The sequence below is a fragment of the Aquarana catesbeiana genome, linkage group LG13, assembly GCF_042186555.1.
Source record: "Aquarana catesbeiana isolate 2022-GZ linkage group LG13, ASM4218655v1, whole genome shotgun sequence".
NCBI lineage: Eukaryota > Metazoa > Chordata > Amphibia > Anura > Ranidae > Aquarana > Aquarana catesbeiana.
The window spans coordinates 167,009,561-167,081,649 of record NC_133336.1 but is presented as its reverse complement, the minus strand read 5'-3'; the positions used below and the strand labels follow the sequence as shown (position 1 = coordinate 167,081,649).

The following is a 72,089-nucleotide window of genomic DNA, read 5'->3' as shown; positions in this document are numbered from 1 at the left end:
TTAAAGGATAAAAATCTTACTTTCATATACTCCTCCTGCAGGACCTGGATGATGGCAGAACAGGTCTCTGGGATAGTGATCCCCAGAGCCTGGGGGGAGATGCCTGTCGAGAACTTCAAGTCCTGCAGGCTTCTCCCCGTCGCCAAGTACCACAGGGTGGCGATGAGCCTCTGCTCCGGAGTGATGGCTTGCCTCATGCAGGTATCCTGCCTGCTAAAATAAGGGGTCAGCAAAGCCAACAAACGGTGAAATACGGGGTCTGTCATCCGGAGAAAGTTCCTGAAATCATCAGGATTATTCTCACGGATCTCATGGAGCAAAGGCATATGACAGAACTGGTCACGCTGAAGCAACCAATTCTTGGTCCATGAACTCCTCCCCACCCTGTTCATGGACTGGACTTGTGTCAAGGTCAGGACCCCAACACCAAGCCCCCGCACAGCACGAACTCTACGAGGAGTACGTATACGCAACATGGCTAGAAAACGGTTGGCTGCTCAGAACGAAGTAACAGAACGCACTGAAGAACAGCAAGGCCTGTGAAGAGCGACCTGAAAAACAGTAACGAACGAACAAGAACAAAATGATAAGAGTCACGAGTCGCTGCACGCACTGAAGAGCAGATACAAACCCACAAGCACAAACTGAACAGCAGAAAATGATCTGAAAACCACGAGTCTGAAAAAGCGCGAATCGTCTCTCACCAAACTTTTACCAACACGAGATTAGCAAAAGGAGCCCAAATGGTGCAGCCCTTGGTTCTGAACTGGCCTTTTCTAGTCTCGTCGTACATGGTTGACGTCACCGCGTTCTTGGCGATTGGAAATTCCAACAACTTTGTGCGACCATGTGTACGCAAAACAAGTTTGAGCCAACATCCCTCGGAACAAATCCATGGATTTTGTTGTCGGAATGTCCGATCAATGTCCGATCGTGTGTACGGGGCATTAAAGGCATGATGAGATCAGTGTAAAAATTTGTCCGTGGATTCTATGAGGAATAAGTCGTATTCCAAACGAGCTTTTTCTATGTAAATTTTTGCATCTGGGGTAGGATTGGAAGGCTATAAAGGAAGAGTTAAACTCTGTTTCTAGTTTCCTTGCAAAGTTCCTTTGTTCCCGTTTGAATAACGCAAATTGCTGTTGAAGTGTACTACACAATACAGGTTTGTGTGCCTCCCATAGTGTAATTGGGGAAATGTCAGGACTTGTGTTATGTATTAAATATTCTTTTAGGGCTTTTTCAATTAATAGAAAATGCGATGGGTTTTTAAGTAAAATATCTGGGAGGTACCAAGTGTTATCATGTGATTTGGGAATAGTGGAAGCGATGGTAGTAAAAACTGCGTTATGGTCAGACCATGGTATGGGGATTATATTTGATGTAAGTATTTCTGGAATTATACTTATCGTTAGAAATATGTGGTCAATGCGAGTGAATGTTTGGTGTGGATACGAGTAGTAAGTTTATTTCCTTTTAGATGGATTGCATTCTCTCCAAGAGTCCACCAGTTTGTGTTTGGAAAGGAGCTGGGGGAGAGACATCTTAGTTGGACTTTGAGGAGGGATATACAGTAATTTGTCCAGAAATGGGAGGAGGACCTGATTGGAAGCACCACACACAATTATGCCCCGTACACACGGTCGGATTTTCCGACGCTTCTTCTGTTATAAAGCTGAGGGCGGGGCCACAGGGTGACGTAAACGGGTGACCCCACCCCCCTTTGATGCCACGGGGAAGGCACGGGGAAGCCCCCGTGGCATCAGAGGGGGGTGGGGTCACCCGTTTACATCACCGGGTGGCCCCACCCTCAGCTATATAACAGCTGTCACCCAGAAGAAGCGTCACTCAGCAGGAGCCTCCCATAAGGTGGAACTGTTGTGGTTTTTTTTTTTCAGTCCATTGGGCAGCATGGATTTACATTGCAGGACATTTTTTATTGTTTTATCTTTTAATAAAGGACTTGTCCCAAGCTGTCTCTTTTTTACCATTTTTGACACTTTTTTGGTGAAATGGTAGGGGTACAATGTACCCAGTTACCAATTCACATGGGGGGGCAGGATCTGGGGGTTCCCTTGTTAAAGGGGGCTTCCATATTCCTGTAAGCCCCCCGCCCACATACCCTTGTGTTGTGGGGATGAGGCCCTTGTCCCTATCAACATGGTTAGTATTGCATGAAGATTAAAGCAGAAACACATAGGAAGGTGTTGTAATAGATCCCTAATATTTTAAATTGCCTTAGATAGACACTATAAGAAAGCAAAAGATATAGAGGTAGATCCAAATTCAAAAAACATTCAACACTATATGCACTGGATAATTTATAGAGAGAAAAAAAGTCAGAAGTTAGTTATAATGGAACAGGGCTCATTAATAGCTATTGTGTAGTAAAGAATGAATGAACATATACTACTAATGATGAACAAGACAAACAACCCTTAATAAGGGGAGATAGGAGAAAGGTCCAAATCAAGTTTAAATATGAAAGATCTATGGTCAGCATGGCTAAGTGGGAGTAATGAAAAGGGTCTCTGCACTAGCATTATATGATAGGTTAAAAGGGGAACATCCCAAAGAATGTGTTTCCATTGCATATAGAGAGATAAAGAATACGAATTTCAACATAAGGTAGTGTCTAATCCATTATAAATACCTGTAATAACAAAGTAGTCAATCACGGTCACCCCTGCTCTCTAGCCAGTTATGTGCTAGAGTGATTGGCCTTAAATATCTCCCACTCGCTCATCGTCTGCCGTCATTGAGGAAGCGCGGACAAGAGGTGCCCACCACGCAGGCACCAGTGAAAGATTCTCCGCCTGCCTACAGGATCCAGGATTCCAGGTGGCAGGGAAGGATAGGATGATCACACGATGCGGTCCGCATCATCCAAGGTGAGGGTGGTGTGGGCGGCATCACCTAAGGGGAGATGGAAAGGAATGTCCACCAATAGCGCCCATGACAGCGTGTCCTGGACTAGAGTGAGGCGGAGCCGGGAGCATGGGAGATCTAGCTATGGACACCACTGGGAATGGGCGGGGGTGCATAAATGGGCATCAAAGAGAATAGATGCCCTGGACATCCATGCAATCATGCACATGGTCCCACCCACCAGACTGGACAGGGTTGGGGGATCCCAGGTGCGCCCGCTGATCAGGAAAGGGGAAAGAGGAAAAAAGGGTGGGCTGCACATCCCAGACTGGTGACCCTACCAGTGGACGTGCAAAAATTACCCAGAAGCCATGATAAATGAGTTACATAGCAGAATCATTAAGTTCATTACTCATATGGAGATATGACAATCATGTAATAAATATGTGGTACAAAATAAATCCATTAAATACAAAAATAACATTAGACATTCAAATACATAATATTTAAATACACGTTGAATAAATAACAGAATCATATGAGCAAAAAAATAAATATACAAAAACTCATATATATATATATCATTACTCTTCAAATGTATCAATGATCCCCTAGGCAGAGTCAGCGGAGGGGCGGATGGAGAGAGACAGGGATAAAGTCTACAGAAGGTGACAGTGTAGCAATAAAACAGATACCAATAATAATCCTAAGGTTGGTCCAATAATAAAGTTGATAATAATCATCACAAATAAACCAATGCTTCATAATTCACAGCTAGTGATAAATAAATTGGCCATCAGTGTGCAGCAGTATCAAATTTTAATAACTATAAAAAAGACTTGAAGCTGATGCATTCATTAAGTCCTGGATATCTGGTGGTGACATTGAGGCTATGGATCCATCTGGTTTTCTAATTGTAAAAAAGGTAGATCAATACCACCACCTCTCACATGTGTAGGTTCGAGGGCCGTGAATTTGATCGTGTTAATATCAAAATTATGTTCAAGCCCAACATGGCGACTAATAGCAGTAGTCATCAGACATTTGGAACTAGGAGTGATATGATATTTTATACGTTTGAAAAATGGGCATTTGGTTTTGCCTACATAGAAGCATCCACATACGCATTTGGCCAAATACACCACTCCAATTGTTTGGCAGGTGACTCTATGTGAGATAGTATGAGTATGGCCATTGAAAAGAGAAGTTACACGGCCATTTAGAATGAATCGACAAACTTCACATTTTTAGCATGAAAAAGTACCAACATGGAACGGGCAATCGACAATCTCATGGGCTAAGTGGCTTCTGACCAATTGGTCTCTTAGAGAGGGTGGCCACCGGTGGGTAATCTCAGGAGGAGATTTGATGTACTTTTTGGCAGAAGTATCTGTCAAGAGTAGAGGCCAGAATTTTGTTATAATATTTTGTAATTGAACAAAATGTCTAGAGCATTGTGTAATTATTCTTACTGGTTCTTCAGCATCTTTAGATTTGGTGGAGAAGATGAAATCCTTTCTATCTCGTTTAGAGGCTTTGTTATATGCTTTTTTAAGGAGGGTATGGCTGTATCCTCTAAATCTTAATCTAGTGTAAAGTCCTTTATCAGTTCTCATCTCGTGTACAGTTTCTTCTGAGTTTTACATATTGACTAAATGGAATACTTTTTAGTATAGGTTGAGGGTGTGTACTGGTGGCATGCAAGATGGTGTTCCCTGCGGAAGGATTCAGATATAAAAAAGAATAAAGAAAACCCTCATTATCAATAGAAATTTCCAAATCTAGAAAATTTATTTTGCATTGATTACAATCCATAGTGACATTTAGATTGAAGTTGTTTACAGATAATAATGAATTGTTATTAATTCATCCCTAATCCCGGACTAAAATAATAAAACATCATCGATATGCCTGTACCATGAGATGACATGTGACAGATATTCTAATATATCATCACGTGAGAAGAGTTCTTTCAGGTTGGCATATGATAGGATGACAATCAGCAGGAATTCAACCTGCCCGCCAAGCTCCTCATTTGTGACATGCCCACCAGGTGGAACTCAACATTGGCAATGCTGCAGCAGCTGCACACACAGTAGAGTGTCATCAATGAGTACCTATGTGAGTATGGCACCAGGACAGGCTCAGGGGAGCTTGGCTTCTTTTCACCAAGCCAGTGGCTATTGATTAAGGATGCATGCACTGTCCTGTCACCATTTAAGGAGGCCACAAGGATGATGAGCAGCGACAATGCATGCATCAGTGACACTATTCCTCTAGTCTTCCTGCTGGAGCACACGCTTTATGGAATCATGGACAGGGCACTTGAGGCAGAACAGTGGGAGAAAGAGGAGGACTTCCTTTCCTTTTAGGGCCCCCTTTATGCAGACAGCATTTCTGCAGTGGTGCTAAACACACAGGAAGAAAAAAAGGAGGAGAATTGTGACAGCTAGGATGTAGAGGATAACATGCAGCAGTTTTCAAGGGATGGGTTTCAATCCTCAGAAACCCAAGGTAATTGTATGTAGCTGGGAGAAGGTAGTTCCTGACAATGTCATCCTTAGTAACCCAGAAGACTCAGAATTGAATGCTTCTGCAAACTTACGATGCATGGGCTCCCTGATTCTGCAAAGCTTGCGAAAGGACCCTAGGATTCCTGGTGTCAAGGAGAGGGATCATTACTGGCTAGCAACCTTACTTAATCCACATTACAAGGTTAAAGTTGCAGAGCTCATCCTGCCTTCACAGAGGGAGCAGAACATGAAACATCTTCAGGACGCCTTGAAGAAAAGTTTGTGTAACGCCTTTCCAGACCCTGGGAGGTTACCATTTCCTGGTGCTGGACAACATGTTTCTGAGGCTTTGTTCGGTCAGAGGAAGAGCGGTGGAGAAGGTGGCCGGCTGACCAATGCCTTTAAAGAATTTTTTAGTCCTCAGCGCCCAGGACTGATAGGTTCAAGCAACCATCATCAGCGTCTGCATTATAAGGTGCAGGAATATCTAGGGGCAAGAGCAGACTTGGAGACCTTTCCTACTGAGCATCCACTGGGTTAATGGATCCTGAGGATGAACCACTGGCCAGAACTAGCTCAATATGCAATCAAGTTACTGGCCTGTTCTGCATCCAGCGTGCTTTCTGAATGGACATTCAGTGCTGCTGGAGGGTTTGTAACAAATCAAAGAGTGCGCCTGTCCACAGACTCCGTTGATAGGCTCACATTTATTAAAATGAATCAGTCCTGGATCAGCAGCTATCAAGCCCCTGATGCTAATGTAACTGATTGAATTTGCTAGGGATCTGGAATCTCTTGAAGACTGCCTATCTTATTCCTCCTGAATCTTGATGATGCTAGCTTCCAATAATATTTTGGGTATAGGGCACCAACACCCAAGGCCCAATTTTTCTGCATCTATTTGACTGGGGCATGTAATTTACATTTTTGAACTCATTTTTAACAGGGCCCATTCCTGAACCCAACAAGAGTAACTGTGAGGGGTTACAGTGTTCTGGCACCACCAACACCTAAGGCCCAATTTTTCTACAAAGTATAGTGCAGTCAGTGTAGTATATATAATACAGTGCATGGTATATAGTGCAGTGCAGGGTATATAGTGTAGTGCAGAGTATATAATAGAGTGCATTGAAGTGGTTAAGGGGAACCCTATGACAAAATTAGAAAAAAATGGAATGGGGTCCCCCCCAAAAAAATACATATCAGGCCCTTTGGTTCTGGTATAGATTTTTTTTTGTATTCATATTTTTATGAAATCATTTTTCTTGGTACAAAGATAATGATCAACATGTCCGGTAACATGTACAGGGTACAAAAGCAAATGAGTAACATTGGCAAGGTATGTCAGGTTACCAGTAAAGTATCATAAAAGAGTAAGTAAGAGAAACTAAAAACAAACCCAATCAAATGGGTAATGCAAAGGGTCTGGTATAGATGTTAAGGGGAACTCCACCCCAAAATAAAAAAAAAACACAGCATAGGGTCTCCCCCAAAATCCATATCAGGCCCTTATCCGAGCAAGCAGCCTGGCAGGCCAGGAAAGGGGGGGGCGAGCGAGCGCCCCCCCTCCTGTACTATACCAGGCTGCTTGCCCTCAACATAGGGAGGGTAAAAACCACAACAGACAGTTTTTGATAATTCCTTTGTTAAAAAAAAAAGTGTCCCGCTATGTCCATCCATCTTCAATCACGCCGCCCGACGGACGCAGAAAATAGAAAAAAAAGCTCTGCCTCCCAGCGACTGCTGTCTCTTGGCTGTGACAGCTGTTATATAGGCAAGGGCAGGGCCACCCAGTGATATAACTGAGTGACCCCGCCCCTTCTGACACCATGTGATGTCAGACAGGGCGGGGTCATCCTGTTACATCAGCGGGTGGCCCCACCCTTGCCTGTATAACAGCTGTAGAAGCCAAAAGACAGCAGTCGCCAGGAGGCCACCCCATCGAGGCAGAGTTATTTAAAAAAATTATATTTTTCGGGGTCCATCGGGCGGCGTGATTGATGGATGACACTTTTTTTCTTTTTTTAATAAAGGAATTGTTAAAAACCGTGGTTTTTTACTTTTTGAAGTTTTTTGGTGAATAGGTAGGGGTACAATGTACCCCACACCCATTAAAATAGGAGGGCGAGATCTGGGGGCCCCTTGTTAAAGCCCCACAGCTGCAGACCTCAACAACCAATGACCAGGATTGTCGGGAAGAGGCCCTTGTCCCCATCAACATGGGGACAAGGTGCTTTGGGGAGGACCACAAAGCACCTCCTTCATGTTGAGGGCAAGTGGCCTGGTATGGTGCAGGAGGGGGGGCACTCCCTGGCCCCCCTTTCCTGGCCTGCCAGGCTGCTTGCTCGGATAAGGGTCTGGTATGGATTTTGGGGGGACCCCACAGCTTTTAAAAAAAAAAATTGGCTTGAGCCTGGTATGGACTGATGGTATTATGATACCACAGATGATGTCTTGGTAGACTAAATGTTGGGACGTACCACGCTGGCTCCACAACACTGCATTCTTCTCCTTGTGATCACATTATACAAAGGCCTGTTTTTATCTACATTGATGTAAGTGCAATACTTTATTTAATAAATTTTTAGCCAAGGATTTTATGTTATGTGGAGATCTTTTTTTCCTGTATGACTCCTTCCTGTTGACTGGTGGAGCCGATGTGTCTCTTTATGCTGAGCTTGGTTCGTTATGCTTTCTTGATGTTGGTCCCTGAAAGCTTGATTGTCGAATCTGCACTGCTGTACAATCCACATGTTGGTTTCTGTGATGTTAAAGACCCCATCAGTTTTGCTTGTTTGGCTCTCTGCTGCTGGCAGGTAGCCCACACCATTTGGTAAGAGTAATCTATTACCTTCACTGGTGGTGATAGCACATTTGATGGTGAATATTGTTTCCTTGCTGAACTGAGCACACACCTCTGATGGTCGTCCTTGGCTGGAAGTCCGAATATCCACCTATTTTGCACCATTTGAAAAATTACTTTTTTTACTTTGGACTCATCTAAGTGTCTCTTGACGCAGTTTAATGGACATTTAGGTTCTCCATATGTTTATGTATATGTTGACTCACTATTTTGCATACTAGTCTTGCTTTGCATGCAATGTAATGTAATTAATGTATGTTTAATTGTGCACTGTCACTTATATGTTTGCATTATTACATATACCACTAGTTACCTAGCGCTGCATTTAAATCCTTACTACTTAAATCTCAGAAGAAGCCACCACAACTCTTGAATCCCCAATCACCATAAATGAATGGAAATAAGCAATAAAACAACTAAAACCTGGTAAGAGCCCAGGCCCAGATGGTCTATCTGTGGTTTATTACAAAAAATTTGCGAAAACCCTTCAAACCCCCTTCTTAAATGCACTCAACTCCCTCTCACCCCAAAACCCTCTTACACATGGGATGCTGGAAGCCCACATAACGGTCAACCTCAAAGATGGAAAAGACCCCACACAAACCGGAAACTACAGACCAATTTATCTACTGAATGTAGACATCAAACTATTCTCTAAGATACTAGGGAACAGACTCACCCCACTACTCCCCTCCATCATCTCCCAGGACCAAGTAGGTTAAATACCTGGTTGTGAAGCTAGGGACAATACCATTAAAGCAATTAACTTACACCACCTGATGACACAAACAAACCAAAAAGTTTTTTTCCTGTCCCTCTCCTTATACGAGGGTCCATCAGCCAAAGAGCGAGTCAACAACACTCTGTCAAATGCCTTCCCCATTTGTAAAGGGGTGAGACAGAGCTGCCCTCTGTCCCCATCCTTTTTATACCCACGCTGGAACCATTCCTTCAAAAATTGAGACTTAACCCTGACATCCAAGGAATACAAACACCCAACAAAGAATATAAATACGTTGCCTTCGCTGATGACATACTACTATTTCTTGTACAACCACTGACCACTTTACCAGTGCTACTGACTGAATTCAAACGCTTCCAACTACTCTCCAATAGGGATAAGCTTTATGTTCGGGTTGAACATGAGTTCGACTCGAAGATTGGCTGTCCGCCCATTCGCCAAATAGCGAACAATTTGGGGTGTTCGCGGCAAATTCGAAAGCCGCGGAGCACCCTTTAAAAGTCTATGGGAGAAATCACAAGTGCTGATTTTAAAGGTTAATATGCAAGTTATTGTCATAAAAAGTGTTTGGGGACCTGGGTCCTGCCCCAGGGGACAAGTATCAATGCAAAAAAAGTTTTAAAAACGGATGTTTTTCTGGAGCAGTGATTTTAATAATGTTTAAAGTGAAACAATAAAAATTAAATTACTCATTACTCATTAAATTACTATAATACCAAAAAAATATAAAAAATATATAAAAAAAAAAATTTTTTGAAAAATATTTATGTTTGCACACAATTACTATAACGCCAAAATAAATATTTAAGGAAAAAATATATATATGTTTACACACAATAGTTCATAAGTGCAATGTGCATATAAATAAATAAATATTCCAACATGTAATCATGAGATCATAAATAAATATACTGTGCATATAATATATATATAAATTGATAAAAAACGTGCAATAATTCTTATAGGGTGCAACATGCATATACTCTGTTGCAATCAGAAAATAAATACATTAAAGTGCCAAGTGAACCCTAGATAAATAAATTAAATCTGTAGAAATAAAACATCGCCCAAAAAAGTGCATATAACAGTGTTCAAAAAATATCCAAAAAGGTTGTGTATATATTAGTGTCCAAAAAAACATTAAATGTCCAAATTATCCAGCGTGTTAAATCCAAGTGTCACAAAAACATGCCACGGTGTGCCTCGGTGACCCCCCAAAGTGATTGCGCTCACCTTAGAGTGTGTGACACAGTGATTAGCTGTGTCAAACCACGCTGTGGAGCCACCCCCGGGCTCTGTATAGCAAGCTAGATGCGGTCACCAACCTGGATCAATGTAGCTCCATAGGCACCATACCATAAATGTAAAGAGAGACTATATAGTGTAGTTCCGTAAAAATATCTTTATTAAAACAAAAACCCACTCCCCACAAAGGGGTACTCACATTTCCCTGGTGCGTGAGTGCACCATTCAATACAAACGCCTTAAAAAAACGCCGATCGGCGTGTAGTGTGGTATACGCTTCTCCCAGCTATGCTCAGTGCTGCTCACTCCGTCCTGGCCCCCTCCCCCAGTTTGTATTGAATGGTGCACTCACGCACCAGGAAAATGTGAGTACCCCTTTGTGGGGAGTGGGTTTTTGTTTTAATAAAGATATTTTTACAGAATTACACTATATAGTCTCTCTTTACATTTATGGTATGGTGCCTATGGAGCCACATTGATCCAGGTTGGAGACCGCATCTAGCTTGCTATACAGAGCCCGGGGGTGGCTCCACAGCGTGGTTTGACACAGCTAATCACTGTGTCACACGCTCTAAGGTGAGCGAAATCACTTTGGGGGTCACCGAGGCACACCGTGGCATGTTTTTGTGACACTTGGATTTAACACGCTGGATAATTTGGACATTTAATGTTTTTTTGGACACTAATATATACACAACCTTTTGGATATTTTTTGAACACTGTTATATGCACTTTTTTGGGCGATGTTTTATTTCTACAGATTTAATTTATTTATCTAGGGTTCACTTGGCACTTTAATGTATTTACGTTCTGATTGCAACAGAGTATATGCATGTTGCACTGTATAAGAATTATTGCACGTTTTTTATCAATTTATATATATATATTATGTGCACAGTATATTTATTTATGATCTCATGATTACATGTTGGAATATTTATTTAAATGCACATTGCACTTATGAACTATTGTGTGTAAACATATATATATATATTTTTCCTTAAATATTTATTTTGGCGTTATAGTAATTGTGTGCAAACATAAATATTTTTCAAAAAAAATTTTTTTATATATTTTTTATATTTTTTTGGTATTATAGTCACGTTGAGTAGTTCACATGATATATACTTGAGCGCAGGGCAACCTTGTTTTATATTGATTTGCACGGTTATGAATACTTGATCTGCGTTTGCTGCTGGGTAGTCACATCTGTGTTTTTTTGGGGCACTGGATTATTGTGGCTCGCAAGACTCTTTGCCTTAATAAAAATTAAATATTCCTTTAAATTTCGTACCTGGGGGGTGTCTATAGTATGCTTGTAAAGTAGCGCATGTTTCACATGTTTAGAACAGTCCCTGCATAAAATGACATTTCTTAAGGAAAAAAAGTCATTTAAAGCTACTCGCGGTTATAAAGAATTGTCGGGTACCGCAATACAGATAAAAGTCATTGAAAAAAATGGTATGGGATCCCCCCACAGTCCATTATCAGCCCCTTTGGGTCTGGTATGAATATTAAAGGGTAACCCCGAACCAAAATTAAAAAAAAAAATGGGTGGGGGTCCCCCCAAATTCCATACCAGGCCCTTCAGGTCTGGTATGGATATTAAGAGGAACCCTGTGCCATTTTTTTTTTAAATGGCTTAGGGGTCCCCCTCAAAATTCATACCAGACTCTTCAGGTCTGGTATGGATTTTAAGGGGAACCCCACGCCAAAATTAAAAAAAAATGGCGTGGGGTCCCCCCAAAAATCCATACCAGACCCTTATCCTGGCAGGCCGCAGGAAAAGAGGGGGGACGAGAGAGCGCCCACCTGAACTGTACCAGGCCACATGCCCTCAACATGGGGAGGATGTCCATGTTGATGGGGACAAGGGCCTCGTCCCCACAACCCTTGTCCGGTGGTTGTGGGGGTCTGCGAGGGGGGCTTATCAGAATATGGAAGCCCCCTTTAACAAGGGGACCCCCAGATCCCAGCCCCCCCTGTTTGAAATGAGAACGGGTACATTGTACTCCTACCATTTCACAAAAAAAGTGTCAAAAATTGTAAAAAACACAAAAACACAGCATGGGACAAGTCCTTTATTAAAGAAGAAAAAGAAAATTCCAGCGATGTAATCCTTCCTCATCCCGGGATACAGAGAAACATGCCGCCATGACACGATCTGCCTCCATGGGAGGAGCCCGCTGAATGACGCTAGACCCGCCGTGACAGCTCTTGAATTGCTGATGGCGGGGCCTCCCGTGACGTGCGTGGGTGACCCCGCCCCCCTCTGATGCAACGGGGAAACGCCGCGGGGTTACCCAGTTACATGTACAGGTGACCCCATCCCCCTCTGACACCACGGAAACCCCCTAGCTGATGCGAGTGCCCAGCAGTCTCAATCGATGCCGGTCTCCTGTGATTGCTTGGGGCAAACGGAGAACCTGGAGCTGTGTAAACACACAGTTTCCGGTTCTCTGAGGGTTGAACTGACAGATCGTCTGTTTATACAGAGTATGAACAGCGATCTGTTAGTTTCCCTGCACAGACCCATCCCCCTTCAGTTAGAACACACAATAAGACACACATTAATCCCTTCACTGCCCCCTAGTTTCAACCTCTTCACTGCCAGTGACATTTTTACAGTAATCGATGCTTTTTAATCGCACTGATCGCTGTATTAATGCCAATGGTCTCAAAAATGTGTCAAAACTGTCCGACGTGTCCACCATAATGTCGTAGTCATGATAAAAAATGCTGAGCGCCGCCATTACTAGTAAAAAAAAAAAATTAACAAAAAAAACATAAAACTATCCCCTATTTTGTAGACGCTATAACATTTGTGCAAACCAACCAATATACGCTTATTGCAATTTTTTTACCAAAAATATGTAGAAGAATATATATCGGCCTAAATTGAGGAAAAAAATATGTTTTTTATGTATTTTTTGGGGATATTTATCATAGCAAAAAGTAAAAAAAAGTTTATAGCGCAAAAAATAAAAACCGCATAGGTGATAAAACACCACCAAAAGAATGCTCTATTTGTGGGAAAAAAGGCTGCCAATTTTGTTTGGGAGCCATGTCGCACGACTGCGCAATTGTCAGTTAAAGCGACGCAGTGCCAAATCGCAAAAAGTGCTCTGGTCTTTGGCCAGTCAAATGGTCCTGGGCTTAACCGGTAATAAATTAGCACTTTTGATGTTTCACGTTTGTGTCCCATAGACTTAGCGCGTGTTTGAACAAATTTTTTGCCTGTTCGCATGTTCTGCTGCGAACCAAACAGGAGGGTGTTCAGCTCATCCCTACTCTCCAACCTCAAAATGAATCTCTCTAAATCTTTTGCCCTCAACATATCCTTACCACAACACATAGTAGACCAATGTAAAGAGAATTCCCCTTTTCAGTGGAAACATAAATTAATTACATACTTAGGCATGCAACTCCCCTCCAAACTCCCAGACTTATATAGGAAGAAAACACTAACCTCTGAACTCAAAAACTGGAACAAACCATTGTTTTTTGTGGTTTAGCAGAGATGAACGCCTTGCCGATACTCTTATACGATTCCTATACTAGTTCCACTATCCTTTTTTAAAACATACAAAAATATTTGCTCCAGATTTCTCTGGGGGGATCGCAAATCCAGAATTAGCCTTAAGCAACTTACCCGACCAAAGCAACTTGGAGGCATTGGCCTCCCAGACCTTCTTAACTATTACACAGTTACCCACCTTACCAGAATAGTAGACTGGAATGTTCACTCACACCACAAAGATTGGGTCCCACTGGAAGCTTCCTTCACAACCCTACCTCAGGCCTCTCTACAGTGGATGACCTTGCACCACATCCCATTAGAGATCCGTCTTCACCCATTAATAGGACCTACCTTACACTGCTTCCGCAAGACGTGTACCCACACCAACTTATCTTCCATCCCAGGTCCACTGACCCCAGTAAAACTAAAGCCAGACATTCCTCCAGGAATGCACAGCCACTATCTTACCGACAATTGGCCACAAGACCGCATCAGAACCCACCAATTCTTTCACCAGGGGAAACGCCTAACTGCCTCCCAACTCTCCACCCGACTGGAAAATCCATCTATACCCCCTGGACATATTTACTGCTCACTCACTACCTAAAGTCTCTGGACAAAGACTTGCAATGTTCGAGACAACTTACCCCCTTTGAAAGATTATGCACACAGAAAACACCCCAACCATATCTGATATCCCCCACACACAGCCTTCTTTTTGCAGACCTACATTCCAATGAGAGCTTAGCCTGCAAAAAATGGGAAAAAGACCTCTCCATCTCACTCTCGGCAAAGAACTGGGAACAAACATTCCTGAACATCCATAAAGGGTCAACAAATGTCACTACACAGGAAAATGGATATAAAATCCAATCTAGATGGTACCGCACACCAGCCCTTCTAAATAAATTCAATCCCGCTATACCAGCAATGTGTTGGAGATGCCACCAAGCTAAAGGCACTCTACTACACATTTGGTGGTCCTGTGCCCCCTTGAAAACTTTTTGGAAAGAAGTATGCCGCATCACCTCCCAGGTCACCTCCTATGATCTAGAACTCGCCCCAGCCCAATTCCTACTTCACCACTCACCCTTACCACACAAATCCTATCACAAATCCCTAGCAATGCACATAATTAACACAGCAAAGTAATGCATTCCTCTGCACTGGAGCTCGACAAAAACACCCACACTCAAAGAATGGTTTAAAAGAATCTGTAAAGTCGCTAAAATGGAAGATTTGATCCAAGTCGCACGCGACACCCCAACTAAATTTAACAAAAAGTGGGCTTGTTAGTCGCATTTTCAAACAACATCTGAATACTTAAACATCTACAATCCACCCACCTAAAGAACTAACCATGATTATATGGAGCGCTACCCGCCACTAACTGTAATCCACATCCTCCACGACCCAATCTCTTTCTGACATCCCTTCCCCTTTAAAGGCCGCAACCCTCCAAAATGTACTCAAACTCCAACTGGAACCCCCCAACTCATTTAAAAACTGAGGAGGGAAGTCAGAGTTGGCCCTTCCCCCACCCCCCTCTTATTCCTCCTCCCTCCCTCTTCCTTTCTCCTCGTCTCCCACCCCACCCCACCCCTCCTCCTTTCTCCTTTTTCATACCCTCCCCTACCCCTCACCCCCTCCTATATACCCCCACCTACACCATGATCACCCGCCGCAGCAGTCATACACTAAACTAACACATAGTAAACCCCCTTCAATTATTGTCCATACTTCCACCCAAAAGGAATTGTATCATAACCACATAATGTATCCGATTAATCTATCCTTTCTAATCTAACACCAGCAAACCTTGGCAACAGCCGATCTTATTTTAGATTCCCCCTAAGATAATGCTGGATGACCAAGTTTAGCATATACGGAAACACAGGGCGGGTTCTGATCCCCCTCCACACACAAATTTAAATCGGAGTGATAGAATCTTCTCTATAACGGTATACTGTGGCTTTACATACTTTCATTGTATAACTGTTGTTCAAGATTTCTGTAAATGCTTTTTACCTTTAAATAAAGGATATTTGTTTGAAAATATAAATCCTTACTACTTTCTTTACACAATGTATCTAATTTTAGTGTCAGCAGCTCATTTATTGAGTGTGGTGGCGCAGTATTTTCCTTCCTTTTTTTTTTATATATTCAGACTCCATACCATTATAACCCTTCCTGTCCACTCCATCTGCCTTATTTTCTGCCTCTTCTGTCCAGCAAGGTTTTAATCATTAGAAAAATCATTTGTATATAGCTAGATACAACTGTAAAGTCCAATACCCAAGGGGTATAATGTACAACAAATTAGGGGTCAGGAGTTTAATTTACAACATACTAAATGTAGTGAAAGTACAGTATGGATACACAGTGTAGATCAGTGTTTCTCAACTCCAGTCCTCAAGGTGCCCCAACAGGTCATGTTTTCAGGATTTCTCTCAGATGAAACGACTGTGGTAATTACTAAGACAGTAGAACTGATCAAATCACCTGTGTAAAATAATGGATATTCGGAAAACATGACCTGTTGGGGTGCCTTGAGTACTGGAGTTGAGAAACATTGGTATAGATAGTATCTGTGCATAGTGTGCATAATCTGGGTGCACAGTGTGAATAGTGAGGGTACACAGCATGGGTGAATAGCATCTCATCAGTTTATTCACTGCTTTCTTTGCTCCAGTGTCAGAGCTGGACCCTGTTTACTCTTTTGGAGTTTCTGTCCTGCTCTCTCCTCCCCTTCCCTCTATTGAATGAACAACCATGGCTCATTCATATGCAAATCCAACAATCACTCACCCACATGCAAATCCAGTTGCATATGAATGAGCTGTAGGCACAATGTAACAGGGGCAGGAGTGACTACAGCAAGATTCTCAGTGGAAGAGGAGAAAACAATCAGGGGCAGTTAAGAGGTATGATGCTAAGAATATGTAAATAGACGAATGTCCATAGCCTGGTTTGTTATGCATTTTTGTAAGACTAGAAAGAGGAACATAGTGAGAAGATAGACATATTTGTAAACTCAAAAACATTCTTTATTAGCTTTAAGTTTTACAATAAATGTCTTATATTATTTTTTAATAATCATTGAATGCTTATTTCAGGTCTAAAAAAGACAAAGTAGCACTTAGGAATGAAAATACAACTAAGAAGCCCACAACCTGATGTGAGAATAGCAAATATCTCCACTGCCACAACATATTTTCCTTTGGTACTTAAATAGGCTGGGACAAAGGAGATCCAGGCACTGGAGAACACTAGCATGCTGAATGTGATACATTTGGCCTCATTAAAGATATCAGGTAAGTTTCTGGCTAAAAAAGCAAGAATAAAACAGACAAGTGATAGAAATCCCATATATCCTAGAACACAATAAAAGCCAATTAAAGATCCTTCACTGCATATTGCTAAGATTGTTCCAGTTTCATCTTTCACATTATAAAATGGGAATGGGGGAGAAATCCCCAACCATAAGGAACATATTAGTATTTGAAAAAAAGAACAACCAATAGTGATGTTAATAGATAGTCTAGGTCCCAAAAAGGTTCCGAGTTTACTTCCTGGCCGAGTGGCATTGAAGGCTATGAGAACAGTTATGGTCTTGGCCAGAACAGAGGAGACTGACAGAGTAAATGTTATGCCAAATACTGCTTGTCTTAGAAGGCAAGTCACTTTGTGGGGATGACCTATGAATAGAAAAGTGCACAGGAAACACATTTTCAGAGAGATTAGGAGAATATAGCTAAGTGTTTGATTGTTTGCTTTCATGACTTTAGTATTTCTGTATTTTATACAAAATGTAATGATTATACAAGTGGTACAAAAAAACAAAAATGAGACAGTTGATAAGACTTTTCCCAAAGGTTCATGATAAGATAGATAAGAAACTATTTTAAAATCACAGGCATCTTTGTTTGTATTAGGCCATTGGTCTTCTGGGCATTTGTAACAGTTGTCCATATCTAGAGTGAAACACAAACATGTTTTAATAAAGTACTTTTATAATTGTTTCATATTTAAATGTTTGCATGTATACATCTACCTATATTATTTACAATTAAAACATTAAGGAGAGAGGGGGGCAGGAGGCGGAGCCTAGCAGAGCAGACATGCATTGTTAGAGCTCCACACCGCTGAGGAGAAAAGAGAAGGACAAAGCGGAGCCTGCAGGCTCAAAAGGTATCCATTTGAACCTTTTTGCCCCAGGGAACAAACTGTGAAAGTTTGGGCAGGAAATATGGTACTGGGAGGAAACCGTGGCAGAAATAAAAATCACCTCACAAAGAGCTCACATGCACTCACTGCAGCTGAAGCAGCTCCAGTCACCTCACAAGATACAGCATCAGGGCGCTCTCACAGACAGAAAATGTCACAGCAAGACTCTCCATTTGAGTCAGATACAGAACAAATCCTCTCACAAACTTCTCCACAAGCCTCCTCAGTATCCCCAGTAATATTATTACAATTTGAAAAGATGCTTCATAAGGCTTTAAAACAAACCTCAGACCAAATAACAAAAAGCCTAACCAAAGAAATAAGAGAGCTGGGAAACCGCACCGCAGCCTTAGAAATAAAAATGGATGAAATTGAAATTACAACCCAAGAAAATATAACAGAATTGGAAGAATTAAAAAAAGAGAATTTAATACTTCAAACTAAGCTCGAAGATTACGAAAATAGAGCCAGACGTTCAAACTTGCGCATAAGGGGAATACCTGAAACTGTGACAGACCTGCAATCTACTATTACTGCTCTATTACAAGAACTAAAGCCAGATATCCCTATTGAACGTTTAGAACTGGACAGAGTACACAGAGCCCTCACAGCCAAAAAGAAAGATGGACCCCCACGTGATATAATCACAAAATTTCATTATTACAGAACGAAAGAACAAATACTAATTGCTGCAAGAGAAAAAAAGGAACTTAATTTTCAAGGACACAATTATCACATTTTTGCTGACCTATCCCAACTTACTATTACTAAAAGACGATCCATGAAACCCCAACTAATGGAACTGCAACGCCACAACATTATGTATCAATGGGGCTTCCCCTTTTCAGTCAGATTTAACTACCAAGGTACAATTTACAGAAGCAGATCAGCAGATGAACTACAACAAACCCTTTTAAAATTAAATCTGACAGAACCCACAAGCAGCAACACTACCACACTCAGAAAAATGGCGTCATCTTCACCTTCAGGCAGCACCCAAAAAATTTCAGAACAAAATGGGAATCATCATTCTCACAAAAGAGGCCGTTATGCCACATCATCCATGGACCAAGAAGATTCAATGGACTGACATCCTAATTCCTGATATCTCTTCATTTATTATACTAAGAGATGGTTCTCTATAAAAAAACCTATATTTATAACTGAATGTAACTGCATTCTGATAGTCACACACTGTGTGGGATCATGTTACATTCCAGTTATATTTCTTATTACTTCTGATTCATATAGCCTTAGAATATATAAGTGAAATAAGGAAATTCTTGTTCAGTTATATATTATCAGGTAATAACAATAGATTTATTACTTTTTAGGACAAATATGTTCAATAATCCAGAAGTAATGGAAGCTTTTTCTTTCTTTTCTTAAAACAAATATATTATTACCTAACTAGTTCTTAGAATTATGTTTTTGTTTATTCTAATCTGAAGCAATACAACCTCAATTTTATGAGTTAACATATCTAAACAGTTGCATATGAATAAAATATGTAATTGTTTACTCTAAAAAGGTTAAAATCCCAAAATAATTCAAACTATCTTCATCAATACCAAAGTTATTAACAGTACCTTTCTAACTGAATTATTTAGCCTAGGGCAAGACTAACCATATACAACCACCCTGGAATAAATAATTTCAACAAAAACTATATTCTGCACTCCAATTAATGAAATATCATTTTGATGTCTTTTGACATAGCACTTCTCTCCTGTAAGCGGAAGATCCGTGTACCCCCATTAGCCCTCCTCATTCTCCCAACCATATTATGTGGGAGTGTGACGAAGGCACTTATTCCCCTGAGAGAGATATTTATTCTCTTTCACGGGTAAATTGTGATTACTTGCAAAAAATAATTTATACAATGTATCATCTAATCTCATATGTTTTTTGTTTACTCTTTACTCCAGAATTCACTGGTTTCTTTTCTATCTATTCATCTCTTCAGTCCACACAGGTTGATCTGCGCAGTCAGCTTTGCATAACAAAAAGTAAGTCAAAACTATTTGATCTATTGCCATGGCACCACTGAATATACTTTCCCTGAATGTTCAGGGAATAAATGTCCCTCAAAAAAGGACCAAAGCCTTCCGTACTTTCCATAACAAGAAGGCTCACATAGTATGCCTCCAAGAAACACACTTCACCAAAAATTCTACTCCAAAATATATTTCTCCTTTTTATCAACAAATTTACACGGCTTCTGCCTGTACCAAGCAAAGGGGAACTCTAATTGCATTTCACCAATCCACACCATTCACCTTATTATCAGAAATTAAAGACCCAGAAGGTAGATACCTGATACTCATGGGTTATATAATGGATACAGCAATCACGGTGATTTCCTACTACGCTCCTAACAAACAACCTACACCATTCCTCTCACATATATTACAAGTGATTAATACACACAAAATAGGAACAGTGATAATGTGTGGGGATTTGAACCAGGTCCTCCTCCCATTTCTAGATAAATCACCTTTTACACCATCCAAAATAACCTCTAGATTACCTTTTTCTCAACTTCTTTCCAAATACAATCTGGTAGATTCATGGAGAGAAAGTAACCCAATGAAAAAGAAATTCACTTATTTCTCGCACCCTCATCAAACCTTCACCAGAATAGATCATATTTTTCTAACAATAGGAATGATACCAGAAATTATTGCATCAGATATAATTCCGATTCCGTGGTCTGACCATAATGCAGTATACACTACTATAGCCTCAGCCATACCAAAAGCGCATGACCCAACGTGGTACTTACCGGACATAATGCTCAAACACCCACTACATCAGATGGCCATTGAACAAGCTTTAAAGGAATACATATCAATTAATAATACAACAGACATCTCCCCAATAACACTGTGGGAAGCTCATAAGCCTGTCTTGCGTGGTACAATACAAAGACAAATGGCACTATTTAAACGGGAACGCAAAAATCTAGCAAAAAAAATAGAACTCAATTTTAATGCAGCCTACATATCATTTCAAGATAATCCATCTCAGAGTACAAAATCTCATCTGGAAAAATCTAGATTGGAATACGATCTATTTCTCACTGAGTCAGTTGATAAATCCCTCAAACGCTCCAAACACAATTTCTACATGAATACAAACAAACCAGGTACATATTTGGCTCGGGCATTAAATTCAACTAACAAATCTTTCAAACCAATACGTTTGAAATTATCAAAAAATGTTTACACTTGTAATCCAGTTAAAATAGTCCATAAATTTCACTCACATCTCGCAACTTTATACAAGACAAACAATGAATTTAATCCTACAGAAGCTGAATCCTTCTTCTCAAAAATAACCTTACCTGAGTTATCTCAGAATCAAAAAAGCAGTTTGGATGAGCCTATAACTATAGATGAAGTTGCTAACGCCATAAAAGACCTAAAACTTAACAAAAGACCAGGCCCAGACGGCTACTCGGCTTTATACTATAAAACATTCTCAGAAATACTCTCTCCCATTCTCACTGAAACTTTTAACAAACTTCTAGATGGACATTCTTTTCGGCAAGAAACACTAATGGCAATTGTTTGTATGATCCCAAAACCCCTTTCTGATGATACTTCCTGTGTGAATTATCGGCCTATCTCTCTGTTAAACCTCGATATTAAATTATTAGCAAAAATAATAGCAAAACTCCTCAATAGCATTATAGGAAAATTAATACATAGAGATCAAGTAGGCTTCATGCCAAATAGACAGGCAGGCGATAATATACGCAGGGCAGTGTTATTGGCACATATTGCTAAAAAACGGAAAATCCCTTTATGTTTTCTATCTCTCGATATTATGAGGGCATTTGACACAGTATCCTGGCAATATATGCAATATTCATTACAAAAATGGGGTTTTGGACCCCACTTTTTAACATGGATCAAAGCATTATATAATAAACCCAAAGCCTATATAAAATATGCTGGATACAAATCTGAAGCCTTTAATATCGAAAGAGGTACCCGACAGGGTTGCCCATTATCTCCCTTATTATTTGCCCTTATACTCGAACCCATGGCCCAATACATCAGAACAAACCAAACTATAACTGGCATTGAAGTAGGAGGTATTACACACAAATTATGTATATTTGCAGACGATATATTACTTTTTCTATCATCACCACAGGTCTCTGGTCCTAACTTAATACCAGCTCTTGATGGATTTGCAGCCCTATCCGGCCTTATGATTAATCCTAAGAAATGCCTAGTGCTTAATATTTCACTCACAAACATGGAATTGATCCCGGCTAGGGCTGCACTCCCATTCACATGGGCAGAAAAATCAATCCCATATCTTGGAATTCATTTAACAGCATCTAATTCTGACTTATTCTCAACCAATTATCCTCCTGTATTAAGACAGATCACAAATCTAATAAAACAATGGTCGCAACTTCCTTTATCCTGGATAGGGAAGATTAATGCAATCAAAATGACTATTCTACCCAAATTGCTTTATCTATTCAGAGTCCTCCCTATTCCAATTCCTTCCTATTTTTTGAGAATAGTACAAAAAAGAGCAACTTCGTTTATATGGGGCTCTTCTAAACCACGTATACCTATACACACACTACATCTTCCCAAAAATAAAGGAGGCCTGGGATACCCTAATTTTACTAACTACTACAGAGCAGCACATTTGGCCAGTCTGTCCAAATACCATGCAAAACAGGAAATCCCATTATGGGTATTTATAGAGGCTTCAGAAAATGACCCTCTATTAATATCATGTTTATTATGGCTTGATCCTAAAGACCGCTTTAAAATTCATAATCCCATAACTAAACACTTCTTATCTCTCTGGGATAAACTAAAAACCAAATATCAGTTACAATCTCCACACAATCCTCTCCTTTCTTTTATCAGAAATCCGGCCTTTTATCCGGCATGGATCTACCCAAATTCTTTTAAAGCTTGGACAACATCAGGCATTCAGACACTAAATGACTTCATAGCATCTAAATCATTCCTTTCATTACCATCGCTTAGAGAAAAATATGATCTACCAAACTCTGAGATATTTAGATATCTCCAAATCAAAAATTTCTATACACCATTCCTAAAGGGGATACACCATTATCCCAATTATCCATTTTTGAATCAATCTGTACAAAAGATCCATTTGCTAAAGGTACAATTTCATCACTTTATAATCAATTATATGGAGTAGCAAATCTTAATAGACCCTCTTACGTTCAGAGGTGGGAGGAGGACCTGGGCCGAACTTTAGAAGACACGGACTGGTCTAACATATGGCTCACATCTAAGTCATCTTCACCCAACATCTTAGCACTGGAGACAAATTATAAAGTCCTAACTCGCTGGTACCTTGTACCCGCTAGAGTGGCAAAATATTCACCTAATACCTCAACTCTTTGTTTTCGAGGATGCCCAGAAATAGGCACATATTTACACATATGGTGGACGTGCCCAGTAATCCAAACCTTCTGGAAGGAAGTCTTTGTGATTGCATCTAAAATATTTAAAAAAATAATACAACCAGATCCATATTTAACTTTACTTAATCTAAAACCGGAATGGTTAACACTCTCTCAATTCAAACTTATGATCCAACTAATAACGGCTGCAAAACAAACAGTGGCCAAGGCATGGAAATCTCCTACATTGGTACTAGCAGAAACAATTCACAGAATGAATAATACAATGTCCCATGCTAAGATGGTAGCCATCGATCAAAATCAAATTCCAAAATTTGAAAAACTTTGGCATCCTTGGATAAAACAACAGTTCCTGTCAAACTTCAATGACTCTGTCCTGTTGCCATGGTAACAGATTAAATGACTTACAGAGACACCCATTCTAAGGCTTCAAAGAGAACTAAAAAGAATAATAAACTGACGAGCGGGACAACCTTGTGGACCATACCTCTACCTTTCAACCCTTTTTCTTCTTTCTCTTTCCTTTTCTCCATCTTACGATTAAAGCTCATTATCAGAATTTATTTGACCTATATACACTCTACTTGTAAACAATATGTATAGTAGGTATAAATCATTTAAATACCTACAAAAGTAACTAAGGAAATGATATATATCTTTAATTTAGGTTTACGTGAACCCAATGTTTAATATTTGAAATTTCATGATATTTACCTATATAAACCCTACTGTAAAACAATGAGCTTACTTTATAGATCCTTGTAAACTTACTTTATATATCTTTATAACATTGTATACTCAATAAACTTCTTTTGACAAGGAAAACATTAAGGAGAAGCTAATGTCCATGGCTGTCACTAAAATTGTATCTCTCTTTCAGAATGTACTGCAGTTTTGTGCTCCAGGGCCCACATGTAACACCAAAAGTTTTTCTGCTTATCCAAGCAACTTCTTCCATTCCAATTAATGTTCTAATTAGTGTCATGAACATACCCCTCCCCACCCCACCCTAGTCATATAGGTGACAATTGCTTCTGACATTTGGGCTTAGTGGGGAACCTTCCTTGTTTAGCTTAGGGAGTCCATACAGGCATGATGTAGTTTCCCTCATGTGGAAAGGTGCAGTGGCAGGAAACACACAGAGTCCAGCTGCAGAAAACAGAACTTGTATTAATGCAGAATTCAGTAATTCACATCAAACCCAGCAGGAAGGCACCCAACTGGGAACACACACGGCAGTTCTTTGTGTTGCACACTCTTGAGCCATGCACCCTGTGTGATATGCAACCCTAAGCCACGAGTAGGATTTGCATTCCTAACCCCTGCACTCCTGTACCCTGCACTATGTGTGATATGCACTTCTAAGCCCTTGCACCCTGTGAACTACACAGTCCTGAGCCCTGCACTCTGTGTGTTATGCACTCCTGAGCCCTGCTCTATATATCCTTTGTTGTACATTTCATACTTCTGTAGCATCTTCTAGTGTGTTACTAGTGTGAGTGTAGGCAAATGTATGTTTTGACTCATAGTTAACTTGTGAGTCTTAATTGGGCAATGGGTTTACTGCAGATCAGGTTGGATGACTCATACAGACAGCTCTCTGGTGCCTCCCCCTTGTTCAGAAAGTTTGGAAACATTTCTAGAATCTGGAGGGCAGAGGCCAGGAAGCTTGATCTGCATACTTAGGGGCACTTGGTCAATTACCAGGCAGTGGGCCTGGTTGGCCGGCTGAGCCAGCCCTTAAATATGAATGAATCATGCCAGCAGGGGAGTTGGGTGGAAGATGAAGTGCAGAGGGTACTGTCGGTGGCCTAGGAGGGTTTTCCTAGGTCTAAGGGAGTCCTCAGCTCTAGGCTGTGCTCGTGCTGGCTTAGAGGGGCTAATTCAACAGAGCGGTTTGACATGGAATCTTGCCTGAAAAGCAGTGGGAGCAAGGAGGACAGTGTAAGTACATCAGCACACCCAGGGACATTTACGAAGAAAGACTGCCACATGTAGCAAGCTTTCTAAAAGGAAAGCACTGTGCTTAACCCTTTTAATACCTTGCCCTGGGAGATCTTCAGAGCAGCCAGGGGGGCTGGTAGTGCCTGCAACCAGTTTAGCTGGGATCAGTTCTACACAAGGAGAGGATACACTCCTGCATGAAGTTTGCCTCAACTGTTGTGCTATTTCTGAGAGAGGCTGAGAGCTCCTAATTTGTAATGGACTTCTAAATCCACTAAGGACTGTGTGTATATACAAGATGGAAAATGGTCCAGGATCTTTTGTACAGAGGAAGGAAGTTGTCCCTTGTTGTTGTTCATGATTCAAGTTGGGCATCCCGTAAATCCCCACACCCATCCAAGTTGGTACCCCTAATGAAACATAAAATCAAACCCAAGGGACTGACTTCTTGTGTCTGGATGCAAGCAGAGAATGCATGTTGCCTGGCTGAGCAAGAATAGGGGAACCAGTTGCCAGCAACCCCTGCGGGGTAGTGCTACACATCTGACTACTGTACTCTGTATGCTGCACTACATATGACATAATCCTGACCACTAAACCCTTTATGCTACTTTTACACTACAAACCGCTGACCATGGTGTTTAAATGTCTCAACTATTGTTGATTGCTAAAAAAGTCACTGACTGTATTGCAAAGATTGCTTTAAGGTAGGCTGAAAAGCATATGCAACAGTTTATTTTTTTCTTTTAAATAACTGTACTGATTGTTGTATGGGTCCATTATGTGGCACAAAACTTAAAGCATACTGTGTGGGTACAAGGGAGTGAAGCAGGTGTGCACCATGTATACAGTGACTAATAAAGCACTGTTTGTTTTTTTAATTTTTTTTAAATCCTGCAAGGTAAAGCCATAATGTGCTAGCAGTAGGAACCTTATAGGTAACCATGGGTGCGGATAGTAATTTATCCTAGTGGTAAGAGAAACATCTAGCTAATAACATATATGAGTAGCGCAGTGGGTTAGTCCATATAATGCAATAGAGAGTTCAAACAAAAACAGAGAAGGGGAGGAGAGAATGGGGTTAATACTACCCGTCTCCCATGTAGATACAATGATAGAGAGTCTTTGAAGTCTGTCAGCGATTTCTGGATCGATCTTCCTGGTGACTAAATCGACTGAGTTTGTATGGAGGCTTGGTTGGGCTGCATTGTTGTTTAGGTGGTGCGGAGGAAAAAGTAGCAGATGTTGTAGAGGAGCCCTCTGCAGAGTTGACGTGTTCCATTTCTGTGCCAGAGCCAGAGGCATTAATGCATTGTTATGCTTCTTCAGGGGGGTTGAAAGTAAGATGTTCCCCTGTGTGCGTTTGGATGCGCAGGATTGCTGGGTAGGCAAGGGAGAATCTAACTTGGATGTTGTATAGAGTTGTGCAGATCGAAGAGAACACCCTACGTTGTTTTATTAATTCCATTGAGTGGTCTTCAAAGAGTAGCAGGTTTGCACCATCAACTGACAGGGAACGTGTATGGCGAAATTTCTGCATAATGGTTTTTGTCAGCATAGTTGAGATATTTGGCAATGACATGTCAAGGCTTGGCACGACTTTCTGAGTACTGACCAATGCGATGGGCACGTTCTATAGTGCAGGGTACACAGAGCCTCAGTTGTTCAGGAATAATTTTAGCGCAGATATTCGTGAGCTGGGTATTGGAAATAGATTCTAGCAGCCCAATTATGCGTAAATTGTTTCTCCTCGAGCGATTTTCCAAATTGTCGAGCTTGTCCCATATTTCTCTGTTTGCAGCAGTAATGCGTGCTAGCACAGCAGAGTTGGTAGTGGATTCATCTTCCAGTGATGAGAGCCTGTCTTCCACGTGTGAGATCCTCTGAGCCTGTACCTGTAATTCTATATGCAGCTGCTCCAGCCCCCTGTGGGCTGCAGCGTCCACTGAAGCAGTCAGAGTGGGGCCCAGTAAGGTAACTGCTGCTTGTGCTATGCCTGCAGGAGAGGCAGGATCTGTGGCCGTTGCTCCTGGAATTGTGGGAGACTGTAGTGTCTCTTTTAAACACAGAGCGGTCGCCATTTTGGCTTCGGCTGTGGCCGTGTCTCCCATGGGGGGTACTGTGGCAGGCACCGCTCGAGCGTGTGATCACTCCACAAAGCGATCCATGTGATCCCCAAGGTAGCGGGGATGAAGGGGGGGGTCTACCCGAGGCACTAGCGAATTTGAATAGCAGGATTTGTGAGGAGTGCAGCGGGAGCCGTGTATATCTACCTCCTCCTCATGTGGGGCCGAAACTGGGAGTCCGCCATAACGTGCTAATATGCATTGAATACTAGCACGTTATTTGAAACTTACCTTAGAACGAAGCCATCCAGCAGCACGCTGTCACTGCTGAAGGTGCTTCCATTTTCACCTGGTCTAGCTTCTGGGTTCGCAGGCTCCCACTGTCTGAGTTGCCGGAGCCACAATGATGTCACTTTCGCACATGCATGTGGAAGCTGCAGTTAATGGCACAGGACTCTGAAGGAACGGCACGGTATGCCGTTCCCTCAGAGAGTATGCGCCACTGATGTCACCAGGTGCATCAAAAGTAAATATCTCCTAAACAGTGCATGTTCAGGAGATATTTACTGTACATATAGGTAAGCCTTACTATAAACGTACCTATAGGTAGAAATCATGCATTGGAGTTTACTCCCACTTTAAGACCAGTGTGGGCAAGGCCTACTTAGCCTGCACACTGGAGTACCTCTTGCACGGAACACTCTCTTCAATAACCGGGACAAGGTGGAGACTGCAGTCATGTGAACAATCAAACATTAAAAGAATAGTATGGGTTTCTTTTTTTTTTTAGATTCGTACTTACCTAGGTAGATGCAGCATCGTGCCAATGCTGTATCTGTCCCCCAGTGCCTCTGTACTGAAAACCGGGCGATCGAATACCGCCGAACACTCAGTTTTCACAGCTCCGTGAGCGGAGAGATGTAGACTGTCAGTCACAGCTCTCTACTCATCTCCCTCTGCACTCATTGGAGTGCTGAGCTGTGGAGGGGTGGAAAGCAGCCGTCTCAGGCTCTCAGCAGCTCACTGAGAGGCTGAGACTGGTGTCAGTCCAGATACATGGGGGATCCAGACTCCCATTTCTGGGATGACGCGGTGCCTGGACTGACTTCTGTGATGTCAGCTGATAGCGGACCTCAGCCCGCTCTCTGCTGAAAATGGGTCACAGGAGTGCAAAACTAATTGCACTCCTGTGATCCATAGGAGAAGCCCAGCCAAACAAGCTTTGGTTGGGCTTCTCCTTTACGGCAGTCCCCCAACTTAGATATGAGCCCTCACTATGTGCAGTAATTAAAACACAGAGTTGCTCTGAAAAGTGACTTCTCCTCGTGCCAGTATACATGGATTCTGGTGTAAGTTGTATTAGGAGGCATGTGCTGAGACTGTGCCCACTCCACCAGCCAGCATACCTCTGTTACCTCATTCCCAATAACAGAATTGGGTTCTACTGAGCACATAGAACAAACTTCATGCATGCTCATTAACTCATTCATTCTTGTACCTCATGACCAGGCCGTGGTCTCCATAATGTGTGTTCAGACCTGGTTGATATCAGATACCAACAGCTAGGGAGGGAGCCAAAATATCGACCCCATCGTTATCAGAGGACCTGTCACCCTACTGGGTACTATGCCTAATGACTGGTTGCTTGGTGTCTTGAACCTGTGCTTGGTTACTCTTAACAACTACACTAATTCTCCTTGTCTTGCAGAGTTAACCTTATTGTAGCAGTGTAGCTTCATACCCCTTTGTCCTTTACAGACTTTGATTTTTTTTACACCTGAACACACATGCACCCCTTTGAATAACCTCAGACCAGGTTTGAAACAGTTAATTTAACTTTACTGGTGAAACTTCAACAATTCAGTCCAATATCTACAAGTTCAATTCCTAACCCTACCTATAGTTGTGTGGCTGCCCAGGCATACCTCCATGAGGTGATAGTCCATGCTGGTATTCTCCATGACTTTAATGTCCTTTGGAAACCCTAGTGCCTTCTGTGGACTGCAAGACGCAGCAGTTCAAGTACCATGAATTAACCAAGAGCCTTGGACCTCAGCCTTCCCCCTTTTTATACTAAAAGTGGGCTGGCAGGGACCAAAAAGACTGGGTGCTGTGCACATATATCTTAACCCTTTCCCCAGCCTGAGCCAGCCGTTAACTCACTTATTTTAACTAACAGCGCAATTTGGTCATGCACACCATCTGGCACAGCATGCCACTTTGCTACCCCTCTCTGGGGGGTGGGCGGTTGGGTACCAGCACCTATTCTCAGACTAAAAAATATCTGCCAATAAGTCTTGAAATCAATGAGTAAAGCAATCACCTTAGCATGATAATCAGATGTGTTTATCACATCAGTGCATTTCTTTTCCGCAGGTCAAATGGTTTTGCTTGGATCTCTACTAAGTGATATAAGAGCCCTATTTCCTACTAAGGGTCAGGTTGAAAGATGATTTGGCAATAGGACACCTGAGACTCTTAGTTGGAGTTGTTTATCCTCGTCTTCCAATTTGTGGTTGTTATACATGGAAGATTTTGTAGTTGTGATTAAATCTGGCACAGGGACGTGTCAGGATGCCATTGAAAAGTTCAGTCCTTAGACTTTAAGATTTTTTTCTCTGTCTGAGAAATGTTTTTCCCTTTATTGCTCTGAAGTGTTCAAATATTATCCATTCTCCCCTAGGTAACTCCTCTGCTCTGTTGTCATCATGTTCTTGGACAATCATCTACCTTAACACATTCCATATTGACTGGATAAAGATGACTGAGTTACCTACTGTATGTCACTATAATGCTAAAGAATGTTCCTGAAGATGCTACTTGGCTAAGCAGAGACATGTCTATAACATTACAGAACACATCTACTTGAACTTGACTAACTTCTACTAGCTTTACCATGACCTGGATATATAAAAACCTTCATAGATTTATATTAAGGCGCTGCAGGGACAAAAGGGGAGATGAGCGGGGATTTGAAATCCCAGGACTGCTGGGTCAGCTGCGGGGGTGCTGACAACCCCAAAATTAAGTGCAGCAGGGATGGGGGAGTGGGGAAGATGTACAGTGTTAGTTAATTTTTTATTTTTTTCTGTAAAGGTAAACTAACCCTTTAAGCTAATTAAAATTAGGTTTTTGAACTAATAGGATAGATAGATAGTCAAATCAATATTGCAAACCTGTTTTGTTAGATATTTCCCCTTCTGGACAAGGTAGACATTTATAACAGCAGGTAACCTGTCCTGGTCCTAAAGATCTTCTGTATCCAGTGGGACATGATTTACTGCAAACTGAACGTGGAGTCTATAAAAAGTAAAGTTATATTATAAAGTCATTATATTATATCTTCCGTTTTTAAATACCGGTATTTATATAACACAAACATATTACACAAAGCTAAACAGAATAGAGAAATCTAGTCACAATAGACCCTGTTCCCTGAATAAGTTTACAATTGAATGTCTTTGCCACAATCCTATATACAATAGAGGTTGTTTGGGATGACGATAACTAACCTGCAATATGTTTTAGAACTGTGGGAGCCAACATATGTAATGAAGCATGTACAAACTTGTAAGTAAAGCCATGGGGGGGGGGGACTTCAGGAAACAGATTTCCAAGGCAATAGAGCTAACCACTGGGCTGCCATTACTGTCATGTACACATATTAATAATGAAGGTGAATATAATGCTACTGTATAATTTTTTACAAATATTTCATCATATTTAAAGGTTTATAAGTGGAAATTTGTCCTTATGAACCCCTTTAATGTGTGGACTTTTTATGATAGATGTGCTGATTATAGCAATAAACAGTTCTGTCAATATTCATTGATGCAAAATAAGGGTTATGTTACTGTCCATAGATAAAATAATAATATAAAAATAAATTTTCAGTGATGAACACACAAGTAACAGTATTTAAAATCAATATACTGTATATCTGGACACAATATTAGGAATCATTTAATTTATATAAACTGCTGTATGTAGGCTCTTTTTACATTGTTTACTAGTCATTACTAGTTAAACACTAAACCATTGCTTCTAGAATTTGGAATCCATTGTGTCAGGAGTCAAAATGCAGAGAATTGGTACAATTCTTTTGAAAATTCTAGTTTGGGCAAATCAATTCATTCATCACTACACAGGACATTACACCCTCCAAAATAGCCCCTGCAGCCTATGGAGGTAGACAATTTGGGGTTGAATTAATAAAGACAAATAGACTTTTCACTTTGCAAGGGAATTATCCCCAGAGGTCAATAAATTATGTGAAATTTCACTTTGTAAAGAATACCCAATCACATGCAAGGAAAAAAAAAACAATATTTTTAGGGCTGTTACTAATTAAAATTTTCGTGTTCGATTAATCAATTTTTTAAAATCTATTAATCGACTAATTTCGATTAATTATAATGCACATACAGATCCAACTACTTTTAGCTGATTTAGCACCATTGTGATGGCAACAGCCGAAGCCGGACATAGCGGGGCATGGCTAGGACGTCACGCGTCATAAACTCAGCCTCACCGTGCCCATAATCTCAGCCTTACCGTGCCCATAATCGCAGCCTCACCGTGCCCATAATCGCAGCCTTACCGTGCCCATAATGCAGTCTCACCGTGCCCATAATCTCAGACTTACCGTACCCAAAATCGCAGACCCACCGTTCCCATAATGCTGTCTCACAGTGCCCATAATCGAAGCCTCGTCGTGCCTATAATCACAGCCTCACTGTGCCCACAATGCTATCTCACCGTGCCCATAATTGCAGCTTCGCCGTGCCTATAATGGCAGCCTCACCGTGCCCATAATGCAGTCTCACCATGCCCATAATCGCAGCCTCACTGTAGTCAGTGCCTGTGCCTGGATTACACAGTCTGCGGGCATCTCCCACTGTGAGTCTCGGAGCGGAGTGTGAAAACTTTGGCCGTACTGTGAGAAAAGTCCCACCCTCCTCCTAGATTAGCTTGTGTGATAGACAGAACACTGTGTCTATCAAATGAGCTGATCTAGGAGGAGGGTGGGACTTTTCTCACAGCACAGCCAAAGTTTTCACACTCAGCTCGGAGACACTCAGCGGGAGATGCCCGCAGACTGTGTATGACATATAGTGGAGGAGGAGGGAGCCAAGCGCTGCGCTGCAGCCACAGCTTGGCCCAAAGCGGCCCCAGGACAGGCAGCCTACAGATCAAAAAAAATTTGATCGATCAAAAAAATTTACGATTAATCGAGGAATTAATCGTTAATTTCCACAGCCCTAAATATTTTGTTTGCACATGACTGGATTATGGAAGTCAGCAAGCTTCACCTTATTCATAATGCTCTCAGGAAAATCCCCTCCCAAAGCAGCACAACATCCCGTTCAAAGAGAACAGTCTATTAGCATTTAGTAAATCAACCCCTTTGAGTTTGTGGCTTAAATTACAATTAATCCCAAGAACAATACATATATATATATATATATATATATATATATATATATATATATATATATATATCCCTCACATTTTTGTAAATATTTTATATCTTTTCATGTGACAACACTGAAGAAATGACACTTTGCTACAATGTAAAGTAGTGAGTGTACAGTTTGTATAACAGTGTAAATTTGCTGTCCCCTCAAAATAACTCAACACAGCCATTAATATCTAAACTGCTGGCAACAAAAGTGAGTACACCCCTAAGTGAAAATGTCCAAATTAGGCCCAATTAGCCATTTTCCCTCCCGGTGTCATTCGACTCATTAGTGTTTCAATGTCTCAGGTGTGAATGGGGAGCCGGTGTGTTAAATTTGGTGTTATCGCTCTCACTCTCTCATACTGGTCACAGGAAGTTCAACATGGTACCTCATAGCAAAGAACTCTCTGAGGATCTGAAAAAATCTGAATCTGAAAAAAAAATTGTTGCTCTGCATAAAGATGGCCTACGCTATAAGAAGATTGCCAAGACCCTGAAACTGAGCTGCAGCACGATGGTCAAGACCATACAGCAGTTTAACAGGACAGGTTCCACTCAGAACAGGTCTCACCATGGTCGACTAAAGATGTTGAGTGCAGGTGCTCAGCGTCATATCCAGAGGTTGTCTTGGGGAAATGGATGTATGAATGCTGCCAGCATTGCTGCAGAGGTTGAAGGGGTGGGGGGGTCAGCCTGTCAGTACTCAGACTATACACCACACACTGCATCAAATTGGTCTGCATGGCTGTCGTCCCAGAAGGAAGCCTCTTCTAAAGATGCACAAGAAAGCTCACAAACAGTTTGCTGAAGACAAGCAGACTAAGGACATGGATTACTGGAACCATGTCCTGTGGTCTAATGAGATCAAGATAAACTTATTTGGTTCAGATGGTGTCAAGCATGTGTGGCAGCAACCAGGTGAGGAGTACAAAGACAAGTGTGTCTTGCCTACAGTCAAGCATGGAGGTGGGAGTGTCTGGGGCTAGTCTGGGGCTGGTCTGGGGCTGCATGAGTGCTGCCATCACTGGGGAGCTACAGTTCATTGAGGGATCCATGAATGTCAACATGTACTGTGTCATACTGAAGCAGAGCATGATCCCCTCCCTTTGGAGACTGGACCACAGGGCAGTATTCCAACATGATAACGAACCCAAACACACCTCCAAGATGACCACTGCCTTGCTAAAGAAGCTGAGGGTAATAGTGATGGACTGGCCAAGCATGTTTCCAGACCTAAACCATATTGAGCATCTGTGGAGCATCCTCAAATGGAAGGTGGAGGAGCGCAAGGTCTCTAACATCCACCAGCTCTGTGACATCGTCATGGAGGAGTGGAAGAGGACTCCAGTGGCAACCTGTGAAGTTCTGGTGAACTCCATGCCCAAGAGGGTTAAGGCAGTGCTGGAAAATAATGGTGGCCACACAAAATATTGACAATTTGGCCCCAATTTGGACATTTTCACTTAGGGGTGTACTCACTTTTGTTACCAGTGGTTTAGACATTAATGGCTGTGTGTTGGGTTATTTTGAGGGGACAGCAAATTTACACTGTTATACAAGCTGTACACTCGCTAATTTACATTGTAGATAAGTGTAATTTCCTCAGTGTTGTCACAAAAAAAGATAGAATAAAATATTTACAAAAAAGTGAGGGATGTATTCGCTTTTGTGAGATACATACCGGTATATATGCATACATGTACATATACATATATATGTGAGGGACTATGGTCACTCACTGTATCTCTAGAGTATCATTTTCATCCTAGGCTGTTCTCTCCTTATTTGTACTACAAAAAAAACTCTGTATTTCCTCATATCCATAGCAAGGGGGAGTGTGAATGTTCTGTAATTCATAGATGTGAACTGGGCAGGGCTTATAACACTGTTTGAGATTGGCGTCTAGCTTACCACCTTCATGGCAGGATCAACAGATGTTTTTGCACTTATCAAACAGATAAAACGTGTGTTCAATGGTATGTTTACTGGACCAAAGGGGATTAAATAAGTGACATTTTCTGTTAGGGTTAGAACTGAAATTTCTAACTTTCCAGCATTAACAATGAACTTCACCAAGTCTTTTTGTAAATAAAAATCAGCAGCTACAAATACTGTATACTTATACATGGATCCCAGTGCTGTCTTCCTGCAGCCAATTCTCCTCACTGCTGCAGACTCTCTTTGCTACCATCTGGGATTTGGGAGCTGCCTGTGACATTGTGAGAATCACAGCTAGGCACTTACTGCAATATGCAAGATCGAGTGGCACAAGGAGACTGGTCCTAAAACCTTCTGGGACATGTGACATGTCCCATTTGGCTGGGGGTGAGTAATGGTAGACCTAGGTGATGACTGAAGAAGTTGGAGAGGGTACTAGCAAAAAAAAAAAAAAAGTACTTGATCCCCAAAAAAGCCTGCAATTTCAGTTACAGGCTGTGGGGGGATATACAACAGACTTTACCCCATATTCAGGTTTCTGGTATGAACTGTTGTCCAGATTTGTTTATTTTAGACTCCTGAATCTTAGTTACACATAACTGTAGGTCAACAGTAGGGATAAGCCGAACACCCCCTGGTTCGGTTCGCGGCAGAACATGTGAACAGGCAAAAAAAAATTTGTGCGAACACGCGAACCCCGTTAAACATGAAAAATCAAAAGTGCTAATTTTAAAGGCTATTGTCATAAAAAGTGTTTGGGGACCCGGGTCCTGCCCCAGGGGACATGTATCAATGCAAAAGAATGTTTTAAAAACGGCTGTTTTTTCGGGAGCAGTGATTTTAATAATGCTTAAAGTGAAACAATAAACGTGTAATATTCCTTTAAATATCATGCCTGGGGGGTGTCTATAGTATGCCTGTAAAGTGGTGCATTTCTCCCATGTTTAGAACAGTCCCTGCACAAAATGACATTTCTAAAGGAAATAAAGTCATTTAAAATTGCTTGCGGCTGCAATGTAATGTTGCCCCCCCCCCCCCCCCACCAGCCAATTACCGGGCCCTTTGGGTCTGGTATGGATATTAAGGGGAACCCCGCACCCAAATAAAAAAGGCGTGGGGCCCCCAGGTCCTATATACTCTGAACAGCAGTATACAGGAGGTCCCCGGGTTACAAACAAGATAGGGACTGTAGGTTTGTTGTTAAGTTGAAACTGTTTGTAATTTGGAACAGGTACATTTTTTAAGTGTAGCTCCAGCCCAAAAATCTATTTTTAAGCTTTTTTGGATAATATAGGGCAGGGTTATCACCCCTGTAACATTTTTTTTGCTGTTTGTGCCCCTGTTCAGAAGATTTCACCTCACTTTCTGTCCCAATGACAATTGGATTTTGAAAAATTTGGGTTATTAGGGAAACAAGGATTGGTGATAAAGCATCAGTGGAGACACCTTTTTCCCATATTAACTCTTATGCCCTGTCGGATTTTCAGACGGAAAATGTGTGATAGGACCTTGTTGTCAGAAATTCCGACCGTGTGTGGGCTCCATCACACATTTTCCATCGGATTTTCCGACACACAAAGTTTGAGAGTAGGCTATAAAAGTTTCCGACAACAAAATCCGTTGTCAGAAATTCCGATCGTGTGTACACAAATCCGACGCACAAAGTGCCACGCATGCTCAGAATAAATAAAGAGATGAAAGCTATTGGCTACTGCCCCATTTATAGTCCCGACGTACGTGTTTTACGTCACCGCATTCAGAATGATCGGATTTTCCGACAATTTTGTGTGACCGTGTGTATGCAAGACAAGTTTGAGCCAACATCCGTCAGAAAAAATCCTAGGATTTTGTTGTCGGAATGTCCGATCAATGTCCGACCGTGTGTACGGGGCATTACAGGAGAGAATTTCCCTTCCTAGGGGGAGATTTCCTCTCACTTCCTGTTGTCTCCCTCCATTTGTAAGTAGGAGTCATTTGTAAGTCAGAGGTTTGAAAATAGGGGACCGCCTGTATATACTATACAGCCTGCCCTATACACTCTGTGGAAAATTGGGCCTTAGGTGTTGGTGGTACCAAAACACTGTAAGCCCTCACAGTTACTCTTGGTGGGCACTGGAACGGGCCCTGCTGCAAAATATTATATCAAGAATTGTAATTACATGCCCCTGTTAAACAGGGGCAGAAATATTGGGCCTTAGGCGGCGGTGGTGGCACAACAGTGTAAAGCCTCACAGATACTCTTATTGAGTGCAGAAACGGGCCCTGATGTGAAACATTGGATCAAAAATTGTAATTACAATACAGTGCAGCCGTAGTGCAGTTGCTATTACTTTTCTGGTGGTGTACACAGTACACAATACAATGTAGTGCGGTGTTGAAAAACTAAATATACATGTCCAGAAGGCCACCAAGGAGAGGCAGATGCTCACAGGCCACTAAAAGAGGGCAAGCAGGCTCTGTGTCTAGAGTCAACAGTGCTGGTCATTGACATGGTGCATCCTCTGCAGGTGGCCGTGGGGCACACTTGTCCTTTTTTTCTGTTGCTGGCCATGTTATTGAGCCGAAGAAGAGTTGGAGTGGATAACAAAGCCATCCTCATCCTCCTCATCCTCTGTCACCCAGGCTCAGAGTAGCTTTCCTTCCTATGCAGCTGCCAAAGCGGCCTATTCCACTGTCTCCTTGTCCACAGTCACGCCTTCCATAGCCCCACCATCATGCATGGAGGAGTCCCCCGAACTATTCAACCACAGTATCGGGTACATGCTGCTGGAGGATGCTCAGCGATTTGAAGGCTCCGATGTTGGTTCCCAGGCAGGGGCGGACTGACCATCGGGCAATTCGGACAGAGATCAAGGGCCTGTGGCCAGTAGGGGCCCCATGACAGCTTCCACTTCTACTCGTCAATCACAGCTAGCTGACGGGTAGATCGGGTCTCGGATCACTGCTCCCTGCTAAGAGACTGCTGCAGTGTAAACGGACCTCTTGTGATGTACTCCTTCCCTCCTGTCCACCCCAGGTGCTTGTATCTGTCATCACCTCGGACAGATGAGAAGAGAGGAGGGGCCGGTGGGGAGGAGTGCATCACGAGAGCCCCCATGCTCCGCTCTATGCCCCCATGCCCTGCTCTGTGCCCCCATGCCCTGCTGTGCCCCCATGCCCTGATGTCTGCCCCATGCCCTATAGTCTGCCCATACCCTGCTATCTGCCCCATGCCCTGATGTCTGCCCATGCCCTGCTTTGTGCCCCCATGCCTTGCTCTTTGCCCCATGCCCTGCTGTCTGCCCCATGCCCTGCTCTGTACCCCCATGCCCTGCTGTCTACCCTATGCCCTGCTCTGTACCCCCATGCCCCACTTTCTGCCTCCATGCTTCGCTGTCTGCCCCATGCCTCGCTCTGTGCCCCATGCCCCACTCTGCCCCCCCATGCCCCACTCTGTGCCCCCATGCCCTGCTCTGTGCCCCATGCCCTGATGTCTGCCCCATGTCCTGATCTTTGCCCCATGCCCTGCTCTGTGCCCCATGCCCTGATGTCTGCCCCATGCTCTAATGTCTACCCCATGCCATGCTCTGTGCCCCCTTGCCCTGTGTCTCCATGCCCTGCTTTGTGCCCCCATGCCCTGACGGGTGTGCCCCCATGCCCTGGTCTGTGCCCCATGCCCTGATGTGTGTGCCCCCATGCCCTGGTCTGTGCCCCCATGCCCTGATGTCTGCCCCACACCCTGCTCTGTGCCCCATGGCCTGCTGTCTGCCCCATGCCCATGCTCTGATGTGTGCCCCCGTGCTCTGATGTGTGCCCCCATGCCCTGCTGCCTGCCCCCTTTCCCTGCCCCCCTTCCCTGCTGCCTGCCCCCATGACCTGCTGCCTGCCCCCATGATGTGCCCTGTGATGTGTCCCATGACCTACTGTGTGCCCTGTGATATGCCCTACTGTGTGCCCCATGATGTGCTCTACTGTGTGCCCTTGTGGTGTGCCCCATGTTGTGTCCTACTATGTGCCCCATTCTCTACTATGTGCCCCACTGTGTGCCCAATTCCCTCCTGGGGGCCTTGTGATGTGCCCTGAGCCCTACTGTATGCCCCATGATGTGCCCTGTACCCTGGTGTGTGCTATATGATGTGCCCTTCTGTGTGCCCCTTGATGCATCATTCAGTGTCCCATAGTGTGTTCTTCTGTGTGCACCATACAGTGCCCTATATGTGCCCCCTTGCTTCATGTAATATACCCTGCTGTACCCCATAATGTATTCTCTTGCCCCCACGTAATATGCCCTGCTATGCCTCATAATGTGCCCTGCTGTGCCCCATAATATGCGATTGTATCACTCCTAATGTGCTCTGCTGTGCCCCTTAATATGCCCTCATGCCCCCATGGAATATGCCCTGCTGTGTCCCATTATGTGCCCTCTTGTCCCCATGTAATATGCCCCATAATGTGCTCTGTTATACCCCATAATGTGCCCTCTTGCCCCTTGTAATGTTCCATGCTGTGCCCCTCTGCCACCCCATATGTAATGTGCCCTATAATGTTCCCTGCTTCCCCCCATGTAATGTGTCCTACTGTGCCCCCCCAACCTGTAATGTCCCCTGGTGTGTCTCATAATGTTCCCTGCTGCTATCCATGTAGTGTGCCCTCCTGCCCTCCACACACACATATTGTGCCCTCCTGACTCCCTGTGCTATGACCTGCTGACTTCTATACTTTGCCATGGTTCCTCAATGCTCTGCCCTGCTGTCCCTGTGTACTGTTAATCTCAGGTTCAACCCAGAATTGAGGCGTCCACTCAGTGCAAGATGGGGGTGGGGCTTTGTGTGGGTGTGGCTTGAGTGTGGGTGGGGACACAGGGGGCCCCATGATCTCCTGTTGCCCGGGGGCCCCATGAGTTGTCAGTCCGCCCCTGTTCCCAGGTTGAGGAAGGGAGTAACATGAGCCTAGAGAGAGGGGATGCCAAAGAAGGACAAGAAACTGGAAGTCATGTTCCCCCAGCTGCAGCATAATGCCAAGTTTGCTCCAGTGACAATGAGGGAGGAAATGATGAGGTCACTGACTCTACTTGGGTGCCTGATAGAATACAGGAGGAGGAGGCACAACTCCAACGAGGCAGGATGTTCTCTAGGGGGCAGCTTAAGGGCAGCCACCCTACTGCATCACACCGCAGAGCTCTGCAGGTGCAGGGTGCTGCTGACTCCCCGCTGATTTTGAAAAGTTCCTTAATGTGGGCCTTTTTGGACACGTGTGCAGCAGATCGCACCGTTGCTGTTTGCAACCTATGTCTGAAGCAGATCAAGTGTGGCCAGAACAGCAGCCACTTAGGCACCAAATGCTTGACCAGACATATGACGACCTCCCATGCAGTCTGTTTCCCGTATACTATATTTTAGATTTAATATCTCTCAGATATGATTTGGGTTAAATGAGAGTTCTTTGACCAAGAGTGAAAGCTTTAACACAATAACAACATTTATTGGTGAGTAGTTGAAAGTCTATCTAATACACAACCATCTATCTATAGTCTACACTAGAGATGAACACTCCCGGTTCAGTTCGCACCAGAACCTGCGAACGGAACGAAAATTTGCTCGAACTTTAGAACCCCATTAAAGTCTGTGGGACTGGAACGTTCCAAATCAAAAGTGCTAATTTTAAAGGCTAATTTGCATGGTATTGTCCTAAAAAAGGTTTGGGGACCCGAGTCCTGCCCCAGGGGACATGTATCAATGCAAAAAAAAGTTTTAAAAACGTCCGATTTTTCGGGAGCAGTGATTTTAATGATGCTTAAAGTGAAAAAAAAGTGAAATGTTCCTTTAAATATCGTACCGGGGGGGTGTCTATAGTATGCCTGTAAAATTGCGCATATTTCCCGTGCTTAGAACAGTCCCTGTACAAAATTACATTTTTAAAGGAATAAAAGTCATTTAAAACTGCTTGCAGCTTTAATGTAATATTGGGTCCCAACAATATGGATGAAAATCAGTGAGACAAACGGCATGGGTACCCCCCCCCAGTCCATTACCAGGCCCTTTGGGTCTTGTATGGATATTAAGAGGAACCCTGCACCGAAATTAAAAATAGGAAAGACGTGGGGCCCCCAGGCCCTATATACTCTGAACAGCAGTATACAAGTGGTGCAAACAAGACAGGGACTGTAGGTTTGTTGTTGAGTAGAATCTGTTTGTAATTTTGAACTGGTACATTTTTAAAGTGTAGCTCCAGCCAAAAAATCTATTTTAAGTTTTTTGGAAAACATAGGGAAGGGTTATCACCCCTGTGACATTTGTTTTGCTGTCTGCGCACCTCTTCAGAAGATTTCACCTCACTTTCTGTCCCAATGACAAATGTTTTTTGACAACTTGGGGTTTTTAGTGAAACAAAGATTGTTGATAAAGCCTCAGTGGAGAGGAGACAAGTTGTTCCCATATTAACTCTTACATAAGAGAATTTCCCTTCCTAGGGGTAGATTTCATCTCACTTCCTGTTGTCTCCTTCCATTTGCAAGTAGGAGTCATTTGTAAGTTGGATGTTTGAAAGTAGAGGCCTGCCCTATATACTCTGCAGAAATTGTGGCCTTAGGTGTTGGTGTTGCCACAACACTGTAAGCACTCACAGTTACTCTTGGTGGGCGCAGGAACCGGCCCTGCTGTGAAATATTAGATCAAGAATTGTAATTACATGCACCTATAGAACAGGGGCAGAAAAATTAGGCCTTTGGTGGTGGTGGTGGTGTTGCCACAACACTGTAAGTCCTCACAGTATCTCTTGGTGGGCACAAAAACGGGCCCTGCTGTGAAATATTAGATCAAGAATTGTAATTACATGTCCCTGTTGAACAGGGGCAGAAAAATTGGGCCTTAGGCACTGGTGCCACAACACTGCAACCCCTCACAGATACTCTAGTTGAAACGCAGGAATGAGCCCTCCTGCAAAATATTGCATCAAAAATTGTAATTACGCGCCTCTGTTAAACAGGGGCTGAAAAATTGGGCCTTAGGCACTGGTGCTGGTGCCACAACACTGCAACCCCTCACAAATACTCTAATTGAGCGCAGCAACAAACCCTCCTTGCAAAATATTGCATCAAAAATTGTAATTACACGCCCCTGTTAAACAGGGGCTGAAAAATTGGGCCACTAGCCACTGGTGGAGGTGCCCAGAACCAAAAATATTCTTACAAGCTATCAGCGTGATCATTGAGGAGGAAGAGGATAGTCACTCAGCATAACAGGATAGTCACTTAGCATCAGCATAGGCAGTCTTGAAGGGATCTGACTTTTCAAAAAAAATTATTCGGTTACATCAGCATCAGGTGCTTGGTAGCTGGTGGTGATCCAAGACTGATTCATTTTTATGAAGGTCAGTCGATCGACCGAGTCGGTGGACAGGCGCACCCTGTGATCTGTTACAAAGCCTCCAGCAGCACTGAATGTACGTTCCAAAAGAACGCTGGATGCAGGACAGGCCAGTAGGTCAATTGCATACTGTGCAAGCTCTGGCCAGTTATCAATCCTCAAGACCCAGTAACCCATAGGATTTTCGGTGGGAAAGGTGTCCAAGTCAGATCTTGCCCCTAGGTATTCCTGCACCATGTAAAACAGACGCTGGCGATGGTTGCTGGAACCGATCATACCTTGAGGCTGCGGACTAAAAAATTGTCTAAACGCATCAGTCAGACGACCACCTTCTCCACCGCTCCTTCTTTGACTGACCGAAGCCTCAGCAACACGCTGTCCAGGAGGAACAGGAGTTTGTAAAATCCCAGTCTCTGGAAACGCGTTGCACAGGTCTTTCTGCAAGGCCTCCCGAAGATGTTTCATCATCTTCTCCCTCTGCAACGGCAAGAGAAGGTCCGCAACCTTACCCTTGTAATGTGGATCAAGGAGGGTTGCCAGCCAGTAACGATCCCTCTCCTTGAAACCACGAATACGAGGATCCTTCTGCAGGCTTTGCAGGATCAGGGAGGCCATGCAGTGTAGGTTTGCTGAGGCATTCGGTCCGGAGTCCTCTGGGTCACTAAGGATGTCATGATCCGCAGTCACCTCCTCCCAGCCATGTACAAGTCCATGGGATTCTTGGGACTGTAAATGATCCCTTGAAGACTGCTGTTGATGCTGAGTGCCAGGCTCCACTTCCATGCTGACACAATCACTCCTCCTTGTCCTCTTCCTGTGTGATTGGCGGGCACGCAGGAACACTGTCTGGATAAAGGGGGCCCTGAGAGGTAAGGAAGTCCGCCTCTTCCTGCCTCTGTTCTGCCTCAGGTGCCCTGTCCATTATTCCACGCAGCGTGTGCTCCAATAGGTGGACAAGGGGGACAGTGTCACTGATGCATGCACTGTCACTGCTCACAATCCTCGTGGCCTCCTCAAATGGTGACAGGACAGTGCATGCATCCCTGATCATGGCCCACTGGCATGGGGAAAAAATCCAAGCTCCCCTGACCCTGTTCTGGTGCCATAGTCACACAGGTACTCATTGATGGCCCTCTGCTGCATGTGCAGCCACTGCAGCATGGCCAACATTGAGTTCCACCTGGTGGGCATGTCACAGATTAGGTGGTTCTTGGACAGGTTAAATTCCTTTTGGAGATCAGCCAGCCGAGCACTGGCATTATATGACCGGTGGAAATGCACACAGACTTTCCTGGCCTGCCTCAGGACATGCTGTAAGCCCAGGTACCTGCCCAAGAACCACTGCACAACCAAGTTAAGGACGTGAGCCAAACAGGGCACATGGGTCAGTTGTCCCTGTCGGAGGGCGGAGAGGAGGTTGGTGCCATTGTCGCAAACCACCATAATTGGGCTAAAGCTGGCATGGCGTCAACCACCTCTGAGCCTGCCCCTGTAGAGCTGACAGAATCTCTGCTCCAGTGTGGCATCTGTCCCCCAAGCACACCAGCTCAAGCACTGCATGGCATCTTTTGGCCTGCTTACTTGCGTAGCCCCTTGAACGCCTACGGAGCACCGCTTGGTCTGAGGACAAAGCACAGGAAGAGGCCATGGAGGAAGAAGAAGAGGAGGGGGTGGAGGAAAGAGGTGTGTCAGAATCACCAGTAGTAGCATTTTGGAGGCGTGGTGGTGGAACAACCTCCAACACTACTGCACCTTGTCCTGCATCCTTCCCAGCTGCCAGAAGAGTCACCCAATGTTCCGTGAAAGATAGGTAACGTCCCTGTCCATGCCTGCTGGACCATGAGTCAGTGGTAATATGCACCTTACCGCTGACCACCCTGTCCGGCGAGGCCAAGACATTGCCTTCCACATGCTGGTAGAGAGCTGGAATCGCCTTCCGTGAGAAAAAGTGGCATTTGGGAACCTGCCACTGAGGAACCGCACATTCCACAAGTGCTTGGCTGTGACACACCTAATTCTACACCTTCATTCCTCTCAGTGCAGGTCTCAGAGAAGACTGAAGGTATAGTGGGGTTGGAGATCCCAGCTGATGAGGAGCAAGGAGAGGTCCTCTTTGTTCTTTGGTGTGGGGCTTTTAGGTACGCTTGCCAATGAACTGCATGGCAGGTCAACATATGTCTGGTCAAGCATGGGGTGCCCAAGCGGTTGATGTTTTGGCCACGCGAGATACGCTTGAGACATATGTTGCAAATAGCAGTGGTGGGATCTGATGCACTCGTCTCAAAAAAGGCCCACACCAAAGATCTTTTGGAATAACGCGCAGAGACAGCAGCGCCCTGCACTTGCGGAGCTCTGCGGTGTGATGCAGTTGGTGTGCTGCCCTTAAGCTGGCCCCTGGAGGGCATCCTGCCTCATTGGTGATGTGCCTCCTCCTCCTCCTCTCTTCTATCAGGCACCCACATGGAGTCAGTGACCTCATCATCCCCTCCCTCCTCATCACTGGAGCAAAGCTGGCAGTATGCTGCAGCTGGGGGAACATGACTGCCAGATTGCTGTCCTTCTTGGGCACCCCCTCTCTCTGGGCTCACGTTACTGCCTTCCTCTAGCTGAGTACCATCATCGGAGCCTTCAAATCGCTGGGCATCCTCCTGGAGCATGTACCCAACACTGTGGTCAAATAGTTTGGGGGGACTCCTCAGGAGGACATGGTGGGGCTAGGGAAGGAATGACTGATGCCATTGAGCTGAGGGAAGAGGCCACATTGGCAGCTGCTTTGCCAGACAACATACCCTGAGCCTGGGTGAAAGAGGATGAGGAAGGCTTGGTCATCCACTCTACCAAGTCTTCATCATGTTGCGGCTCAATGCGGCCAGCTGCCAAAAAAAAGGACAAGCGTGTCCCACGGCCACATGCTGATGAGGATGCACTGTGTCCACGACCAGCACTGTTGCCTCTAAACACAGAGCCTGCTTGCACCTTACCGCTGACCGCCCTGTCCAGCGAGGCCAAGACATTGCCTTCCACATGCCGGTAGAGAGCTGGAATCGCCTTCTGTGAGAAAAAGTAGCGTTTGGGAACCTGCCACTCAGGAACCACATATTCCACAAACACACGGAAGGGGGCAGAGTCTACCAACTGAAAAGGCAGCAGTTGAAGTGCTAGCAATTTAGCCAAGCTAGCATTCAACCGTTGGGCATGTGGATGGCTGGGAGCGAACTTCTTTCGGTGGTGCAGAAGCTGGGGCAGGGAAATTTGCCTGGTACAATCTGACATCTGTGTACCGATAGCAGATTGCCTGCAAGTGCTTGGCTGTGACACACCTAATTCTACACCTTCATTCCTCTCAGTGCAGGTCTCAGAGAGGACTGAAGGTATAGTGGGGTTGGAGATCCCAGCTGATGAGGAGCTAGGAGAGGTAATCTTTGTTCTTTGGTGTGGGGCTTTTAGGTACGCTCACCAATGAACTGCATGGCAGGTCAACGTATGTCTGGTCAAGCATGTGGTGCCCAAGCGGGTGATGTTTTGGCCACAAGAGATACGTTTGAGACAAATGTTGCAAATAGCAGCGGTGGGATCTTGGGCACCCCCTCTCTCTGGGCTCACATTACTGCCTTCCTCTAGCTGAGTACCATCATCGGAGCCTTCAAATCGCTGGGCATCCTCCTGGAGCATGTACCCAACACTGTGGTCAAATAGTTTGGGGGGACTCCTCAGGAGGACATGGTGGGGCTAGGGAAGGAATGACTAATGCCATTGAGCTGAGGGAAAAGGCCACATTGGCAGCTGCTTTGCCAGACAACGTACCCTGAGCCTGGGTGAGAGAGGATGAGGAAGGCTTGGTCATCCACTCTACCAAGTCTTCCTCATGTTGCGGTTCAACACGGCCAGCTGCCAAAAAAAAGGACAAGCGTGTCCCACGGCCATGTGCTGATGAGGATGCACTGTGTCCACGACCAGCACTGTTGCCTCTAGACACAGAGCTTGCTTGCCCTCTTTTAATGGCTTGTGACTGTCTGCCTCTTCTTGTTGGCCTTCCAGACATACTAATGGCCTGCACTGCAGTGAGATGTAGCTGCACAACACTGGGATGTATTTATATATATATATATATATATATATATATATATATATATATATATATATATATATACTGATTATACAGCAGCTAGCAGAATGCCTGCCTGTGGTATTAATAGGATCAGAAGAAGCACACCAGCACTTGTCTTCAGGTAGCTATAGGTGCAACTGTGCAGGGTACACAGTACACTAACTGTAAATACTTCAAGAGCCTGCCTGTGCTAATAATAGGATCAGAAGAAGCACACAAGCACTTGTCTTCAGGTAGCTATAGGTGCAACTGTGCAGGGTACACAGTACACTAACTGTAAATACTGTAAAAACACCTGCCTGCCTGTCAGTATATTAGGAAGAGAATAACAGGAACGGATCTAGCTAAACTGAATACAGTGTATATATATATATATATATATATATATATATATATATATATATATATATATATATACATACACACACACACACACACACACACCACCTGGGATGCATATATATATACACAATACACTAAGTGCAGCTAACTGACTCGACCTGCCTACTCTATCTAACCAGGGGCAGATCCAGGGGGGGCAACGGGGCAATTGCCCCCTCCGAGAAATGCAGGTGTGTCAGAGATCCGGCGGGCAGCTCCATAAGTGACAGAGCCAGCGAGAGGCTCCGTAAGTGAAAGAGCGGCTCCATAGGTGACAGACTGAGCCAGCGAGCGGCTCCGTAAGTGAAAGAGCTGCCGGGCGGCTCCATAGGTGACAGACTGAGCCGGCGAGCATGTCCGTAAGTGAAAGAGCTGCCGGGCAGCTCCATAGGTGAAAGAGCCGCCGGGCGGCTCCCCAGGAGAGAGACAGCGGGCTGGCCCGGCGGCTCAGTTGGTGAGATGTGCCGGAGCCACTCGATGTGTGAGTAGACTGCTGGCCAATCAGGGAGCCGGCGGGCGGGGGAGCAGAGAGATGACATCATCTCTCACCGCCCGGCGCCCGCTCTGCATCCCTGCAGTTCCCCCCTCACCATGCAGGCAGTGACAATCTTCATCTGGTGACAGGTGACCTGGCAAGTGACAATCCGCAACATGTGGCAGGCGACGTGGCAAGTGACAATCTGCATCTGGTGACAGGCGACGTGGCAAGTGACATTCCGCAACATGTGGCAGGCGACGTGGCAAGTGACAATCTGCATCTGGTGACAGGCGACGTGGCAAGTGACATTCCGCAACATGTGGCAGGCGACGTGGCAAGTGACAATCTTCATCTGGTGACAGGCGACCTGGCAAGTGACAATCCGCAACATGTGGCAGGCGACGTGGCAAGTGACAATCTTCATCTGGTGATAGGCGACCTGGCAAGTGACAATCTGCAACATGTGGCAGGCGACGTGGCAAGTGACAATCTGCATCTGGTGACAAGCGACATGGCAGGCGACGTGGCAAGTGACAATCTGCATCTGGTGACAAGCAACGTGGCAAGTGACAATCCGCAACATGTGGCAGGCGACGTGGCAAGTGACAATCTGCATCTGATGACAGGTGACATGGCAAGTGACACACTCGGGGCTCCCATGGATTCTGCATTATGGTGAGTTAAACTATTTAATTTTTCATAACAATGTAATAATAGTAATAATGCGCTTCAATCATCCTGACACCATAACAACCATGGTGCCGTGATGATTGAAGCGCCAACACCAGCCATTTCCCCGATAGATGTACCCCAAAAAAATATATTTTCTGGCAGTGCCCCTCCCGAGACTAGACTCTGGATCCGCCCCTGTATCTAACTTAAATCAAATGACACTGTCTCTCTGTCTATCTATCTCTCTCCGCCGCCGCAACACACTACACAAGGCCGCCATGCAGGTAGCCTTATGTAGTGTAGGGCGTGTACTAAACCCCCTGAGCCATAATTGGACAAAGCCACCCTGGCCACACGGCGCTGTGATTGGCCAAGCTGGGTCATAGTGCATGCTTGGCCAATCATCAGCCAGCAATGCACTGCGATACCGCAGTGAATTATGGGCCGTGATGCGTCACTCGAATTTGGCTCGAACGGCCCATATCGTTCGCAATTCATCGAAAGGTCAAACAGGCGATGTTCAAGTTGAACATGGATTCTACTCGAAACTCGAAGCTCATCCCTAGTCTACACCAAGGAAGAAAATATTAGGTTAAAATACGAAAATTACATGAAGGAATACAGAGTATATTCCTTAAAACATTAATCTACAAACATATTTAATTACAAATAAACTGCAGACCTTTCCCAGAATTACCCTTTGCATCAAGGTTCCATTCTGATGGTTGCTCTCCCATAAAAGTGTGTGTTTCCCTCCCATCTAGTCTGTGTATATCATTACATGCTGATGCCTCATTGGTTGGCATAGCGTGGCTCTGATTGGTGAGTTTCCCTATTCCTGGTTAAGGACTGGCTACATCTCCAATCCCTATACTTTGCATAAGTCAGCCCCCTTTAATGCAAATCTTTCTGACTATTCTGAGCAGGAGATTTACTTGAATTTTCCCAGGAAGTTAAGTATTGATTACGGGTTGGCCTCCCTCCATTGCATATTCCACCATGGGATCCTTTGAAGTGAGTATGTGTAAAACAATGAGGTCTGTATCCCATTGTTTGTATACACAAGCCTAGGCACCGACTTGTCTGGTCTACCAGAGATTTCTGTGACGATAATATGTTCCGCCCCCGAATAGATACAAGCTAAATTATATTCATAATTACAATATTTTACAGCTATTAATGGAGATTTCACTTAAACTCATAAGGCAACAAGTCCGTTGGCAACAGCCACTGAAAGACCCACATCAAAGAAAAAGGCGGACTTCTCCTTGCTCCTCATCTGGGATCTCCAACCATACTATACCTCCAGTTCTCTCGAAAACCTGCACTGAGAGGAATGAAGGTATAGCAATAGGTGTCCCAAGTACTTGCAGCCAATCTGCTAGCAGTACACCACCGTCTGATTTTAGCAGGCAAATTTCCCTACCCCAGTTGCTAAACCGTAAAAAGAAATTCGGTCCCAGCCATCCACATGCTCAGTGTCTGAATGCTCGCTTGGCCAAATTGCTAGCACTGCAACTACTGCCTTTTCAGCTGTCAGACTCTGCCCCCTTCGTGAATTTGTGGAATGTGCTGTATCTCAGTTGCAGGTTCCAAAACACTATTTCTTTTCACGAAAGGCCATTCCAGCTCTCTACCGGCATGTGGAAGGCAATGTTTTTGTCTTATTGGACAGGGTGGTCAGCAGTAAGGTGTACATTACCGCTGAATTATGGTCTAGCAGGCATGGGCAGGAATGTTGCCTTTCCTTCAAGGTGCACTGGGTAACTCTGCTGGCAGCTGGGAATGATGCAGAACAAGACAAGGAATTGGTCACACACTGGAACTCCAAATTATCTCGATGTCATCTTTATTGTCAAAAAAGGGTCAGACAGATACAGGCAATGGTAGACGTTTCACAAGCGATCGCTTGCTTGTTCACAAGGTGAGCCAAGGTCTGCACCTGTGATCCATCCTGCACCTGAGTTTGCCTGGAGCAGTGTGCTTCTCTCTGTTCTTTGCTGGGAAAGATGCAGGACAGGGTTCAGTATTGTTGGAGCTTGTTCCGCCACCACGCCTCCAAAATGCTAGTGGTGATTCTGCCACAGATCTCTCCTCCACCCCCTCCTCTTCTTCTTTATCTATGGCCTCTTCTGCAGATTTGTTCTCTGAACCAATGGTGCTCTGTAAGCGTCCAAGGGGCTATGCAAGCACTCAGGCAAAAAGATGCCATGCAGTGCATGAGTTGGTCTGCCTAGGGGACAGGAGCTACACTGGGGCAGAGATTCTGTCAGCTCTGCAGGGGCAGGCTCAGAGGTGGTTGATGCCACACCAGCTTCAGCCAGGAATGGTTGTATGCAACAATGGCACAAACCTTCTCTCCGCCCTCCGACAGGGACACTTGACCCATGTTCCATGTTTGGCACACATCCTGAATTTGGTGGTGCAGAAGTTCTTGAGCAGGTACCCAGGCTTACAAGATCTCCTGAGGCAGGCCAGAAAAGTCTGTGGTCATTTCCAGCGGTCATACAATGCCAGTGCTCGGCTGGCTGACATTCAAAGGGAATGCAACCTGCCCACCAACCGCCTCATTTGTGACATGTCCACCAGGTGTACATGCAGCAGAGGGCCATCAATGAGTACCTGTGTGAGTATGGCACCAAGACAGGGTCAGGGGAGCTTTGCTACATTTCACCATACCAGTGACTACTGATCAAGGATGCATGCACTGTCCTGTCACCATTTGATGAGGCCACGAGGATGGTGAGCAGCGACAATGCATGCATCACTGATACTGTCCCTCTTGTCTTCCTGTTGGAGCACACGCTTCATGGAATAATAGACAGGACACTTGAGGCAGAACAGTGTGAGGAAGAGGAGGACTTCCTTACCTCTCAAGGCCCCCTTTATACAGATATTATTTCTGCAGGCCCACCAAACACACAGGAAGAAGAGGAGGAGGATTGTGTCAGCATGGACGTGGAGGCTAACACTCAGCAGCAGTCTTCAAGAGGTGGTTTTCAGTCCCCAGAAACCCAAAAGGTTTTACGTGGCTAGGAGGAGGTTGTTACGAATCATGTGATCCTTAGCGACCCAGAGGATGCCTCTGCAAACTTTCGCAGGCTTTGCAGAATCAGGGAGGTCATGCAGCGTAAGGACCCTAGGATTCGTGGCATCAAAGAGAAGGAATCATTACTGGCTGACAACCCTTCTTGATCCATGTTAAAAGGGCAAGGTTGCAGAACTCATCCTGCCTTCGTAGAGGGAGCAGAGGATGAAACATCTTCAGGAGGCCTTGAAGAAAGGTTTGTGCAATGCATTTCCTGACCCTGTGAGGTTTCCTGGTGCTGGACATTGTGTTGCTGGGGCTTCTGTCAGGTCACCTGAGGCCAGGTGACAGATGCACACCATTAGGGTCAGGCGTGCACCGCAAAGGTCGTGGACCCTACAGCTGACTGCTGCGGATGGGAGTCTAGGTGATTAAGGAAGGCAGATCTGCTGGAACACCAACACAGATCCCACAGGGGCTAGAGCATAACGCCCACAGTAGGCTACAGGAGGACAGAGATAGTAAGGGAATAAGCCAAAAGTCGGGGCGACTAGCAAACAAGGATAAACATAGAACACGCCAAAGGTCAGGGTCACAAGCAGGCAGGGATAGTCAAGAACAAGTCAAGATCTGTAACTGGAATCAGACGTAGAAGACACAGCAAGATGCACATGAAAGCTAAACACACAAAGGTTGATCAGCAAGGCAGGCGTGCAGTGCACATGTTAGTATAGAGTTCCCTAATAGGGGCTGGGGTGGAGCCATGCTTTTAGGAGAGAATATTTAAATAGCCAGGTGAGAGTGGCTGGCCTCTAAAGGTGAACACATGGAGGAGAGGTAAGCTGAAAGAGAAAGATTACTGCATAACCATGACAGCTTTGTTCAGTCAGAGGAAAAGCAGTGGAGAAGGTGGCCAGCTGACTGATGCCTTTAGACAATCTTTCAGTCCTCAGCGCCAAGGTCTGATTGGTTTAATCAACCATCGCCAGCGTCTGCATTACATGGTGCAGGAATATCTAGGGGCAAGAGAAGACTTGGAGACCTTTCCAACAGAGCATCCACTGCGTTACTGGGTCTTGAGGATGGACCACTGGCCAGAACTAGCTCAATATGCAATTGATCTACTGGGCTGCCCTGCATCCAGCGTTCTTTTTGAACGCACATTCAGTGCTGCTGGAGGGTTTGTAACGGATCATAGAGTGCGCCTGTCCAGACTCCGTTGATAGGCTTATATTCATAAAAATGAATCAGTCTTGGATCAGCAGCAGCTATCAAGCACCTGATGCTGATGTAACTGATTGATTTTTATATGGATTTGGGATCTCTTGAAGACTGCCTATGCTGAATGACTATACTATTCCTCCTCAATCTTGATGATGCTAGCTTCCAACAATATTTTTGGTTTAGGGCACCACCACCACTGCCTATGGCCCAATTTTTCTGTCCCTGTTTAACAGGGGCATGTAATTACAATTTCTGATCTAATATTTCACAGCAGGGCCCGTTTCTGCGTCCAACAAGAGTATCTGTGAGGGGTTGCAGTTTTGTGGCACCACCAAAGGCCCAATTTTTCTGCCCCTGTCCCAGCAGCAGAAAAAAAGGACAAGCGTGCCCACGGCCACCTGCAGAAGATGCACCATGTCCATGACCAGCACTGTGGACTGTAGACACAATGCTTGCCCTCTTTTAGTGGCCTGTGAGCGTCTGCCTCTCCTTGGTGGCCTTCCGGACATGATGGGGATTTTGTTTTGCAACACCACACTACACTGTATTGTTTACTGTGTACACCACCGGAAAAGTAGTAGCAACTGCACTATGGGTGCACGGTATTGTGTACACCACCAGAAGTCTAATAGCAACTATGGGTGCACTGTATGTATTGCAGGGGTGCCCAACCTTTTGAAGAGCGAGGGCCACTTACGTGAATTCATAACCAATTGCGGGTCACAATGAGCAGAGTGGCCAGAAGACAGCTCTGCGTCCACTCTGCCTATGCAAAGGGGACACAGACACAGCCCACAATTCTCTATGGACCCTCTGATCTGATCAAATGAAAGGGGATGGATCCACTTCTGTTTTTTTTAGCAGATCCGATTGGAGGTAGGCGGGTATAAAAGAACACAAGTCTGTTTACATCTGCCACTCCAGAGAGGTGAATGGAGGGTGTGATTGGGTCAGACCTATCATGTTAAAGGGGCCTAAGGCTGCTTTTACACTGATGGTCTGCGGTCTACCCACATCGTGGGTGCAGCGCAGTGCACCTGTGGCTTTCCTGTGGTTAGCTGTACTTTGCCATAGAATTCTATTATATCCTGCAGATGTGGTGCTGAAAGTGCACCAAATCCACAGGTAAAACCAGAAGTCTATGGCTCAGTGCAGGTAAGCCACAGGTGCTCTGCACTACACCTGCAGATCAGTTTGAAAGCAGCTCAGTAACCACTGCAGAACAGATATGTCCCTATATTTTTTTTATTTTTTTATTTATTTCAGGTACTTATATAGCACTGTCAATTTACGCAGTGCTTTACATATACATTGTAAGTTCACATCAGTCCCTACCCTCAAGGAGCTTACAATCTAAGGTCCCTAACTCACATTCATACATACTAGGGACAATTTAGACAGGATCCAATTAACCTACCAGCATGTCTTTGGAGTGTGGGAGGAAACCGGAGTACCCGGAGGAAACCCACGCAGGTACAGGGAGAACATGCAAACTCCAGGCAGGTAGTGTCGTGGTTGGGAGTCGAACCAGCGACCCTTCTTACTGCTAGGCGAGAGTGCTACCACCACACCACTGTGCCGCCCTATATACACTGTGATTTTAGTAATAAACTTGCTGTCCCAGGCAGAGTGCATTTGGTATCACTCCGCCTATGACAGGAGCCTGTTCTATACAGGTAGCATTGGCTTATGCAGCTTTGTTCCGCAGCTGCTTGCTTTCTCTACCACTGGCTTCATTCACAACACTGATGCTCTGGCATGGCAGGTAGGCAACCTGCAATCTGGGGTTGCGAACCCGCCATCCCAGAGCAGGAGGTCGTGGGCCACATCAGATGGCTCCGCAGGCCAAATGTGGCCCCCGGGCCACTGGTTGGGCACCCCTGATGTATTGTGTACTGTGTACACCACCAGAAAAGTAGTAGCAAATGCACTATGGGTGCACGGTACTGTGTACACCAACAGAAGTGTAATAATAACTATGGGTATACTGTATTGTGTACACCACAAGAAAAGTAGTAGCAAGTGCACTATGGGTGCACGGTATTGTGTACATCACCAGAAGTCTAATAGCAACTATGGGTGCACTCTATGTATTGTGTACTATGTACACCACCAGAAAAGTAGTAGCAACTGCACTAGAGGTGCACGGTACTGTGTACTATGTACACCGCCTGAAGTATATTAGAAACAGTACACAAGGAACGGCCTGCAGTGAGATATAGCTAAACTGTATGCAGTGGATATATATATATATATATATATATATATATATATATATATATATATATATATATATATATATATACAAGACTATCTGTATATATATTAAATACACTGCAGCTAACTGAATCACCTGCCTGTCAGAAGTATATTAGAAACAGTACACCAGGAATGGCCTGCGGTGAGATATAACTAAACTGTATGCAGTGGATATATATATATATATATATATATATATATATATATATACATATATATATATATATATATACACGAGACTATCTGTATATATATATATATATATATATATATATATATATATATATATATATATATTAAATACACTGCAGCTATATAGAAACAGTACACCAGGAACAGACCATGGATACAGTGGATATATATATATATATATATATATATATATATATATATATATATATATATATATATATATATATATAAAATACACTGCAGCTAATTGACACTCTCTCCGTCCACACCAAAAACACACTACACGAGGCCAACATTCAGGCAGATTTATATAGTGTGGGGCGGGGACTTAGTCCCCCTGAGTCATGATTGGCCAAAGGCACCCTGCCTTTGGCAAATTATGGCTCTCTTAGCTGAGGGCGCTGTGATTGGCCAAAGCATGCAAGTCATGGTGCATGCTCTGGCCAATCATCATATAGCAATGCACTGCACTCCCGCAGTACATTATGGGCCGTTACGCGCCGCTCGAATTTGGCAATGTTTGAATCGAACTCATGTTCGACCCGAACAGAAAGCTCATCCCTAGTCAACAGTGCCCCTTTGCTTCCCAGTTGTTTTCCACTTGTCCATTTTGGACTCATGAATTATTGATTGATAAATAATGAATCATTTATGAATTATTAATTGGTATAATGGACAACCCATTATCGTAAAGGCAGGCAAGGGGCATCCAGCTTGCCCACCGACTAGAAATTTGGTATCAATAGAATGTGGACAACGTACATACTAAGTGCCAAAAAATTGGGGAAAAGTTTAATCTCAGGTCTTGCATTATGTATTTATGTGTGCTAATAAGTAATAAAGAATATGGTATAGTTTTTTATTTTATTTATTTACACTAATTTAGGGCCGATTCACACTATGTGTGGCAACAACAATGTGCTTTAAAATTCTGAAAACAAATGTTTTCTATTTGTCCTATTTAAACTGCATTGCAGCCCAAAGCTCTACTTCAGTGAGCTGCAGTAAATTGCAGACATGCTGCATTTTATTGCAGCCACTGTACAGAACCCCATGTCACTGTATAGCAGCACAGTACATCATGCTGCTGTACAGTGACATGAATGAAGTGTCACTTCAAATAAAGTTTCTACAAAAAAAGGGAGCTGTGTGATGAGTTGAATCGTACACCACACTGCCACAGTTGGAATGGAAAGCTCCCGGAGAGGAAAATCACTCCAGTTTAGCTCTCTGGCAGCTGTCTATTCAGTGTGAATGGGCACTTAGACCCCTTTCACACTGGGGCCGTGGCCATGTTAGCGCTAAAGCGCCGCTCGTTTTAGTGGTTTAACGCTGTTTTCGTTCGCTAGTGGGACGCTTTTAAACCAAAAGAAGGGGTTAAAAACTTCCGTGTTGCGGTGCTTCCGAAGCACTTTTCAGGTGCTTTGGAAAAGCTGCCCTTTCCTTCCAATGGGCAGGGCGTTTTGGGAACGCTAAATAGAGCGCACCCAAACCGCCCCAAAGATGCTGCTTGCGGGACTTTTTGGAACATCCCGCAAGTGCACTGCCCTAGTGTGAAAAGCCACACTGGAATGAATGGGAGGCAGTTTTCAGGCCCTTAGCAGAGGCTATTTCCAGTGCTACAGTGCCTGAAAACTGCCCCAGTCTGAAAGGGGTCTTAGATTTTTTAACGTATGTTAAAATATTTTTTGCTACTAAAATTCAACTGTAATAATTCTAAAAAAAAATATTTTTCACATCAGAAACTGTGAAATCAGGAATTGACATACTTTACCATGCAAGCCATTGCAACTAAATTAGTTGGAGGAAGAAGCACAGTTACTGGTCCAATATTGCTACTGCTAAAAAGGTAGGTAAGAGGAATAGTTATAGTAGGGTTGAATGACTCTGGTTTCAGAGGAAAAAAAACATATACAAGTTCAAAATATGTCTAAACTCACATTGTTAAATGAAGGATCCCACTGTATTAAACTTTCATCAATTGTTAGAGTTTGAGAAGAATCAAAATGTCCAACTATGGCACTATATAAGGTTCCATTTGGATACTCTATCCAGTTTTGAAGGTTGAATCCTAAATACATGTCTCCTTTGTCATTAAAAAAAATATCAGCTCCAGCTTTATTTATAAAATGAATTTTCCTCAAGGCTTTATGTATCTGAATAAATAAATAAATGAACAAACATTTATACATTTATAGTTAATGATATGGTTGTTCATAAATGTGATATTTTGCAAAATTTGATTACTGGTAACCTATGGCATAGGGAGATATTACCACGTGGTCTCTTAATAGTAAGAAAACATTTCTGTGCCTAAAGAAGTGCATCTCCCTGTTTTGGTGCAACAGTGCTTGGTGGGAATTGTGAGGGCTGGGTGTTCCCCTAAAGGATATCATTTAGTGTGATACACCTTCACATCTTCCAGCATAAGCTTTCTATGTGACTCTTGGCATTTGTTCACATGACATCTCAAAATCACAAAGGAAGCCAGCGCTGGAGGACATCACTCTGCGAGACACTGATCTCAAGTCTTAACAGGAAACTGTTAGTTATATATTGCCAAAAATCTAACTTCCAATTGTGGGTCTCTCTGTGACCAATGTCTGAATGGTGAATGATCTTCACTCAGAGCCACCAGCTCAACATATCTTGTAGTTTCTTGGACTTGTGACAACAACAAAATATTAAGATGCAGCTCAGCATTTTTTATTAGTGAAGTTTAGCTAAAAAAATTGTTTTCTCTACAGCTTTAGTTACAGTACATTACTTACCTTTAATGAGGTATGTCCCACAATATGAAGGCTGCTGGATTTTGTAGAAAATTTCACTGCAGGGTTGCCCTGTCCTCTTCCTGCTGTTAGGCGACAGAATCCTTTGATTAAACTTTCCCCTATTGACAGATAGTGTTACAAGCATGTAGGCAGGTGCAGCCTGTATTCCCTTCTGTAGGAGGCGCTAGGCTTTAACGGCAATGCAGAAGGGTAAGAAGGATGGGAGGAACTTAGTTTCTCTATGACTTCCTGCTGTAATCAGAGAAGCAGCTATCTAATTGGACGCTGGTGCCATTATTCACCTCCACTGGAATTTCAGCAGCAGGAAGAGGACAGGGCAACCCTTATGTAAACATTCCTACAGAATCTAAGAGCCTGCACCTGGTGGGACATACTTCATTAGCGGTAGTTAATGTAACTAAAGCTGTAGAGAAAAAAATGTTTTCATTTTCTTTTAGCTAATCTTCAGCTTCTAATCAAATATAACCAAATATATACAAACAAAATGACCAAACTCAAAGCTGGTACAGTATATAGATATGCCACAATATCCAGCAGGATAGATAGATAGATAGATAGATAGATAGATAGATAGATAGATAGATAGATAGATAGATAGATAGATAGATAGATAGATAGATAGATAGATAGATAGATAGATAGATAGATAGATAGATAGATAGGTAGGATAGGTGTGCAGAGGTCATGATATTTTGAACACTTGAAAGGATTTGATCTGACAAGTTGGCTGCTTCTGAGGACTGCTTCTCTGTGATATCTCCTGACCAATTGGACCATCTTCCATCCTGATCTGGAGCCCAGATGTGGAGGTCCCATACATTGGTGTTTACACCACATGCCTTGTTGACTCATTGAGCATATGCCCATTTGAGTCTTCCTACTCCTGTAACCCTCCTACTAACAGGTGGTGGTTTCATTGTCTGTGTCTTCACTCCAACGCTGATGGCACTTGGAATCCTGTTTCTGGCTATATAGCTTTCTTCACTGTTTATCCATGGACTGTTGTATTCACGGTTTAAAAAACCTCTATGTGATGGAACATGGACTTTAGTTTGGGTGTGAATTTCACATCACTTTTCCCAGTTTTTATTTTCTGTGGTCATTTCACATTATATATTAGACTGTATATATATAAATTAGTATTATTTTTTTTTTTTTTCAATGCTTTTTGTTGAAGATTTTGCAAACAAAGTACATTGAACAATCGTTTTCACGTTATGATAAAAGACAGACAAAGTGAACTATATGAATTATACCGGGTAGCGCAAGTAGGTTGCATGTCCCTACCCCGTCTCCCTCCGCACCCCAACTGGGAACACACTGTGCTGGGAGAGGCCGGGTAATACGATTCTTCAACAGCAGAAACCCTCGGTACAAGGTGTGTACATAACATCTAGTATAGCATTGTGAATAAACAGGTTAAACAACAGAAGATTTATTTGCCACACAGTGTACAAAGAAAATGGTTGTTTGTAACCGGGGGTATAGATTTACGAAAGGATAAGTAAAGATGGGGAGAAAGAGGCGAGGGAGAGAGAGAGAGAGAGAGAGAGAGAGAACAAGAAGAGAGAAAGGAAGGGAGAGCACTTAACCACCATTTGTAATTTACCACCTGTACCACTCTTTCCAACATTTCCAATTTTTGTCGAAAGCTAATCAAGAGGTTTTTCTTACAGCGATAAGCCTTTCAATAATGCAGAAGATTTTTCTCCAGAAGCTAGACCGGTTCTTGCATTGCCAGAATATGTGAAGGATTGTGCCAGGGATGCCACAGTCTCTCCAACATAGAGTGGAATGGGAAGAAAACATTTTGGCTAGTTGGTATGGAGTTCTATACCACCTCGCCAGGACCTTTTGAGTAAGTTCCCAGTGGTTAATGCAATGAAAAGCAGTGTAGTTATACCGGAGCACTGTGGTCCATTGTTCGGAATCAAAGAGACTTTATTCAAATCCTTTTCCCAGGTCAACATGGGTGGGGATTTCGTGAATTTTTGTTTGCGTTGGAGTGTATTATAAAGAAGAGTGATGCCTTTACATTTTTCGTTGTTATTTGTGTAAAAATGCCACACTCGTGAATTTATTTTGATCAATGGTGGGGGATCTTTGGTTAGAAAAGAGAGAACATGCCTATATAGGCATGGGGTACACATTTGCAACTTGGCTCTTTCTCAAAGTGGCGATTTCTACAAGTGAAATGCACTTCTGACTCTGCACTTATCACTCATCATCTGACTGTCTGATCTGAAAATATCATCTTTTTCCTCCCACAGGTATGCTCCTACTACTACAGCTCCAGCCAGAATCGCATTAGTGAAATCTGTCTCCTATGTCTCTTAACTCTGGTATGCTCCTACTACTACAGCTCCAGCCAAAAACTGAAACCTTTTTTTTTTCTTATGTGTCTCTAGTAATGCTGGTATGTTATTTTTACTTAACTGTCTGTAGACCTGTCCACATTACAATGCTTTATTATCTCCCTTGTCTTACCCAAAATTATGGCCCTCTGAACTTTAGTGCCCTCTTGCTAGTCTGTTTATGAATTAAAAATTTTGCCCTATTAACCAGCCAAGCTTTATAACCTCTTGATTGCTAATTGAAATCCGCCCACACCCTACCCCTATCAGTATATATTTAAGCTTCTCTTGGGGGAAGCATTTGCAGGGGGTACACATTTGCAACTTGGCTCTTTCTCAAAGTGGCGATTTCTACAAGTGAAATGCACTTCTGACTCTGCACTTCAGCGAAGGCACAAAGCGAAAGGACACAAGATAAACACTTTGAAAACCAGCATACAGACATCAGGTGAACTTGTTTACTCCTTTAGCTCTCTTTCCTTGGAACATGCTTTCTCTACCACTGCTTTTGACAACTCTGTCCTCCATCCTAAAACTATCTCTCCTTCACCCCTCTTCTCCCCCCCACAGCATATATATATCACCCTCACTCCTGTCCTGTCCTTATTACTGCACCCACCAACTCCTGTTAATTCTAAATCCACATACACTAAAAATCTCCAAGACCCTGGGGCATGTCACCTCATATAAATTCCACTCCCATATTACCTCCCTCACCCTCTTGCTTCTCCTAACCTCTGGAGATATATCCCCAAACCCTGGGCCTCCATCATTTAACTGTACCCCATGCGCCCATCACCCTGCACCCCCTGGCAGCAGCCACCGCAATCAACACAATTTAATTCCCATTTCTATTCTTCCCAAATCCAGACTCCCTTTCTCCTGTGCCCTTTGGAACTCGCGCTCTGTCTGCAACAAGCTCACCTCTCTCCATGACCTCTTTATTGCCAACTCATTTAACCTACTCGCCATTACCGAAACCTGGCTACACAAATCCGACACTGCATCTTCTGCTGCCCTATCCCATGGTGGTCTTCTCTGGACTCACTCCCCCAGATCCTGCGGACGTAAGGGAGGAGGTGTCGGAATCCTGCTAGCCCCACATAGCACCTTTCAGGTACTTCAGCCACCTCCCTCTCTGTCACTCTCCTCTTTCGAAGCACACTGTATTCGCCTTTTCTCTCCAATTTCTCTAAGGATAGCTGTGATCTACAGGCCCCCTGGACCAGTATCAACCTTTCTTGAAGACTTCTCTGCCTGGCTACCCTACTTTCTTTCTTCTGAAATCCCCACTATCATTCTCGGGGACTTCAACATCCCTATTAATACTAACACTCCTTCCACTTCCAAACTTCTCAGCCGAACATCCTCCTTTGACCTGAAGCAGTGGATACATGCAACAACTCACTCAGAAGGCAATATCCTTGACCTCGTGTTCTCTCACCTTTGCACTCCATGCAAACTCTCTAACTATCCATCTCCTCTCTCTGATCACCACCTTATTAGTTTCACTCTCTCCCTCTCCTTCACCTCCTCTCCCTCCAACCACCTTAAAGTTACCTGCAGAAACCTACGTCATCTCAACCCTTCTCTTCTCTACTCTGCCATCAACAACCTCTACGATAAAATCTCTCCCCTATCCTGCACCAACCTAGCCACTTCTGTGTACAACGCTTCACTTCTAGCCTCACTGAACTCACTTGCCCCCCTCACTACACACAGAATTAAGCCCAGACCCCTTCAACCTTGGCAAACAGATGATACTAGAAGCCTTAAAAAACGTAGTGGTGCTCTGGAGCGCCTGTGGCGTAAGACTAAGTCCCAGAGAGATTTCTACCAATATAAATTTGCCCTCCAAAAATACAACTCCAGCCTCCTCTCTGCCAAGCAGACCTATTTTACCACTCTCATTAGCAACTTATCATCCTGTCCCCGTCAACTCTTCTCCACCTTCACCTCTCTACTTCGTCCTCCACCGCCTCCACCCGCCAACTCACTCACTGCACAGGAGATCGCCAATCACTTCAAACAGAAGATTGATACTATTCGCGCTGAGATTTCTACTGTGCCGACACCCTCCATGCTTTACACTTCATGCCCACAGGCACAATCATTATTTCCCTCTTTCAACCCCACCACTACAGACGAAGTTGCTAAACTACTTGCTAATGTCCACCTTACCACCTGCCCTCTGGATCCTGTTCCCTCACAAATGCTACGTTCACCCTCTGGCCCTATACTACACTCTCTAACCCACATCTTCAATCTCTCCCTCTCTTCTGGCATCTTCCCTAACTCTCTAAAACATGCACTAGTCAGACCCATACTTAAAAAGCCCTCACTGGACCCATCCAATCTTAACAACCTACGCCCCATCTCCTTGCTCCCCTTCTTATCCAAACTCCTCGAACGTCTGGTCTACAACCGACTGAGCGTCCACCTCGCTGATAATGGCCTTCTCGATCCCCTTCAGTCTGGATTTCGTCCTCAACACTCCACAGAAACTGCTCTCCTAAAACTAACAAACGATCTACTAACGGCCAAAACCAATCGACACTATTCTGTACTCCTACTCCTGGACCTCTCTGCTGCCTTTGATACTGTTGACCACACCCTCCTCCTCAAAAAACTACACGCCTTTGGTCTCCGTGACTGTACACTTCGCTGGTTCTCTTCCTACTTATCCAACCGCACCTTTAGCGTTTCTTATAACTCTACTTCCTCCTCTCCTCTTCCTTTCTCTGTTGGGGTCCCTCAGGGTTCTGTTCTTGGACCTCTACTATTTTCAATCTACACTGCCTCCCTGGGTCAACTGATAGCCTCCCATGGCTTCCAATACCACCTCTACGCTGATGACACCCAAATCTATTTCTCTACCCCTCAGCTCACTCCCTCTGTCTCCTCACGTATCAGTAATTTACTCTCAGATATATCAGTCTGGATGTCTCACCACTTCCTTAAACTCAGCCAAAACCGAACTTATAATTTTCCCTCCCCCCTATGCCTCTTCCCCTGATCTCTCTGTCAAAATCGATGGCACAACTATACGCCCATCCCCACATGCCAAGGTTCTAGGTGTAGTCCTAGACTCTGAACTCTCCTTCAAGCAACACATCCAATCACTGTCCAAATCCTGCCGCCTCAACCTCCGCAACATCTCCAAAATACGCCCCTTTCTAACCAATGACACAACAAAGCTCTTAATTCACTCGCTGGTCATCTCTCGCCTTGACTACTGCAACTCCCTTCTCATTGGCTTACCTCTACATAGTCTATCACCTCTTCAATCCATTATGAATGCCGCTGCCAGACTCATCCACCTTACCAGTCACTCTGTGTCTGCCACTCCTCTATGTCAATCCCTCCACTGGCTTCCGCTCGGCCAAAGAATTAAATTCAAAATTCTAACAACTACGTACAAAGCCATCCACAATTTTGCCCCCAGCTACATCACTTGCTTAGTCTCTAAATACCAACCTACTCACTCTCTTCCTTCCTCTCAAGACCTCCTGCTCTCTAGCTCCCTTGTCACCTCCTCCCATGCTCGCCTCCAGGCCTTTTCCAAAGCCTCTCCAATCCTATGGAACTCCTTACCCCAATCTGTCCGCTTATCTCCTACTTTATTAGCTTTCAGAAGATCCCTGAAAACCCTTCTCTTCAGAGAAGCCTATCCTACCCACAACTAACAACTGTACTTTTTTTTTTTTTCTTCTTCCCATCAGCTCATCCCCCACAGTTATTACCTTTTGTCTCCACTTGACCCTCCCTTCTAGATTGTAAGCACTAACGAGCAGGGCCCTCTGATCCCTCCTGTATTGATTTGTATTGTAAGTGTACTGTCTGCCCCATGTTGTAAAGCGCTGCGCAAACTGTTGGCGCTATATAAATCCTGTATAATAATAATAATAATAATAATATATAGGAAGTGATTTGAGTTAGAGCTGTTGTATTCAGTCTGTAGGGAGTTAAATGGTTTAGGGGGCCCTTGCTCCATGAGTTCATCTACCCACTCAATATCGTTTTCTTTCCATTGGTTAACAGAGCAGTAAGGGAGCAGTACTTCTAAAGTTCAGATTGGCAGTCTAATTGTGGAGATTGAGCTGTCATGTTGTGATTGGGAAAGTAAATGTCTCCATGCTAATAATGAGGCTTGGGTTGTTGGAGGGAGGGCGGATAAAGAAATTGGCTTCCACGCATCGGCCAATAGTAGGAGTTTCATGTTGGGATCTTTAGCAGTGGTAGTCTCAATGCCCACCCAGAGGGGTTCGGATGAGGACATAAACCAGTATTTGATTTGTACTAAGATAGAGGCCCAGTAGTAGTCTTTTAGGTCTGGAAGACCCATTCCTCCTACCTTTCTATGTTGTATGAAGTGATTGTGAGAGTAACGCGCTCTCTTCCCCTGCCAAAGAAACTGTTTAAGTGTCTTATGAAGTTCAGAGAAGTGGGAAATTTTGAGTGGAACTGGGAGTGTGCGAAATATGTACAAAATTTTTGGAAGGACCAGCATTTTGAAGGAGGCGATTTCCCCCCCCCAGGATAGTTCAGTTTTTGCTATATGGTCTAGGGTCTTACGAATGTCTGAGGGAAGAGGTTTTACGTTGGTCTCTGCCAAAAGGGACATTTTTGCCGTCAGTAAAATACCTAGGAATGGGATGTAATTTTTTGCCCAAGTGTAAGGGAGCAATTGTTTTAAGTGTATGTGAGCATGGTGGTTAATGCCAAGGTCTAGGATTAATGATTTACTGAAGTTGACTTTGTAGTATGAGATGGTGCTGAAGAGATTAAGGGTATTGCAGGCGAATGGTAGCGAGATAGTAGGATTGGAGAGGAGAAGTATAACATCGTCTGAAATGGTTGATTACATGTGCTTTCTGTTGAAATTTGAAGCCTGATATGTGAGGATGTGGTCGGTTGGCCTCCACAAAGGGATCCATCATTAGATTAAAAATAGAGGGAGAGAGTGGACATCCTTAATGGGTGCCATTCAATATTTTGAAGTTTTTTGACAGTAAACCTGAGGGGTTTGAGTAAAGAGCTAGTTAAGAGTGATATTCAAATGTTGACTTTTTTATAAGTGTGTTTGTCAGGTAGGGAACCTGATTTCATTTATATATTTTGCTAAAACCACAATTTTAGGATTTTTTGGGTTGCAGCTCCTCTATTTATGCTATTATAAATTTTAAATCAGTTCACATTTTTCTGATATTTTAATTGTTTGGGGGGTAGCGCGGATTGTTTGCAATACAAAGAGATAGTATGGCGGAAAGAAATTGACCTTGAAAAACAAATTTGTGCAGCACAGCCCTCATATATCCCCAGTGAACTCTGTCAAACGCCTTCACTGCATCAATAGAAAGAAGCAGAGAAGGCGTCTTTCGAGATTCAGCGTAGTGAACAATGTTTAGTAAACCAAACAATAAAAAATATGTGCAGCGCTAAAACTAAATGAATTAATAAAATGTGCTAAAAATCATACAAAAGTGATTAATCCACCACACAATGTATTAAGAGAAACACAACAGGTCTCCTATAGAAGATAGAGACAAATGTCACAACATATGTCATATGTGGGAAAAAAAAAAAATTAATATAAAGCATAAAAAAAGTGTGATCCCAAAAATTATACCAAAAAAAAGTCCATAAGTGAAGTGGGTAGATGATCAAAATAAATTCTGAAGAGATGTGACACAGGTGAATCCAGCATCCACAGTGACTTGCACCCAAGTGAGATATGAGGCTCCTTACCAGCTCAAGATGACCACCATAACAGTGGTCCCACCAGGCATTTGGGAAATTAACAGGTCACCCACAACCTATGCCGATCTTTCCAGTATGTAGAACTCACTCTCTTCATATCTGTTTAAATACACTGCTCGATTCTGTCAGCTGCATCTATGGAGGTTTTCTCCTTTCTTGAACAGAGAGAGGTGAAATTGAATGAGATATTCTCTAACACCCCCTCTGTTAATGTATCTGATGACCTTACCACCATTTTTAGAAAACTTGGATATCTTTTTGAAAAAAAAGATGAAAGCATGGTGGGATATTGTGTCATTCGAACAGTATATTAAAAGTAAATTGGTACCAAGGAGGCTTAGGTGGGATTTGCCCCCCGAATGATGGCCTAACTGATGAAGACGCATTATCAGAATGGCACTAGTTTTTTATTAGCAAAGGTCAGGAATTGATTGAATTTCTTCTAACTAGAAAGAGGAAAAAAATGGGACTAACAGACCAACAAATTACTGCGTTGAAGAGTTTATTGGAACCAGCACAGAATTCTCCAGATTTTTCTAGATTATCAGGAGAATTAAAAAATAAAATGCTTAAGTGGGATAAAGAAGGGGAGAAAAAAATGTAACATGTTTATCAGGGACTCATGGGACTTCTCTAGAGGAGATATTTTTAAATGGCAATCTAAAATACAGACCCCATCCCCTGCTCCCCCAAATTCCATCTTACCAATCCCAAATGTACTACCACCTGATACCCTAGGTCCCTTGCCGCAATCCCCTCAGCCGGTTGGGCATGTCTCTCAGGGAGCTGTTCCCAAGAGATTTAATGGAAACAAGAGAGGTAGGGGCAATTCCTCTAGGAAGGGCACCGATAGGGGGTATTACCATCAACAATCACCTCAATATGATCGTGGACAGAGAGGTGACAGTTGGAGGCCTTCACGCCCCCCCCCCAGAAGTAGGAACCCGGCCAATACTCACATTCTGAATATAACTCTCATTATGATAATTATGACCAACAGTATGCCAGAACTCCGATTGCCCTAAATAATAGATTCACTCCTCTGTCTCAGGATAATACAGAGTATCAGAATAATTTTTTAGGGAATCCCCAATTCCAGTGGCCAGACCGAGGAGATTACACTCCGACCGGAAACAGACAAGGGGGAAAACGAAGACAAAGAGAGGGAGAAGAGCAGGACATAAAACAAAAAAGACAAAAATCCCATTAGGTATGGGTATCTATAACATTAGTGGTGTTGATCTATCGGAGAATGAACTAAGAGTATTAGATAAAGGCCTTAAATTCGCCCCGGCTTGTAACCTTAGCAAGTTTGTTAGTTTACAAAAATTTGTAAGAACATTAAACATCAAGAGGTATTTCCTCTCCAAACCCGGTGAAAGGTTGGCCTGTGCTAACCCTACAGTGAGTTTGGGTATACACTCCAATCTGGCCAAAAAATCGGTCTAACCCCCCAAAATATGATCACAGACATGTAGAAGTCTTCAAGAATATGGTCTCCAGTGACCTAGAAGACCTGAAAGTCAGAAAAGTCGGTAACCCATCTTTCCTCAAAAAGGGAATCAGTACTTTGGAAAAAAATAATAATGTGGTTATATGGCCCGCTGATAAAGGGAGGGGGGCTCCTGGTCATGAGTAAATCCTATTATCAGGGTGAAATGGACCGCTTGTTGTCAGATAGAAGTACTTACCAGGTTCTTAACAAAGATCCGTTTTTTCAATTTAAGGAGGAGCTCGAGACTCTCGTCTCTTCTGAAAAGTCAAGAGGAGTGCTTAATAAAAAGGAAGCATCTTATTTGAACCCAAGCGCCTGTAGAAGACCTATCATATACTTGTTACCAAAAATCCACAAGGATCTCCAGGCTCCTCCTGGAAGACCCATTGTAAATGTTATAGATTCCGTCTCGGTGCGGTTGGGTCAATATATAGATTACTTTCTCAAACCTCTGGTCACTACCATGCCAGCCTTTCTTAAAGACACGAAACACATCATACAGACTGTGGAAAATCTTCCCTTCAGTGACAATAGTTTACTAGTGACAGCCGATGTTGGCTCACTATATACAATTATTGGACACTCTGATGCGGTCCGATCGGTGCAATGGGCTCTCGATAGGTCGGATTTACCCCCTCAGCTCATTAGCTTTATTTTGAGATCGCTTGAATTTTGCCTTGCGAGAAACTACTTCTGGTATGGGGGAAATTCTTTTTGCAAACTCTCAGTGTTGCCATGGGCGCTCGGTTTGCGCCGAGCATTGCTAACTTGTTCATGGCACACTGGGAGGAGGAATTTGTCTTTGGTAGCAGACCGGCACAGCTGATCTGCTACCAGAGATATATAGATGACTTATTTATGATCTGGGAGGGAGATTTAGTTAGTCTCCAGTTATTTATGTCCAGGTTGAATGGCAATACCAAAAACATTCATCTATCTTGGAATGCTGATGCTAGCAGCATAGCATTTCTAGACCTGGAGATCTTTAAACATGAAGGTGCTTACAGAACAAGGAACTACTGCAAACTGACCGCTAGGAATGGTTACATTCCTCTGGATAGTTGCCATCATAACACATGGCTACTTAACATACCTAGGGGACAGTTTATTCGCCTCCGGCGGAATTGCTTTCTAGATAGCGATTATTTTGCACAAGCCAATGGCATGGCAGAAAAGTTCCTACAGAAAGGTTACACTAAGTCACATATTATGGAGGAGGTAACTAAAGTGGGGTCCTTCGACCGGCCTACTTTGGTAGCAGACTCCAATAGGAACAAGAATGTTAATCAGGACGACTTCCAATAGAGGATAGTCCTTGATTATAATATTCAGCATAAGAAGGTGGAAAAAATCATTTTAAAACACTGGAATATTTTGAAAAAAGATAATATATTGGGGCCCACTCTTCCAGCCCGCCCAAAATTTATTTACAGGAGACCACCAACCTTACGTGATTTATTAGCCCCTGGTGTGGTAGATCCGCCTATTATTAAAGAAAACCGTATCTTTAATTTTATTACAGGTTTTTATGCGTGCGGAAAATGTCCAGCATGCAGACAATGCAAATTCAATATTAAGAAAAAGAAGGAGTTCTCAGCCACTGCAACAGGGAAATCTTATCAGATAAAAAATCTAATCACATGCGACATGGTAGGAGTAGTATACATGCTGCAGTGTGAATGCGGACTCCAGTATGTGGGTAGAACATCCAGACCCATGGGAGTCCGCATTTCTGAGCATGTGAATAACATCAAACGAGGTCTTAAGACTCATTTTGTTTCTAAGCATTTCCGATTATTTCACAATAGGGACCCCAAAAAATTGTCTTATTGGGGTATTGAAAAAGTTACAAAACATTGGAGGGGTGGCAATTTCATCAGGCAACTTAGCCGTAGAGAATCCTTCTGGATCCATGAAACCCGAGTTATGGTCCCCAGAGGATTAAACGTTGAGTCTGATCTCAACTGCTTTATCTCAGACAAATAAGTGACCTTACTCGGGTTTCCTAAACTATGATAAGGTCTGGTCTCTTTTACTGCTGTTTAAGTTTTTTCCCACGCAATTGATATTATCAGATATTTATATATCTATATTTATGGTGGCTTTCGCAGTTTATGCTTTTTATGTATTTTATCTAAGGTTTGTAAGAGATGGCCACGGGTGGTACCTAATAGGCAGTAATTTGTTCATTGCGGGTTTACTGTGCATGTATATTGGTAAAATACATACATATCGCCCCTTATTGGGGATATATGTATATATATTCTTGTCTGGAGGTTGTATTTAATTCCCTTTAGCTCATTTATTTATCTATTTTTATTAATAGTATCTACAGCTTGTGTCCTTTGTTGATGTCCCCTAGTAATATTTATTATGATTTCCAGTTTCTTCTTCCTGTTTCCGGTAATTAGACAATCCTTGCAAACACTCAGCGCGTATATCTATTCCCAGGGTGACAGGTTAGCTCCACCCTTGCCGACGAAGTCCTTTGGACGTAACACCGTGTACGGGGGGGGGAGCTACACGTTCAACGTCACCCGCTGTCATCTCGGGCTTCACAGCTGTTCGGACGCGAACAGTCTGTTTGCAGCCTAGTGCTTTTTGTATTTGCCGCGCCGTGGAGCGCCTTTTATCAGTATCATTTTTTACTTTGATTCCACCAAACTTTTAATTTGAAAGGTTATCCAATAAATTTTATACGGAATACACTTAGATCCTTTCTTTTTATCTTTGGGGATTGCTGTTTTCCACTCTGCACTGAAGGTTACAGCTTCACTTCAGGAATATTGTTTGACCGACCACCGCAGACGAGATCTAAGGCAGCTGCCCATCAGATATTCATCCAGGCGTGTCTGACCCCCTGTAATTAAGGGGTCCATCCTTTCTGGTAAGCGTACCCATACGATTTTGTATATGACATCTGAGACGCAGGAAAAGGGGACCAGTCTGCTTGTGACAAGAAGAATTTAATATATGTCTTACCAGATGGACTTTTTATTTAATGCTTTTATTTAATGTTTTTATCAGTTTGCGCTGCACTAACATTTGTTTAGTTATTTGTTATTGAGGTTGGTGAATCCTTTAAGTGTCCAGCTTGCATTCATTATCACATTTAGTTTGCGCTGATTGTCCTCTGTTGTATTTCTTGCACTGCTAGAATGTCTGCCTTGTGCTGGAGTGCTTCTTTCCATAAGGACCTTCATTTGGCAGGATGGTTAAGGCCTCTTGCGTTTATGGAGAGGAATTTAAGACCCATGTCTATAGTTCCAGTTGATATGGAAATCCATGGGGGCGGCTTGTTTGTGCTCGATCAGAGAGGGAAGTTCTCTAATGTGGCAAGTGCAGATATGTGGAAGTAGAGTTGTGCAGAGTTCCAGAAAGAGTTGGGGAAAGAACAGTGAGGTTGTGAGAAGGACTAACATAGATCTGTTGGGTGGTATCTTGCTATACCAATGCATGAGGTTAGAAAGTTGTTCAATGTAAAAAAAAAACAAGGACTACAATGTTCCCAACGGAGAACTGGGAATCTGAAACGGTAAACAGCAATAATAAAGTTAAAGAAAACGGGTCCAAAAGGACAAGACAGCAAAGCTTCCAATACCAATGGGGTTTAAGATATAGTGCCAGGTACCACAGGCACTTGGGGAATCCTATTGACGATGAGATAAGAGAGTCGTTTCTAGGAAGCCTTAGGTGTGCTTTGTTGATGCTTTCCATTGAGGCTTGATCTGCCAATCCTGGTGGACTTTGTCAAGAGAAGAATTGCCCTGCGGGAGCGGGCCATGACCCGGATCAGGTGGTAAGATGTGCCAGTTTTTCGGGAGGTGGAGGCCTTCCTCCAGGGAGTTGACAAGGTGGTTGGAGCCTTTGTAGGAGATGTTGAGTTTGGCCAGGTATTTCCAGCGGTAAATTATCTTGTGGTTTCTCAAAGCCTAGATGAGTGTTGCTAGGTTGCGACGCTGTTGCAATGTGTGTTGCTAGAGGTCAGATAATACTTGCAGGTTAATAGCTTGTTCTGGAAGGTTGTCTGCTTTGCGGAATGCATTGAGAATTTTCTCCTTAACCTGGAAAAAATGAACTCTCAGCAACACGTCTCTTTGAACCTCTGGGGACAAGAAGGACGGTTTGGGTACTCTGTGTATTCTGTCAATGGTGAGGTCCGTTGGGGAAAATGAGGGAATAATTGCCTGGAAGAGGTCACGGGCAGAGTGAGGGAGTTGCTGTGCAGAAATGGATTCAGGTATCCCATGGATCTTTAAATTGTTTCTGTGGGAACGATCTTCAAGATCGGCCAGTTTTGGTTGGATTTTGGAAATTACCACTTGTTGTGCCGAGTGAGAGTCCACTAATGCATTGAAGGATGACGTGACTTCACACATCCTCATCTCCACTTGGTGGACCCTGTCTCCGAGGTCGTGCATTTCTGCTCCTCATTGTTGAATACATGAGATCATATCTGACTAGTGACATCAGCATCTCTTTCATGTTAGATATAGGTTGCCCCGTGGTAGGAAAATGTGCTATGGGATCAGCGGAGGGCATGATATTTGGCTCAGTGCCCTGTGAGTCACTCACCTCCATATTTAGAGCAGGGTGTCTGTTGTTTAAAATATTTGCCTCTGGATCCAGCCTTGGTTGAAATCTAACAGGGCTTCTCAATGAGGGAGAGACACAGGGAGAGTTAGAGTCCATGGAGTGTGTGTCCTTCATAGCAGCAGCTGCGTCTGTGTTCTTATCTGTTCTGTCTGTGAGATCTGGTGGTGCAGGCACAAGAGGTCCGGCATTTAGCGGCACTGGCTGACTCCCGCTGCCATTTTGTTGCAGCCCGCGAGACACTGCTGGGAAGAAATTGGGTAGTTTAAGAACCTGCAGCTGGTCTTGCAGGCATCTCCGCATGTCGGTCAGTGTCCTGGGTCACTGGGGAGTCTGGGGGATTATTGGCTGAGGTTGTGAAGGGCTTCAGTTGGTCATAGCGCTGTTGATTCACCACGCCCCCTCTATCATTATGAATTTTTGAGCGCTGGCCAAATTTTATTTTTCACATATTCATCTGACGCTTTGGCCAATCAGGAAACAGGTCTCACGACCTGCCTCCTGATTGGTGGGGAGGAACTTTAGTGTGAAAATAGCAAAAATGTATTCGCTATGCTTTCTGAGCCCAACCTATTTTGAAGCCTAT

The 72,089-nt window shown here is 43.6% G+C and overlaps 1 pseudogene; it reads right to left on the bottom strand.

Annotated features, from left to right (window-relative positions):
• Positions 1-16,814: 16,814 nt before the first annotated feature.
• LOC141116575 (vomeronasal type-2 receptor 26-like) lies at positions 16,815-71,331 on the bottom strand (annotated as a pseudogene).
• Between the last annotated feature and the right edge of the window lie 758 nt (positions 71,332-72,089).